At 43.0% G+C, this 70,977-nt stretch overlaps 3 protein-coding genes, 1 long non-coding RNA gene and 1 pseudogene across 14 annotated transcripts in view; 3 read left to right on the forward strand and 2 right to left on the reverse strand.

The window, feature by feature from the left end:
- Positions 1 to 16,151: 16,151 nt before the first annotated feature.
- Positions 16,152 to 16,707, forward strand: LOC116270999 (annotated as a pseudogene).
- A 4,908-nt stretch (positions 16,708 to 21,615) lies between these two features.
- Positions 21,616 to 39,636, forward strand: XAF1 (XIAP associated factor 1). Of its 7 annotated transcripts, XM_009189504.4 has the most exons (7): positions 21,616 to 22,276; positions 24,589 to 24,724; positions 25,478 to 25,534; positions 26,026 to 26,221; positions 27,779 to 27,864; positions 36,192 to 36,533; positions 38,931 to 39,636. In XM_009189504.4, the coding sequence occupies exons 1-7, from the start codon at positions 22,245 to 22,247 to the stop codon at positions 38,985 to 38,987; spliced, it is 906 nt and encodes a 301-aa protein (XP_009187768.2). In that variant the 5' UTR covers positions 21,616 to 22,244; the 3' UTR covers positions 38,988 to 39,636. The 7 variants fall into 7 exon arrangements, with proteins under 7 accessions (XP_009187768.2, XP_017805788.2, XP_021784352.2 ...); XM_017950299.3 differs by lacking the exon at positions 25,478 to 25,534 and having other exon boundaries at positions 38,931 to 39,409; XM_021928660.2 differs by lacking the exon at positions 27,779 to 27,864 and having other exon boundaries at positions 38,931 to 39,386.
- On the reverse strand, positions 27,639 to 42,739 carry LOC110741576. Of its 2 annotated transcripts, XR_002517958.2 has the most exons (5): positions 42,649 to 42,739; positions 42,331 to 42,470; positions 34,233 to 34,364; positions 31,074 to 31,118; positions 27,639 to 27,796 (listed from the first exon to the last, which is right to left on the reverse strand). It is a non-coding gene; the product is annotated as an uncharacterized LOC110741576 (long non-coding RNA). The 2 variants fall into 2 exon arrangements; XR_002517957.2 differs by lacking the exon at positions 31,074 to 31,118.
- FBXO39 (F-box protein 39) lies at positions 41,190 to 53,480 on the forward strand. Of its 3 annotated transcripts, none has more exons than XM_021928656.2 (4): positions 41,190 to 42,963; positions 45,695 to 46,797; positions 52,611 to 52,787; positions 53,119 to 53,480. In XM_021928656.2, the coding sequence occupies exons 2-4, from the start codon at positions 45,775 to 45,777 to the stop codon at positions 53,245 to 53,247; spliced, it is 1,329 nt and encodes a 442-aa protein (XP_021784348.1). In that variant the 5' UTR covers positions 41,190 to 42,963; positions 45,695 to 45,774; the 3' UTR covers positions 53,248 to 53,480. The 3 variants fall into 3 exon arrangements, with proteins under 3 accessions (XP_021784348.1, XP_021784346.1, XP_021784347.1); XM_021928654.2 differs by lacking the exon at positions 41,190 to 42,963 and adding an exon at positions 42,971 to 43,110; XM_021928655.2 differs by lacking the exon at positions 41,190 to 42,963 and adding an exon at positions 42,971 to 43,106.
- Positions 53,481 to 66,076: 12,596 nt separating this feature from the next.
- The window catches only part of TEKT1 (tektin 1), a 23,562-nt gene continuing 18,661 nt past the window's right edge, over positions 66,077 to 70,977 (reverse strand). For both annotated transcript variants that reach the window (XM_003912206.4, XM_017950300.3), the window contains 2 exons: positions 66,849 to 67,045; positions 66,077 to 66,330 (listed from right to left, as the gene is read on the reverse strand). In XM_003912206.4, the coding sequence (XP_003912255.3) occupies positions 66,123 to 66,330; positions 66,849 to 67,045 (405 nt within the window). In that variant the 3' untranslated portion in view covers positions 66,077 to 66,122. The remainder of the gene's footprint in view (positions 66,331 to 66,848; positions 67,046 to 70,977) is intronic.

A 70,977-nucleotide genomic window follows, 5' to 3' on the forward strand; every position in this document is an offset into this window, starting at 1 on the left:
AAGAAGGAGGAAAACAAAGACAGAGGAAACCAATGGAAATCAAGGATTGGAAGGGCTTCAGGAAGGAGAACCAATGGACATCAAGGATTGGAAGGCATTCAGGAAGGAGAACCAATGGAAATCAAGGATTCAAAGGGATTCAGGAAGGAGGGAGGGGCCTACAGTGCTGACTGTTGAGTGCATGAGGACTGGGCAACAAGGTCATTGCAGATGGAGTGGAGTTCAGTAGCAGTGGAGGCAAAAGCCAGGTTGAAGCAGAGTAGGGAGAGAATGGGAAGCCATGCAAAGCAACACCAGCAAGATTAGACTGCTCCTTCCAGAAGTCTGACTGTGAGGAGAAAAGAAAAGCGAGGTGTACTTGAAAGGACTAAAGGGTCAAAGGAGATTTTCTGTTTATTTGCTTTTTTAATGGGAGAGACATGCACAAATTTATATGTGGGGGTGGGAGGAGAGAAGAGGCTATAGGAGGTAAAGAAAAGAAATAGGAATAGGAATGCTATGAAAGAAAGCTATGGAGGGCTGGATAGAATTGCCTTTCATGGGAAGAAGGAGATTGGGTAAGGGATGAGTCAGAATGCAGAAGTGCAGGTATCAGGGAAGATAGAGCTATATCAGTAAATAAAGCCAAAAAGAAAGCAGAAGAAGCTGTGCATGTTACCACAAAACTAGTGACGGGACACTGGGACCTCTGCTGATGTTATACTCAGAAAATCCCAAAGCCTTGAGGACTGAGCTGGCCAACAGAAAGAAGCAGGAAGCCCAGACTCCACCTTCCCTTTCTTACAAATCTCTTGCAATGCATCTGATTGTCGAAATGCGAATCACAGCTGAAGCCCTGGCTGCAAAGAAAACTGCAATGTGGGAAAGTACACAGGAGGAGGGTAGAATGGATGTTGAGTCCCAGTGTTCCATATTCAGCCACCCATGTTTTATATATTGTTTTTTATATATATACACATACACACACACATACATAAATATATGATAATGTATTTTTACATAAAATATAAAATTATAAAACAATGTATAAAACATATAAATATAACATTCTAATAATATTTTTAAAATTTAAATATATAGATATTTTTACATATACAATTATTATGCATTATATGTTTTATACGTGTATATATATTTTTTTGAGAGACAAGGTCTCACTTTGTCACCCAGGCTGTAGTACAGTAATGTGGTCATAGTTCACTGCAGCCTTGAACTCCTGGGCTCAAGGGATCCTCTCTTCTTGGCCTCCCAAAATGCTGAGATTACAGGCGTGAGCCACCGTGTCAGGTCTATATTTATTTTTTATATGTAAATAAAAATAATATGTAAATATTTTATGTGTTTTATGTAAATTATTTTATATGTAAATAAAAATTACATTTATCTGTAAATAAAATTTTATTTGTATGTAAATAATATAATTAAAATTTTTATATATAATATAATAAGTATAAAAAATTATTTGCCTATAAATAAAAATTTTATTTATAGGTAAATAAAAATTTTATATGTAAATAAAAATAATTATAAAAATAAAAATTATGTAAATAAAAATAAATAAAAATTTAGACACATATCATCTTTACTGAGATAAAATGCACATCTCATACAATTTATCCATTTAAAGTATACAATGAATGGTTTTTAGTATATTCACAGAACTGTGCAACCATCATCACGATCAATCTTAGAACATTTTTATCACCCCAAAAAGAAATCCTGGAGGTGGAGCAAGACGGCCAAATAGAAGCCTCCACCAATCATCCTCCCTCAATTGCCTCCCTTCTGGACAGCAAGTGACTCCAATTCAACCAGTCAAAAATGATATAGGTTCTGCTATCTGGCTTCTACCTCCAGTGCTACTGAACTCCAGTCCATCAGCAATGACCTTGTTGCTCAGTCCTCATGCTCTTGACAGGTGGTGGTGCAAGATGGCTGAATAGAAGCCTCAACTGTCTACACACATAAAGCATCATTGCAAGAACCGAAAATCAGGTGAGTGATCACAGAACCTGGTTTTAACTTCATATCTCTGAAAGAGGCACTGAAGAGGGCAGGAAAGACAGTCTCAAGCTGTTGATGCCGTCCCTCCCCCATCCCCTGACAGTGGTCATGTGGCATAGAGAATTTGTGCATTTCAGCAAGGAAGAGTACAAGCGATTGTGGGACTTTGCATTGGAACTCAGTGCTGCCTTATCACAGCAGAAAGCAACACTGGGCAGGACTCAGCCAACACCCACAGAAGGAGCATTTAGACCATCCCTAGCCAAAGGGGAATCATCCATCCCAGCAGTTGGAAGCTGAGTCCTGGTGAGCCTTGCCACTGCAGGCTAAAGTCCTCTGGGGTCCCAGATAAACTTGAAAGGCAGTCTAGGCCACAAGGACTGCAACTCCTAGGCAAGTCTTGGTGCTATGCTGGGCTCAGAGCCAGTGTCTTACCAGGGCATGAACCTTGTGAGATACCAGCCAGGGTGGCTAAGAGTGCTTATGCTACTCTTCCTCCAACCCCAGGCAGTGCAGCTCATAACTCCAAGAGAGACTCCTTTCTGCTGTTTGAGAAGAGGAGAGGGAAGATTAAAGAGGGCTTTGTCTTGAATTTTGGATACCAGCTTAGCTACAGTAGGATAGGGTACTGGGCAGAGTCCAGAGGCCTGATTCCAGGCCCTAGGTCCTGGATGACATTTCTAGACATGCCTTGGGCCAGAAGAGAACACACTGCCTTGAAGGGAAGGACCCAATCCTGGCAGAATTCATCATCTGCTGACCAAAGAGCACTTGGGCCCTGAATAATCAACAGTGGTAGCCAGGTAGTACACACCATGGGCCTTGGATGCGACTCTGAGATGTGCTGGCTTCTGGTGTGACACGGCACATTACTAGCTATAGTGGCTATGGAGAGAGATTCCTTTTGCTTTTCTAAAGCAGAGTAAAATGGACTTTGTCTTGCAACATAGGTACCAGCTCAGCCAAGGTAGAGTAGAGCACCAAGCAGGCACTTAGGGTTCCTGATTCCAGGTTGGGCCCTTGGTTGGCATTCCTGGACCTGCCATGGGCCAGAAGGGAGCCCACTGCCCTGAAGCGTGAGACCCAGGCCTGGCAGCATTCACCACAAGCAGGCTGAAGAGCCCTTGGGCCTTGAGTGAACATTGGTGGTATCCCAGCAGTACCCCACCTTTGACCCTGTGGGCCTGTGGTGGTGGTGGCCGTGGGGAGAGACTCCTCTGCTTGTGGAAAGGGAAGGGAAGAGTGGGAAGGATTTTGACTTGTGGCTTGGGTGCCAGCTCAGCCAGGTAAATTCAGCCAGCTCAGTACAACACCAGGTAAATTCCTAAAATTTCTGACTCCAGGTGCTGGCTTCTAGATATCATCTCTGGACCTGCCCAGGACTGGGGAGAACTTGCTGTCCTGAAAGGAAAGACATGAGTGTAGCTAGTTTTACTACCTGCTAATCGCACAGCTCTAGGACCTCAGCGAAAGTAGGTGGTATCCAGATAGTGATCACAGTGGGCCTTGACAAGACCCAGTGCTAGGCTGGCTTCAGGTCTAACCAAGTGCAGTTCCAGTGGTGGTGACAACAGAGGTGCTTGTGTCACTCCTGCCCCAGCTGCAGGCAGCTCAGCACACAGAGATAAGCTCTTTATTCGGGAAAAAGTAAGGAGGAGAGCAAGAGCCTCTGCCGGTAACCCAGACAATTCTTCTGGATCTTATCAAAGACCACAATGTAGATCCATTCTGCTATTAAGAGAGTCTGATGCTTTCTTGAGTATGGCAGATGCATTTTTCAACTCCAAAATTTCTGCTTGATTCTTTTTAATTGTTTAAATCTCTTTGTTAGATGTATCTGGTAAAATTCTAAATTCCTTCTTTGTGTTATCTTAAATTTCATTGAGTTTCCTCAAGCTATTTTGGGGCACATGTTCTCAGGACCTCCTGAGGGCTGTGTGATGGAAAAAAAAAAAAAAAAACCAGCTATTTTGAATTATCTGTCTGAAAGGTCACATATTTCTCTCTCTCTGGGATTGGCCCCTGGTGTCTTATTTAGTTCATTTGGTGAGGTCACATTTTCCCAGATGTTGTTGATGCTTATAGATGTTCATTGGTGTCTGGGCATTGAAGAGTTAGGTATTTATTGTAGCCTGTGCAGTCAGAGCTTGTTTGTACCCATTCTTCTTGGGTAGGTTTTCCAAGAATTTGGAGGGACTTGGGTTTTCTGATCTAAAATTTTGGTCACTGCAACTGTATCTGCACTTGAGTTATCCCAAGCCCAGTAACACTGTGGCTTTTGCAGGATTGGTCAAGCAGAAGAAAAAATCAGTGAGTTTGAAGACAGGCTATCTGAAAATTCAAAGTTGAAGGAGTCAACAGACAAAAGAATGAAGCACACCAACGAGAATTAGAAAATAGGCTCAAAAGGGCAAATCTATGAGTTATAGGTATTAAAGAGGAGGTAGAGGTAGAAAGTTTATTCAAAAGGATAATAACAGAGAACTTCCCAAACATAGAGAAAGATATCAATATTCAAGTACAATAAGGTTATAGAAAAACTGAGCAGATTTAACCCACAAAAATGACTACCTCTAGGCATTTAATAGTCAAGCTCCCAAAGGAAGAAAGGATCCTAAAAACAGCAAGAGAAAAAACACAAATAACATACAATGGAGCTTCAATACATCTGGCAGCAGACTTTTCAGTGGGAACCCTGCAGGCCAGAAGAGAATAGCATGGCATATTTAACGTGCTGAAGAAAAAAAAAAAAAAAAAAATGCTACCCTAGAATAGCATATCCAGTGCAAATATCCTTCAAGCATGAAAGGCAAATGAAGACTTTCCCAGACAAATAAAAACAGAGATTTCATTAACATCAGAGCGGTCTGAAGGAAATAAATGCTAAAGAGAATTCTTCAATCCAAAAGAAGAGGACACTGATGAGCAATAAGAAATCATCTGAAAGTACAGAACTCACTGGTAACGTTAAATACACAGAAAAACACAGAATATTATAACACTGTAATTGTGGTGTTTAAATTACTCGTATCTTAAGTAGAAAGACTAAAAGATGAACTAATCAAAAATAATAACTACAATAACTTTTTAAAGACATAGTAAAATAAGATATAAATAGAAGCAACAAAGTTAAATAGTGGAGGATGAAGTTAAAATATAGAGTTTTTATTCGTTTTCTCTTTGCTTGCTTGTTTGTTTATGCAATCAGTATTAATTTGACATCAGTTTAAAATAATGGGTTATGATGTATTATTTGCAAGCCTCACGGTAACTTCAAACCAAAAGCCAAACAACAGATACACAAAAATTAAAGGTGAGAAATTAAAACATACCACCAGAGAAAATGACCTTCACTAAGGAGAACACAGGAAGGAAGAAAAGACCAGAAAGCAACCAGAAAACAAATAACAAAATGACAGAAGTAAGTCCTTATCGATAATAACATTGAATGTAAACGGACTGAACTCTCCAATCAAAAGACATAGAGTGGCTGAATAGGTGAAAAAACAAGACCCAATAATCTGTTGCCCGCAAGAAACACACTTCACCTATAAAGACACACATAGACTGAAAATAAAGGAGTGGAAAAAGATATTCCTTACCAATGGAAACCAAAAAAGAGAAGGAGTAGCTATAACTATATCAAAATTATATTTCAAGACAAAATCTATAAAAAGAGACAAAGAAGGCCATTATATAACAATAAAGAGGTTAATTCAGCAAGATAATATAATGATTATAAAAATATATGCACCCAACACTGGAGCACCCGGATATATAAAGAAGATATTATTAGAATTAAAGAGAGAGATAGACTTAATAAAATAACAGCTGGAGACTTCAGTACTCCACTTCCAGCAGTGGACAGATCATCCAGAGAGAAAATCAATTAAAAAAAAAATTGGACTTAATCTGCACTATAGACCAAATGGACCTAATAGATATTTATAGAATATTTCATCCAATGGCTACAGAATACATATTCTTCTCCTTGGCACCATTCTCAAGGAGAGATATGTTAGGCTACAAAAAAAGCTTTAAAACACTCCAAAAGATTGAAATAATATGAAGTATATTCTCTGACCATAATGAAATATAACTAGAAATCAATAAGAAGAAAAATTTTGGAAATTATAAAAACGCATGGAAATTAAACAATATGCTCCTGAATGACCAGTGTGCCAATTAAGAGATTAAGAAGAAAATTGAAAAATTTATTTACAAAATGATAACAGGAACAATATGCCAAACCCTGTGGGATACAGTGAAAGCAGTACTAGGAGGAAAGTGTGTAGCTATAATAAGCACTTACATAAAAAAAGTAGACAAACTTCAAATAAACAATCTAATGATGCTTCTTAAAAAACTAGAAAAGCAAGAGCAAACCAAATCCTAAATCTGTAGAAAAAAGAAATAATAAACATCGGAGTAGAAATAAATGAAATTGAAATGAAGAAAACAATATAAGGATCAATGAAATGAAAAGTTGGGTTTTTTTGAAAAGATAAAGTTGACAAAGCTTCAACCACACTAAGAAAAAAAATACAGAAGACCCAAATGAATAAAATCAGAGATTAAAAAAAGGAGTCATTACAACCAATACTGCAGAAATCCAAAGGATCATTAGGGGCTGTAATGAGCAATCGTATGCCAACAAATTGGAAAATCAATTAATAGAAGAAATTGATAAATTCCTAGACACATAAAACCTACCAAGATTGAACCATGAAAAAATCTAAAATCTGAACATAACCAATAACAATGAGTAATGAGCTCAAGGCCATGATAAAAAGTCTCCCAGCAAAGAAAAACCCAGGGCCTAGTCATTTCACTGCTGAATTCTACCAAACATTTAAAGAAGAACTAATACCAATCCTACTCAAACTATTCCGAAAGAGGAGAAAGGAAGTCTTCCAAACCCATTTTCCAAGACCAGTACTACCCTGATACCAAAACCAGACAAAGGCACATCAAAAAAAGAAACTACAGATGAATATCCCTGATGAACAATGATGGAAAAATCTTCAACAAAATACTAGCAAACTGAATTCAACAACACATTAAAGAGACCTTTCATCATGACCAGGTGGGATTTATCCCAGGGATGCAAGAATGGCTTTAACATATGCAAATCAATCAATGTGATACATCATATCAACAGAAAAAAGGACAAAAACATATGATCGTTTCAACTCATGCTGGAAAACTTTTGATAAAATTCAACATCCCTTCATGATAAAACCCCTAAAAACACGGGGTATAGAAGGAACATACCTCAACATAATAAAAGCTATATATAATAGACCCACAACTAGTGCCATATTGAATGGGGAAAAACTGAAAGCCTTTCCTCTAAGATCTGGAACACGACAAGGATGCCCACTTTACAACTGTTATACAACATGGTACTGGAAGTCCTAACAAGAGCAATCAGACAAGAGAAAGAAAGAAAGAACATACAAATTGGAAAGGAAGGAGTCAAGTTATCCTTGCTTGTAGATGAGGTGATCTTACATTTGGAAAAACCTAAAGACTCCACCAAAAAATTATCAGAATTAATAAATTCAGTAAGGTGCAGCATGCAAATTCAACATATAAAAATCAATAGCATTTCTATATATTAGTAGTGAACAATCTGAAAAAGATATCAAGAAAGTAATTCTCTTTACAGTAGCTACAAGTAAAATTAAATACCTAGGAATCAACCAAAGAAGTGAAGGATCTCAACAGTGAAAACTACAAAACCCTGGTGAAAGAAATGGGAAGGACACCAAAAAATGGAAAGTTATTCCATGTTCAAGGATTGGAAGAATCAATATCGTTAAACTTTCTGTAGTATCCAAAGTGATCTACAGATTCAATGCAATCCCTATCAAAAATACCAATCACATTCTTCTCAGGAATAGAAAAAAAAATTCTGAAATTTATATAACCCAGAATAGCCAAAGCTATCCTGAACAAAATAACAAAAGTGAAGAAATCGCATTACCTGACTTCAAATTATACTACAGAGCTGTAGTCACCTCACCAAAACAGCATAGTACCAGCATAAAAATAGACATATAGACTAATGGAACAGCATAGAGAACCCAGAAACAAATATATACATCTACAGTGAACTCATTTTTGACTAAGGTGCCAAAAACACACATGGGAAAAAGACATCCTCTTCAATAAATGGTACTGAGAAAACTGAATATCCATATGCAAAAGAATGAAACTAGATGCCTATCTCTTGCCATATATAAAAATCAAATAAAATGCATTAAATACTTAAATCTAAGATCTCAAACTATGAAACTACTAAAAGATAACATTGGGGAAACTCTCCAGGACCTTGAAGTGGACAAAGCGTTCTTGAGAAGTACCCCCACAAGCACAGGAAACCAGAGCAAAAATGAACAAGTACGATCACATCAAGTTAAAAACTTCTTCACAGCAAAGGAAGCAATCAGCAAAGTCAAGATACAACCCACAGAAATATTTGCAAACTGGCCAGGCGCAGTGGCTCATGCCTCTAATCCTGGCATTTTGGGAGGCCAAGGTGGGCAGATCATGAGGTCAGGAGTTCAGGATCACCCTGGCCAATATGGTGAAACCCTATCTCTACTAAAGATACAAAAAAATGAGCCAGGAGTGGTGGTGTGTGCCTGTAATCCCAGCTGAGGCAGGAGAATCGCTTGAACCTGGGAGGCAGAGGTTGCAGTGAGCCGAGATTGCACCATTGCACTCCAGCCTGGGTGACAGGGTGAGACTTGGTCTCAAAAAAAAAAAAAAAGAAAAGAAAAAGAAAAAGAAAAGAAAATATTTGCAAACTATCCATCTGACAAGGGATTAATAACCAGAATAGATAAGGAACTAAAAAAACTCTATAGGAAAAAAATCCAATAATCCAATTTTAAAATGAGCAAAATATCTGAATAGACATTTCTCAAAAGAAGACATACAGATGGCAAACAGGTGTATGAAAAGATGCTCAATATCACTGATCATTAGAGAAATGCAAATTAAAACTAAAATGAGATATCATCTCACCGCAGATAAAATAGCCCTTATCCAAGACAGGCAATAATGAATGCTGGCAAGGATGTGGAGAAAAGGAAACCCTCATACACTGTTGGTGGGAGTTTAAATTAGTACAACCACTAAGGATAACTGTTTGGAGGTTCCTCAAAAAACTAAAAATAGGTTAGCATATGACCCAGCAATCTCCCTGCTAGGTGTATACCCCAAAGAAAGGAAATCAGTATTATCAAAGAGATGTCTGCACTCCCATGTTTATTGCAGCACTGTTCAAATAGCCAAGATTGGAAGCAGCCTGGGTGTCCATCAACAGATGAATGGTTAAAGAAAATGTAAGATATATACATAATGGAGTACTATTCAGGTATAAAAAAGAGTGATATCCTGTCATTTGCAACAACATAGATGGAACGGGAGGTAATTTTGTCAAGTGAAATAAGTCAGGTACACAAAGACAAACTTCACGTCTTCTCACTTATTTGTGGGGGTTAGAAATGAAAACAATTGAACTCATGGAGATGGAGAGTAGAAGGATGGCTACCAGAGCTTAGGAAGAGTAGTGGGTGATGGCTCCAAAAAGCTCCTAGAATGGATAAATGAATTCAGCAAAGTTTCAGGATGCAAAATGAATGTACACAAATTAGTGCACCAACAGTGACCAAGCTGAGAGTCAAATAAAGAACTCAACCCCTTTTACAATAGCTGCAAAAAAATAAAATACTTAGGAATATACCTAACCAAGGAAGTGGAAGACCTCTACAAGGAAAACTATAAAACACTGCAGAAACAAGTCATAGACAACACAAATGAGTGGAAACACATCTCAAGCTCATGGATAGGTAGAATCAATATTGCAAAAATGACTGTACTGCCAAAAGCAATCTACAAATTCAATGCAATTCTCATCAAAATACCACCATAATTCTTCACAGAACTAGAAAAAAAAATTCTAAACTTCATATGGAACCAAAAAAGAGCCCACATAGCCAAAGCAAGACTAAATAAAAAAGAACGAATCTGGATGCATCACATTGCCTGATTTCAAACTACACTGTAAGGCCATAGTCACCCAAACAGCATGGTACTGGTGTAAAAATAGGCACATAGACCAATGGAACAGAGTAGAGAACCCAGAAATAAACTCAAACACTCACAGCCAACTGGTCTTCAAGAAAGCAAACAAAAACATAAAGTGGGGAAAGGACGCCCTATGCAACAAATAGTGCTGGGATAATTGGCAAGCCAGATGTAGGAGAATAAAACTGGATCCTCATCTCTCACCTGATACAAAAATCGACTGAGGATAGGCTGGGCATGGTGGCTCATGCCTGCAATCCCAGCACTTTGGGAGGCCGAGGCGGGTGGATCATGAGGTCAGGAGATCGAGACCATCCTGGCTAACACGGTGAAACCCCATCTCTACTAAAAATACAAAAAATTAGCCGGGCATGGTAGAAGGTGCCTGTAGTCCCAGCTACTTGGAAGGCTGAGGCAGGAGAATGGCGTGAACCCAGGAGACGGAGCTTGCAGTGAGCTGAGATTGCGCCATTGCACTCCAGCCTGGGCGACAGGACGAAACTCCATCTCAAAAAAAAACAAACAAACAAACAAAAAAACCAAGAGTATAATTGGGTTGTTTGTAACAGAAAGTATAAATACCTGAGGTGATGGATACGCAATCCCAATGGGAATATTATGCCTTGCATGCCTATATCGCAGTATCTTACGTATTTCATAAATATATATATTTATATATATATATTTATGCATTGGATCTGTAAATTTCTTTGGGCAGTATGGCCATTTTAATGACACTGATTCTTCCTATCCATGAGCATGGAATGCCTTTCCATTTGTGTCATCTCTGGTTTCTTTTAGCAGTGTGTTGTAATTCTCGTCATAGAGATGTTTAACCTCCCTAGTTAGCTGTATTCCTAGGTATTTTATTCTCTTTGTGGCAACTGTGAAAGGGATTGCCTCCAGTCCCTAGTAACCTTGGACTCTCTAGATCCTGAAGGCAATAATGCCTAAGGCTGTGAAAAAGCAAAGATGGTGGCCTGTCCCTCCCCCTGGGAGCTCTATTCCAGGGAGGTGTAATGCTGCTACCAGTGACTGGCTGGAGTTCCAAGCTAGTGGGCCTTATCTTGCAAGGTGCCATGGAAGCAGGGCCTACGGATGGTCAATGCTCAGCCCCCTGGATTTAGCTCCTTTTCTAGGGGTAGAACCTCCCACTTCACTAGAGTTGCAGCTGCTTTTGCCAGGACGTCCAGTTATCTAAAGTTCCTGGGGCTCCATGTATGCCTGAGTGGCTGCTCTGCCAAAATTCCACGTAGCTCTGCATGTCAGAATGCAGACCATGGTGGAGTGGGTTCATGAAGGGATCTCCTGATCTGAGAGTTGCAAAAATATATGGGGGACACATGGATCTCTGGGGTTGTTCACTCACTCATGGAGGTTCCCCTGGCTCTGTGTCACTCCCGGGCAGGCGATTGTCCTGCCTTGCTTTTCTCCATTCTCTGTGGGTTAAGTTGTTTTCCTGATGAATCCCAATAATTATACCTGCATGACTCAGTTGAAGGTGCTGTATTTACTCACCCTTTCTATTTGTCTCCATGAGAGTGGCGCACATTAGCTGCTTCTAGTCAGCCATCTTGACCATCCTTCTCCCTGACTGCCTTTCTTTTGGGTATATACCTAGCAGTGGGATTGCTGGATCATATGGTAACTCTATTTTTAGTTTTCTGAGGAGCCTCCAAACTGTTCTCCACTATTAGTACAATAGTAATTGTACTAATTTACATTCCTATAAACAGTACGAAGGTTTCCTTTTCTCCACATCCTTGCCAGCATTTGTTATAGCCTGTCTTTTGGATAAAAGCTATTATAACTGAGGTGAGATGATATCTCATTGTAGTTTTGATTTGCATTTCTCTGATGATCAATGATATTGAGCACCTTTTCAAATGCCTGTTTGCCATTTGTATGTCTTCTTTTTGAGAAATTTCTACTCAGATCTTTTGCCCACGTTGAAATTGGATTACTAGATTTTTTTCCTATAGAGTTAGTTGAGCTTCTTAAATATTCTGGTAATTAATCCCTTGTCAGATGGGTAATTTTCAATTATTTTCTCCCATTCTTTCCGTGGGTTGTCTTTTCACTTTGTTCACTGTTTCCTTTGCTGTGGAGAAGCTTTTTAACTTGATGTGATCCCATCTGTCTATGTTTGCTTAGGTTGCCTGTGCTTGAGGGGTATTGTTCAAGAAATCTTTACCCAGTCCAATGTCCTGGAGAGTTTCCCCAATGTTTTCTTGTAGTAGTTTCACAGTTTGAGGTCTTAGATTGACATCTTTAGTCCATTTTGATTTGATTTTCAGGTACGGCAAGAGATAGTGATCTAGTTTCATTCTTCTGTACATGGATATCCAGTTTTCCCAGGACTATTTATTGAAGAGACTGCCATTTTCCCAAAGTGTGTTCTTGGCATCTTTGTTGAAAATGAGTTCACTGTGGGTGTGTGGATTTGTTTCTAGGTTCTGTATTCTGTTCCATAGGTCTACGTGTCTGTTTTTATGCCAGTATCACGCTGTTTTGGTGACTATAGCTCTGTAGTATAATTTGAAGTCAGGTAATGTGATTCTTCCAGTTTTATTCTTCTCAGATAGCTTTGGCTATTCTGGGTCTTTTGTAGTTCCATATATATAAATTTAAGATTGTTTGTTCTAATTCTGTGAAGAATGCCATTGGTTTGGGTTTTTTTTGTTTGTTTGTTTGTTTGTTTTTTTGAGATGGAGTCTCGCTTTATCGCCCAGGCTGGAGTGCAGTGGCCGGATCTCAGCTCACTACAAGCTCTGCCTCCCGGGTTCACGCCATTCTCCTGCCTCAGCCTCCCAAGTAGCTGGGACTACAGGCACCTGCCACCTCGCCTGGCTAGTTTTTTGTATTTTTTAGTAGAGATGGGGTTTCACCGTGTTAGCCAGGATGGTCTCGATCTCCTGACCTCGTGATCTGCCCGTCTCAGCCTCCCAAAGTGCTGGGATTACAGACTTGAGCCACCACGCCCGGCCGTCGTTGGTATTTTGATAAGGATTGCACTGAATCGGTAGATGACTTTGGGTAGTATGGACAGTTGAACAATATTGATTCTTTCAGTCCATGAACATGAAATATTTTTCCATTTTTGGTGTCCTCTTTGATTTCCTGCATCAATGTTTTATAGTTTTCATTGTAGACATCTTTCACTTCTTTGGTTAATTCCTAGGTATTTATTTGTAGCTTTGTGCACAGGATTACTTTCTTGATTTCTTTTTCAGATTGTTTGCTGTTGGCATATAGTTCACCAGGGATACAGCAGTAAACAAAATAGGCAAAAATGTTTTTCCTCGTGGAACTATATTCTAGTTGAGAAAAATAGATAAAAAGCAAATCAAATATATAGTATTATGAAGAAAAACTAAAGCATGGAAGCAGAATACAGAATATAATGGAATTGGGCAGAAATGTTAGATTGGTTGCTTTGGAAAGGCTTTACTGAGAAGGTGTCTTTTGAGAAAAGACCTGAAAGAAATGAAGAAACTGTGTCCACACGGATTCCTGGGTAACAGACTTCCCAGTGAATGGCTAATGCAGCTGGCTTCTGTAGTGGAAGCATGCACGGCTAGTTCCTGAAACAGCAAGGAGACAAGTGTGGCTGCAGTGGAGTCAGCATGGTGGGTAAGAATGAGATATGAATGAGAAAGACAACAGGTGACAGAAGGTTATGTAGGACCCTGTAGATTATAGTAAGGGCTTTGGCTTTTACTCTGTGTAAGCTGGAAAACTGTTGGAGGATTTTGAGCAGAGACCTGACATGTTCTGACTTACATTTTAAGTGGATCACTGTGGCTGCCGTACTGAGAACAGACTTTCGGGGGCAAGAGAAGAAGCATGGCTAGAGTTTTGTTGTTATTATTGTTATTGTTTAATTTTACTTTAAGCTCTGGGATACATGTGCAGAATGTGCAGGTTTATTACATAGGTATACATGTGCCATGGTGATTTGCTGCACCTATCAACCTGACATCTAGGTTTTAAGCCCCGTATGCATTAGGTACTTGTCCTAATGCTCTCTCTCCCCTTGCCCCCACCCCACCCACAACAGGCCCCGGTGTGTGATGTTCCCCTCCCTGTGCACATGTGTTCTCATTGTTCAATTTCCACTTATGAGTGAGAACAGAAGCATGGATAGAGTTTGAAGATCACTACAACAATCGAGGTGAGAGATAAGGGTGGCTTTGACTAAGGTGATAACAATGGAGATGACAAAAGATCAGGTTCTCAGTATATCTTGAAAGCAAGCCAACAGGGTTTGCTGAGAGACTAGATGTGGGACGTGAGAGAAGAAGCAAGGATGTCTCCAATATTTTTGGCCTGAGCAACTGGGAAAAAAAGATGCCATGAACCCACTTGGGGAATGTCAGAAGACAGCTTTGGATATGTTGAATTAGCTAGCCTATTGGATATCAAAGTACAGATGTCAAGTTGGCATTTGGAGAGGAAGGATTTTGCCCCACAAAACCTTGGAAGGCTTAGAAACTGGGGGCACTGATTTCCATGGACAGTAGGTGTGAGAGTAGGGGCTGAAAACTGTGTGACTGGTAGAAAAATCTGCAAATATATAAGTTAGACCTCAGGTTCCCTATTCCAATACTAGCGAGTTCATTTTTGAAGAAGCTGAACCAGAAAGTCCCTGGACTCAGAACACCGGGTACTGTGCAGGGCTGGATGCAAACATGGAGGTTAGGTGAAAGTCTACGTATTGAACAGTGAGGTCTGCAGCTCCTCATCCCTATGCATTTCTCAGGTTTATATTAACCAGGCAAGCATTTGTAAGATCCTTCTCTGAATGGCCCAAGAGAATAGACCTGCAGATACTGACATCTGGGGGTCAGTTAGATGAGTGGAGGAAGTCAAGTACCCAATCCTCTATAATAAGCTAGGGTTTCACCATATTGGCCAGGCTGGTCTCGAACTCCTGACCCTGTGATCCGCCTGCCTTGGCCTCCCAAAGTGCTGGGATTGCAGGCGTGAGCCACCGTGCCTGGCCAATAAATTGTATCTTGATCTTGGAAAGAAACAAAAAAAGCCCAAACTGAGATTTGAGAATCAAAGTTTGCCTTTGCATCCAGGCAGTTAACTGCCTGCAACAAACAAAAAAAATCTCAATGGTTTCAGAGGGAGCTAAAAGAAACCAGCATCTATACAACGTAATATTTACAATGTCTAGAATTCAATCCCAAATTACTTGACAAGCAAAGAAACAGGTAATTGTGATCCCTTATCAAGAGAAAATACAATCAAAAGCCCAATCCAAGATGACCCATATGTTGTAATTATTAAATAAGGATTTTAAAGCATCTATTGTAACCATGCATAATGATGTAAAGAAAAATATATATTTGTAATAAATAAACAAATGGAAAATCTCAGCAGATAAATAAAAACTCTGCAAATAAACCAGGTGGAAGTTCTAAAATTGATTAAAATATCTAAAATTAAAAATTAACAGCAGCAGATAGAAGATGACAGAGGACTCAGTGAATTTGAAGACAGATCAACAGAAATTATCTAATCTGAAGAAAAAAATTAAAATAGAAGAGATCCTCAACATCAAAATCTCTGAGATACTTTTAATGAGTCCCAGAGAAAGAGACAAAGAATGGGGCAGAAAAAAATCTTGCAAAACAATAGCTGAAATTTCCCCCAATTTGGTGAAAGACATTAATTTACAGGCACAAGAAATTCAGCAAATCCCAATCAGGATAAAGATGAAGAAAACTATGCGTAGACAAATCGTTATCAAACTGCTGACAACCAAAGACAAAAAGAAAACCTGATACCTTTCAGAGAAAAATGACAGATTACATACAGGGAATGACAACTCAAATGACCATGTACTTCTCACCAGATACTATGGAAGCCAAATAATTATGCTTGATGCATCCCCAAGCATAAACTAAAAGGGAATTCGAAAAAATATTCAAAGAATTCAAAAGGCGGCAAGAAAGGAGGAACGCGGGAACAAAAAAACAAGGGGCATACAGGAAAAATGACAATAATGTTGCAGACCTAAATTCAACTGTATCAACAATTATATTAAATGCTAATATACTAAGCACTCCAATTAAAATATGGAATTGGACCCTGTTCACAAGATGACGCCAAAAGCCAAGAAGGAAGCTCCTGCCCCTCCTAAAGCTGAAGCCAAAGCAAAGGCTTTAAAGGCCAAGGAGGCAGTGTTGAAAGGTGTCCACGGCCACATAAAAAAGAAGATCCACCAAAAAATCAAGATCCACCCACCTTCTGGCAGCCCAAGACACTGTGACTCTGGAGGCAGCCCAGATAGTCTCAGGAGAGTGCCCCCAGGAGAAACAAGCTTGACCACTATGCTGTCATCAAGTTTCTGCTGACCACTGAGTCTGCCATGAAGGAGACAGAAGACAACAACACACTTATGTTCATCGTGGATGTTAAAACCAACAAGCGCCAGATCAAACAGGCTGTGAAGAAGCTCTGTGACATGGATGTGGCCACGGTCAACACCCTGATCAGCCTGTTGGAGAGAAGAAGGCATATGTTCAACTGCCTCCTGATTATGATGCTTTGGATGTTGCCAACAAAATTGTGTTGAGTCCAGTTGGCTAAATCTAAATATATGTATGTCTTTTTCACCATAAAAAAATATGGAATTGGAAGTAGCTCCCCAACTTACTGCTTGCTGAGGAAAAGGCATAGATCATCCATTCCCATTGCTTCTATACTCATTTGATATGTATCTACCCAAAAGTAATATGCTGTTTCACTCCCCTGTACTCTGCCTTCTGCCTCAAATGCCCTTCCTATCTCCCACCATCCTCACCCCCAGCATTCAACACACACACACACACACACACAAACACACACACACTCCCTCATGTCTTGCCTTTCCATGAAAGTGATATGATCTGACCACTCCACTTACTGCAATAAAAATAGATCATATTTACGCATGGGTGAAATTATATCTTGCTATGCAAGCTCACTAAGAGCTGAGACTTCATTTTGTTTGTGATTGTAGCCCCTGAGCTAGGTGTATTTAGCTATTATGTCTAGGTGTATTAGGCTATTTAGCTATCAAAAACATTAATCAGTAATCAAAATTAAGTAGTGAATATGGTAGGCTGTTCCCCACTAATAAAATTTATAATAACAAACTTGAATAGGGGAGTAATTCAAGCCAGACTATGTCCTCTGCTTTATAAAATAATATCCTGCCAACTTGGCATGACATAGTATTTTTTTTCCTGACAAATACTCACATATTTGCTCAAACAAATTAATATTCTTCCTTTGATTCACTTTTTTTTGGAGGAAATAAGTTCACGTGTCAATGTAAAAGCTGATCCTTACAACCTCTCCTCCAAATGAATTTTTATATCTTCATGATAACAAGATAATTAAGGAACAATAAACTTTTCTTTAACTTTGTCTTTTTTTTTTTTTAGACCTAACCCTGGCCTTCCAAATGGAGCCCTCGTTACTGAGATAGAAAAACAATGATATGCTGCTAAATATTTAACAACCAGATCTTGGGGATGGAGAGATACTCTGATTTGTAGCATTTGCCCGTTTCCATGGTTTAAATACTCTCATTATGGCCAATTTTAAGGTATCGACATGACCTTACAAATGGAACATTAAGAAGAGCTGGACAAGTCGAGCACAGTGGCTCATGCCTGTAATCCTAGCACTTTGGGAGGCCAAGGCAGAAGGATCATGAGGTCAGGAGTTCAAGACCAGCCTTGCCAAGATAGTGAAATGGCATTTCTACTAAAAATACAAAAATTAGCCTGGTGTGGTGGTGGGCACCTGTAATCCTAGCTACTCGGGAGGCTGGGGCAGAGAATTACTTGAACCCAGGAGGCAGAGGTTGCAGTGAGCCGAGATGGCACCACTGCACTCCAGCCTGGGTGACAGAGTGAGACTCCATCTCAAAAAAAGAAAAAAAAGAAGAAGAAGAAATGGACACAATATTTCAGAGCCAGTGTGAACCATTGTAAGAAAGACCACATGATGTCAAGGACAGGGTAGGAAGAAATACTTGTAAGTTTCCATTTTTTAAAATTAAAACACTAGTGATTCTCTAAAATGAGAGTCTGAGTGATTGTTCATTACCACAACTTAACCATATGAGTAAGTTCACCCCAAATTCTGAGTGAAAAGACTCTTGAGTCTCTAAACTTTTTCTCTTTCACCTCCCCCACTCCACCATAAAAAGCAACAACAACAAAAAATTGACATATATGGTCATTTGTCCTGAGTTCCATGAGATTTGCTGCAACCAAGGTGACTATACCATGATCAAGATATTAAAAAATTGGTTGCATGCAGTGGCACATTTCCGTAATCTCAGGACCTTGGAAGGCCGAGGTGGGAGGATCACTTGAGGCCAGGAGTTCAAAACCAGCCTGGGTAACATGGTGGGACCCCATTTCTATAATTTTTTTTTTTTTAAGTTAGCTGGGTATGGTAGCGTGTGCCTGTAGTCTGTGTGAAGGCAGAGGGATTGCTTGAACCTGGGAGTTCGAGGCTGCAGTGAGCTATGATCACTACTGCACTCCAGCCTGAGTGACAGAGACAGACTTTATCTCTTTACCATATATATATAATCTGGGAAAAGGAGAAGGCTCATAACACTGACCCTCATCAACGTCAGGGAAGAGACCTGGACATCTGGGCTGTGATTGCTGATTGGATGGGAATGGGTTGGTGGCAAAAGTGGGTGAGATGTTTTAACCCGGGGCGGGACACGGGGGAAATGTGAATGTGTGAAAAGAGATTTCTCACAGAAAGAAAGGAAGAGAAAAGTACTGGTCACTCCCCACAGAGAATGCCATGGAGTTGCTGTTTCTTGCCCATGAGTTTAATGACAAGCTTCCTTCCCCTTCACATGCCAACTAAGCAGCAGCCAGCAGGCCATTCCCCGTCTTTGCTGTCCAACCAAGCGTACAGTCTTCCCCAAACACAGTCACAGATATTCACAGGCTTGAATGCCATCCAGAGACTAGTCATTTGATGCAATTGCCTGTGGTCTGACAAACAAACTCCCACCCACACACGTTTTGCTTGAGGAGTCTGAAATCTACGCATCTCCCGGGACTCGGGGCCCACTCTGACCACAGGATTCTTCTAAAGACACCACCGACAGAAGTGTGTGCAATTGCACCATATAATTTTTGTCTGGGAAGTGAAATGTCTCTGTTGTTACATCATCTTCCTTAGCGTAGTGATCCCTCAAAAGAAGAAAGTCGAAATAAGATCCCTTCTCAAAGTCAACTATTAAAACAATCCTTTTTAAATATTCTCTCCTGTCTTCCATATTGTACGAGCAGAGCTCTCACACAATTTCTCTTCTGATCTTCAAAACGATTCATGGAGGGGTGTATTATTGCTGTGTCCTAGTCCAGCCAGGACTTCCTGCTCCCCCTTTCCCCCATTCCTGCAAAGGTGACATGGCCAGCCCGGCCAATTCACGTCTGAGCGACCGGCTTCCTGTGACAACCTTCGCCCGCCTCCCCTGACCCACGGGCCCTGACACAAAGAGACCGCCGGAAACTCCCAACAACGGCCAAGCGGGTAGCCACAGTGTCCTGGAAAGGAATTCCAAGCCCACAACAGAGCATTTCTCATCTAGTTGTTTTTTTTTTTTTTTTTTATGGGATTGGGGTTGGCAACCAGCCAAAGACGGGTGGCAGAATGATGAAATCATGCAAGTCCACGGCACCGATTGATGTTGTAGTGGAAATGGGGACAGGCTTTTGTACTAACCAGAATGTTCCTCATACACTGTCTGATTAATAATAGTGATGGCCCAGGAACAGTCATGGTAGTCAAAGAGAAACATTGCTTTATCTGTAATATTCTATTTTTTTAAAGAGCATATATTCATATATTCGTTATGTAATATAAGTTATCTTGAGAAATGAAAAGAAAATGGCCATTGCTGCCGCTTGCAGAGCCCTCAGACTCGGGGCTGTTGTGTGAGTGGGGGAAGATTTCTAACTCCTGCTTAATTATCTCAAAACACCCCATCCATTCCGGTCAGTCAGCATTTGACTGCCTGCTACTGCAAAGCCCAGTACTGCACTGCCTAATAAGTGCAAAGCCCACAGGTCCCTCCACGAAGGCAGGGGTGGTTGGTCAGAAAGAGCTGGCTCTCAAATCGCCCATGCCTGGGACCGGATGGGGAGGAGTTGAGACAACAGACACACAGCCAACTAACCATAACCAGAGACGAAGAAGGTAGGTTCTAGATCAGTGTTGGCATAGGAGTTGGTCCTGAAGAACTGCTGGGATTTTGATGGGGAAGGGAAGGGGTGGTGTGGGTGGGACAGTCTGCAGGAGGAAACATCTTGGAAGAAAATTAGGATGTAGATGAAAAGCAACCTATGGTCACTTCTAATTCCACCCCCATACCCTGGCCACACCTTCCATTCCTCTAAGATGTCCAATCTATACACCCCTGACACCACCCCATCCCAACTCAGCAGGAGACAATGTGTGAAAACAAACCTCTTCGTTTTTATTTCTTTTTCTCTCCCTTCCTTCCTTCCTTCCTCCCTCCCTCCCTCTCTCTCTCTTTCTTTCTTTCTTTCTTTCTTTTGACAGAGACTCGCTCTGTTGCCCAGGCTGGAGTGCAGTCGTGCAATCTCAGCTCACTGCAACCTCCACTTCCCGGGTTCAAGCGATTCTCCTGCCTCAGCCTCCTGAGTAGCTGGGGTTATAGGCACACACTACCACACCCGGCTAATTTTTGTATTTTTAGTAGAGACGGGGTTTCACCATGTTGGTCAGGCTGGTCTCCTGACCTCGCGATCCACACACCTCAGCCTCCCAAAGTGCTGGGATTATAGGCATGAGTCACTGGGCCTGACCTGCTTATTTTTCATTCTTGATATTCACAGACTGCCCAGAGACAGACAGGAATGGGCAGTGAGGGTCAGAAGGATTAAGGAGCTTGCCTAGCCAGTGAGGAAGGGAACAAGATAAGATGCAAACCTCAGTCTCTGACTCTTGGTTAAGTGCTCCCTACCCCAACCAGCTGTCAAATGAGGTGGATGCGGTCTTGATTAGGTACATAGACACCTGAATAAGATCAACCTGGTGTGAATCCCAGCTCTGATGTTGAGTGATTGACCTAGTCTCTCTCTGCCTCCATTTTCTCTTTTTTTCTTTTCATTTTTCTTTTTTGAGGCAGAGTCTCACTCTGTCACTGCCTCTGTTTTCCACAGCAAAATGGAATCAACAATGCTTACCTGAGGGATTAAAACGAAGACAATGCCTACCTAATGCTTAGAATGGTGCCTGGAACCTAGACGATGCCCAAGCAGTCCTTCATGCTTCCCTCCTATCGCCGTGATCATCAGTACCACCACGCACCGCTTCTCATTTAGTGCCTGAGTTTTAGAGCCTGCCTGGAAGCTGGAGCCCTGCCTGGACATTTCCCTTCATCTTGTTACCCTCCTCAGAGAGGCGGCACCCACCCCACTGGCAGACTCCTCGGGAATTCTCTGGGCCTGCTTGTCATCACACCAGACGTTGTTTAGAGTCCTTCTGTAAGCACAGCTGTTTCTAGTATCTGCAAAAACTCTAAGGGCCCCGGGGAGGATACACACCAGATTGGGTCTGGGCTCACACTACCCTGCATCCCCAGCGCCTCCCTGGACGCTGTTTGCGAAGTCCTCACCGCCTGGAAGTCCAGGAGCCATTTTTAGGGAACAGCATTCAAGCTCAACACGGCAAGTTCCCTCTTTCCTGCAGAGGGAGGAGCAGAAGGGAGCCGGAGATGGGGGAGAAGGGTGGGAGGTGGATGGTTTGGAGAAGGGATGGAGACCCAGACGCAGCGAAGCCAGTCAGCCAGGGTAAGCGAACAAGCTGCTGCCCAGGAGAAGCCTGGCCTCAGGCTCCCTGTGATAGCCGCAAAGAATGACCGCAGAGAGCGGCAGCAGGTGCTGGCCATGCTGTAGAGGGGCTTCCTGGGAGGGTCCAGCCACAGGAATCAACGGGGAATCCTGAGCCGAGAATTCTGAGGGTAGGATCTCCTCCCTCCCTGAAGCTGTGGGCTGGGCCGTCGGAAGACTTTCAGTTTTGTTTCCTTGCCTGCAAGAAACGAAACTCAACTGAAAGACTCCAGAGAGCAGAACATGGAAGGAGCCTTCTCGGTGTGCAAGAACTGGTAAGAAAGCGCTTTCTCCAGCAGCAGACCCTGGCTGGTGAGGGAGAAACGCCGAGGAGATACGGCTGTTTCTGAAGGGAGGAGAAAGTAGTTCCGGCATCAAAACACTTAGGAGGACAAGCAGCTGGAGACCGTGGGCCCCGAGGGTAGGAGGGTCTAAACGTGATAATCTCTGGGTGAGGGTGGACAGCATTACCTCCACTTCACTGCAGCCCCTTCCCCCCAAATTTTAGGCTTCCTGGGACAGTTCTGAAGACAAATAGCCCGGCCAGTGGTCCCAGCTGGGCTACTCATACTTGTGAGACCTTGGGTCCTAATCTGGGGTTCTGATACTCTGACCTTCACACCAGTCTGTGAAAGAAAGGGTCCCACGGAGATTCTCCAGGACTACTCTCACCCTCCTTGAAAGGGAGCCGTGGGGCAGAGCAGGGAGGACAGAGCAGGGGGCTGGGACCACACCTCTAACGGGGCGGGGCTGGGGCGGGGGTGGAATCTGACCCGTGGAAAATCCCCATTCTCAGAGCTCCCTACCTGTGGCAGGGACTTGAGTGGGACCCTCCCCGGAGAGCTTTGCTCCAGCCAGACCCTTCAACTACTCTGGTTTCTCAACCAGCCTAGGAGGAGCAGGGGGAGAAGGGACCAGGCCAGGCAGAGGAGAGAGAACAGAGGAAGGGAAAATGTTGCCGCCTGTGTGCCCGCTGCCTGGGCAGAGCAGAAGCAAAGAGCTTGTTCACATCAAGAGGAGTGAGGCTTTGACAGTCCCTCTCGGGGCACGCCCCATGTGCCAGGGACATGGGCATGCAACTGTTCTCGTCCTCTGGGCCTTTATGGCTATGGCAGTTTATCTGTAGGTCAATTATACTTCCATAAGGCTGTTTTTAAAATGAAACATTTCACTTTAAATAATGTAAATAATTAAATTATTTCAATTTAAACAATTCGAGAGAAGTGCCAACTTCTCTTGAATCTTTTTTCTTGTTTTCTGGTGCCCCTGTTTGGTCCACAGTGTTAGGAACGCAGCCCTGCTAGGGCAGCCTTGCTCCCCATTTCCCTTCTCCCGAACTGCCACGAGCAAGAGTTGATGGAAGTGAAAAGGGTCATTTCTTTCTTTCTTCCTTTTTTTTTTTTTTTTTTTTAAAGATGGAGTTTCGCTTCCTTTTGCCCAGGCTGGAGTGCAATGGTGCGATCTCAGCTCACTGCAACCTCCACTTCCCGGGTTCAAGTGATTCTCCTGCCTCAGCCTCCCAAGTAGCTGGAATTACAGGCGTGCGCCACCACGTCCGGCTAATTTTGTATTTTTTTAGTAGAGATGAGGTTTCACTATGTTGGCCAGGCTGGTCTCTAACTCCTGACCTCAGGTGATCTACCTGCCTCGGTCTCCCAAAGTGCTGGGATTACAGGCGTGAGCCACCACACTTGGCTAATTTTGTATTTTTAGTAGAGATGGGATTTCTCCATGTTGGTCAGGCTGGTCTTGGATTCCCAACCTCAGGTGATCCTCCCGCCTTGGCCTCCCAAAGTGCTGGGATTACAGGCATGAGCCACGGCGCCCAGCCGAAAAGGGGCGCTTCTTGGTGAAGAGGATGGTTGGAGAAAAACGCCCTGCCCAGGAAGTGGGAGGCTCAGAACCCTTCCTTCATTGTGGTCTCCGGGAGGAACCTCGGAGTCCCTGTGAGTTAGCGCAGGTGAACCTGGAGGCAGGAGAGACTTGGGAAGCTCTCGCTTTGGAGATTCTGGAAGTTGGCATGGCCCTGGCGGGAAGCATGAGTCTAGCAGGGCTGCGTTCCTAACACTGTGGACCAAACAGGGGCACCAGAAAACAAGAAAAAAAGATTCAAGAGAATTTGGCACTTCTCTCGAATTGTTTAAATTGAAATAATTTAATTGTTTACATTATTTAAAGTGAAATGTTTCATTTTAAAAACAGCCTTATAGAGGTATAACTGACCTACAAATAAACTGCACATTTTAAAGGGTAGTAATTGGTAAGTGTTGGCCTATGTTATACACATCCATGAAACACCATCACCCCCAAACCTCCCCCGTGCCCCTTGGTAATTCCTCCCTCCTGCTCCTTCCCATGCCCCGCCCCAGCAATGTAAGAGCTCTGCAGAACGTCCTTCTTCTTATTCGATGCTGCCCCACTGTTCTGGTTTTGGACCCACACAGGGAGTGTGGGGCAGGAGGTCATCATCATCACATGTTCAGTGCTTAAGGCCTCTGGAGATCTAGCCCTGGGTATGAAATACAGCTCCATGTTTTATAATTTGAAAATAAGTCTGCTTTCCCATCCCCCCACCTTGACCCTGTAGCAAAAGACATGTAGCCTCTGCCCACTTCGCCCTCCATGAGGCTCACTGCCTGCGGTTCCTGGTCCTGTGCCCGGAGTGTGAGGAGCCTGTGTCCAGGAAAAACATGGAGGAGCACTGCAAGGTTGAGCACCAACAGGTGAGGAAGTGGCAAGGATGGGGTCTGGGAATCGGGGCAAGGGTGCAGTCCTGCCTGCAGGAGAAATGGGGTCTGAGAGTCAGGGGACGAGGGCCCAGTCCTCCCTGCAGGTGAGATGGGGTCCGGGAGTCAAGGTGAGTGTTCAGTCCTCTCTGCAGGAGAGATGGGGTCTGGGCGTTGGAGTGAGGGCTGGGGACTTAAGGCAAGGGTCCAGTCCCCCAGGCAGAGACTCACTTGAGGGTCATGGGAAGTCATTCAGCCCCTCCACACGAAGCCCCATGGAAAGGAAATGTTAATCCTGCCTTTTCATGCTAATCTGAGTCTACCTCCAGTTTTCCCATTTCCAATCCTTTCCCTATAGGCTTATGGATCTGGCACAGGCAAGAGGTTCTGGTTTCAGGAAAGATTGGCTGTTCTCTTGAGATCTGTAAAGAGAGGACGTGAAAAAGGAAGGCCCTGGAAGGCAGTCAGGTTGAGCTTCATTTCCCGCCTTTCCATGTCCATTCCTCCTGGGGCCCCTGATCTGTCTCTCTGGAGATACTCAAGCTCAGGCAGCCATTGCAACTCAGACTGGTCTGACAAACCACTTCTTGAACACTGGGCTGGGTGCTAGAGAGAGACTGAGGTAGGCACACCGGATCCCTGCCCTGTAGGAGTTCACAGACCGAAACCCAGAACTGTGAGCCAAAGTGGATGTGGGGCAGGCCCTGGGTGCTGGGTGGACCCACATCTGGTGTGTGTGTGTATGTTTAGGTTGGGTGTACGATGTGTCAGCAGAGTATGCAGAAGTCCTCGCTGGAGTTTCATGAGGTAAGAGCCCCATGTGGTCCATGAGTCCAACAGAGCTCAGATCTCCCGAGGGCAGTCCCCCACTCTGGCCCTTCTCATCTGCTTACTCGTTTTGGCCGCAATTCCCTAGGGAGATGGGCACAAGTCCTTGATCTGCCTACAGTCAAAGAGGCCAGTGATCGGCCAGGCACTGTGGCTCGCGCCTATAATCCCAGCACTTTGGGAGGCCAAGGTGGGCAGATCATGAGGTCAAGAGTTCAAGGCCAGCCTGACCAACATGGTAAAACCCCGTCTCTACTAAAAATACAAAAATTAGCCGGGCGTGGTGGCGCATGCCTGTAGTCCCACCCACTCAGGAGGCTGAGGCAGGAGAATCACTTGAACCCGGGAGGCGGAGGTTGCAGTGAAGCAAGATCAAGCCACTGCTCTCCAGACTGGGTGTCACAGTGAGACTCTGTCTCAAAAACAAAGAAAAAGGCCAGTGATCATGCCGTTCCTGCTCCCTCCCACAGGCCAATGAGTGCCAGGAGCGCCCTGTTGAGTGTAAGTTCTGTGAACTGGACATGCAGCTCAGCAAGCTGGAGCTCCATGAGTCCTACTGCGGCAGCCGGACAGAACTCTGCCCAGGCTGTGGCCAGTTCATCATGCGCCGAATGCTCGCGCAGCACACAGATGTCTGTCGGAGTGAACAGGCCCAGCTCAGGAAAGGTGAGCACACGACTGGGGTGGAAGAGAGACGTTCCAAGGGCCAGAGCCTTTCCTGGATGGGATGCAAGGAAGGGAAGCTCTCAACAGGATGGATGACAAGTGTATTTGCTGTATAGATCTCAATTCATCTGACTATTCTAATTCTAAACCATGCCTCAGAGTGGCCTTCCTGTGTATTTGCTGTGGTCCTCAAATGACTGGTCCAGGGAGACCAGGAGGCCGGGGCTAGAGCCTGGCTGCCACAGAGTTGAGTAAAGAGGCCACAGAGAAGCTGGGCGGGGTGGCTCATGCCTGTAATCCCAGCACTTTAGGAGGCTGAGGCGAGCAGATCACCTGAGGTCGGGAGTTCGAGATCACCTTGACCAACATGGAGAAACCCTGTCTCTACTAAAAATACAAAATTAGCCAGACGTGGTAGCGGGCGCCCATAGTCCCAGCTACTTGGGAGACTGAGACAGGAGAATTGCTTGGACCCAGGAGGCGGAGGTTGCAGTGAGCCGAGATCACGCCATTGCACTCCAGCCTGGGCAACAAGAGCAAAACTCTGTCTCAAAAAAAAAAAGAAAAGAAAAAGAAAAGAAAAGAGAGACCATGGGGAGCATGGGGAATCCTAGGAAACAGGGGGCTTACTTTGAGTGTCTCCAGCACAATCCTAGCCTGGCAGAGATCCATTGCATCCTTTTACAGATAAGAAACCTACACACAGAATAAAGCAGGGGCTTGCTAGAGGCAGAAATAAGACTGGACTCCCACATTTCCCGGCACCGAATCTTAAGGCTTTTTCCATTATCAGCAATGGCCAGAAGGGAGCTAGCGATAGCTCCTGGCCTGGGGGCCTATGTATTGGCTCCCTGGTACCATTTTATGTTCACTTGACTCACTCACCTCTTTATGAGGGTATATTTACTGTCACACAACCATCAGTGTGACAGATCCTTTGGTGCATTTGCTGGTTGTTTTGGTAACATGGGAGAGAATCTAAAACTCCCCAGTCCGTAACCCTCTCCTGATAAACAATCGATCCAAGGGCAAAACTGGCCAATGCAAATCTGAAAAGTGTGAGAGTCATGTCCATTTCCTTCATCCCAGCATGGCTGGACTTCAACAGAATCAAACACAATCTTCACAACTTCAGTGCAACACAACACAACACAACACAACACAGCTTCAACACCATCAACAAAGATGTGTTCAACCAACACCTGGTCGGATCACAGAGGCTGGAAACTGGTGGAATGAAAGAGCAGTCAGGTTGGAGTGGGCTGGCATCCGCAGCTACAGCTTCATTCATCGCCTCAGAAACCAGTCCTGCTCCAGGAAAATGCCTCTCCATTAGGGTTGCTGCTGCCCTGAGTGCACATCTGTGGCCGTAAAGGAAATGATGTGGATGACTCGGCCACAAGTTGCCTGTGTGGTCAAGGATGCCGGCAGCGCAGAAAAGTCGAGGCCAGGCAGGCCCGGGGGTCAGTTCACGCTCATGAGTACAGGCCATGTAGGCAGGTGTGGGAGAGCTGGGCTAGCCATTGACAAGGTGGTGTTGTTTCTCCGCTTATTCAGGCGAAAGAATTTCAGCTCCTGAAAGGGAAATCTACTGTCATTATTGCAACCAAATGATTCCAGAAAATAAGTATTTCCACCATATGGTGAGTAGCAATTCGTAATTTTCTGATGGTACCAATAGTTCGTCCACATTCTGAAAAGTGTCATAGGAAAGGCAGACTCTGGGCCCAGTTTTACATAGCACGGATATTAAAGGGTCCTATATTTATTTTTTGCTTTGTTCAAAAAGATATTTTAGTGACTTGTTTAGGCTAATCAAGCACACACAACTGGTCTTCATTTGTGCCCAGCCCTTCAAAGGGGCCTCCCTTACCACTCTCAACACCCCCTGATCACCTCTGACCATCTCCAACCTTCATGGCCTGGACATTGCAATTTGGTCCTCAATAGGGCCTGTCCTACTGCTTTCTGTCCCATGTGGGAGTCTTCTCTGTCAGACTGTGAGTTTCCTACAAAACTGATGGACTTTTTCCATTTTCGTGACATCAGGGCTTGGTGCAAAAAGAGGACTCTATAGAGATGCAGCTATGTGATTGACTGACTGACTGATTTTGCCTGGGAACACTCACAGGCTCTTCCCTCCATAGCCTTAAGTGCCTTTTAGTGCACTGCTGTGCCAAGTTGCTCCCTTCTTTTGCACAGAATGAAGCATTTCCCCTTTGGGAAACTTACCAAGACTTCTCTCCAAAGAACTCTTCTCCTTGGGCAGAAAGTTGTTTACCTTTCTGAACACTTCAGTTCCTAAAACTACAGAATATCAAAACTAAACAAACCACAGAGATGATCCAGCTTTTTGCTCTTTTTTGTTTGTTTTTACTGTTGTGGTAAACCACATATGATGTAAAATTTGCCATCGCTGTAGAGACATTTGGTACATTCACAGTGTTGTGCAATCTGGTTCTAGAATATTTTCATCATTCCAAAAAGAAATCCTGTACCCATTACCAGATACCATCCATTCCCTCACCTTCCCAGTTCCTGGCAACCACTAGTCTGCTTTCTATCTCTATGGATTAGTCTATTCTGGACATTTCACATCAATGGAGTCATATACTATGTGGTCTTATATAACCATCTTCTTTCACTTAGCATAATATTTTCAAGGTTTACCCGTGTTGTAGTTGTGGTGTGTATTAGCACTTTATTCCTTTTAATGGCCCTTTTTTTTTTTTTTCTGAGACAGGGTCTCACTCTGTCGCCCAGGCTGGAGTGCAGTGGCATGATCTCGGCTCACTGCAACCTCTGCCTCCCAGATTCAAGCGATTCTCCTGCCTCAGCCTCCCGAGTAGCTGGAACTATAGGTGCCCACCACCACGACTGGCTAATTTTTATATATATATATATATATTTTTTTTTAGTAGAGACGGGGTTTTACCATGTTGGCCAGGCTGGTCTCAAACTCCTGACCTCAGTGATCCGCCTTCCTCGGCTTCCCAATGTTAATGGCCTTTTTCATCCCACATTTTGTTTCTCTACTTGTTGATAAAATTTGGATTGTTTTCACCTTTCAGCTCTTTGCTTTTTGAAGTGCAGTCTGTGGACCAGCTGCATCAGCATCACCTGGGATCCTGTTAGAAATGCAGACTCTCAGGCCCTCCCCCTAGAAATGCTCAATCAGAATATGCAGGGTCACATGATTTCCCAGGCATGTCAAGTCTGAGACGCGCTGCCCCAGCCACGGGATTCTCAGCCTTGGCTGAACATGGAAATCACCTACTGACTTGTTTTCCTTAGTACTGATGTTTATTCGATGCTATAAGTGGTCCATGTCTTCTATTTGAATGAGAAAATACTTGGTGAGCACCCAAACAAGAGTGAAGCTGACTACTCCCCTTCAAATGTTCAGCCTGGCAACCAAGGCCCCTACCTACATACTTATTTGAAGGCTGCAGGGAGGTGGGGAGCTCCAGTACACATGGAACTGGATTTGTGCTCAGAAACTCTGAATTTTAGTTCTGCTCTGCCCCTTACTGGCTGTGTAACCTCTCTGAGCTTCTTTCTTCTTTGGAGGAGAATGGGGATAATGGTTTATCTCCTCGTTCAGGAAAAGAAGACATCCATGACCAGCCAAACACCAGATCTATCTCCTTTGCAGCATCCACACTCACTTACTTTGCCTTCCCACCTCTTAACCATAGAGGAACTTTCTTTGTGCCCATCTAAAGCCTATCTCCTCCTACTGGTATACTATATCCTCTCTTTCTGCCTACACAGGGTCACACAAGGTTTTTGCTACACTGCTCCAGCAATTCTCCCCTCTCTGTCCTGCAACAGGGAGAGGTTAAATGAGCTGTACCCACAGGCAACAACAAAGTCTCAAAACTCTAGGATGTCCTAACATTTCTTACAATAAGTTTTTAAAGGGGTACCACTACTGAGTATGTATATATCAATGGTGAATCTTTGGCCTTGCACGAAAATAATTTTCTTTTTTAATTTTTGAAAATTAAGGATTGAAATCATGTATACTAGGTGGTTTGTGGTTTTCAGTCTTTAACTTTTTATTAACACGACCTAAAACCAGAAAAACATGTAATACTTCTGATCCCATCTCCTACAAGCTACTATCTTGCTTCTTTGTTGCCCTCCTCAGAAAAACATTTGAACTAGTTGTCTATAAAACACTGCCTCCGTGTTTTCTTCTCCCATTCTTATTCCCACTCTAGTCTTGCCCTCCAATGTAACCAAATCTACTCTTGTCAAAATCAATGACCTCTGCATTGCTAAATCCAATGCTCAGTTCTCAGTTCTCAATTTATGGGGACCATTTACTGCTCATCACTCCCTCTTCCTTAACGCACTTTCTCGGCTTCCAGGGTACCATACTCTTATGGTTTTCAATGACCTTGGTGGTCTCTCATTCTCTACCTCCCCAACCTCTTAATTTTGAGGGGCCCTGGGGCTTAGTCTCTGGTCTCTTCTCTACCTATATTCACTGCCTTATTTCATTCTACCTCCTGATTTTTAAAAATGCCATATGTAGTCAGACACTTCCAAATTTATAGCTCAGGCTAGGCTTTTCTCCCCAAACTCTAGATTTGTATATTACTATTTACTGCATCTTCACTTGAATGCTTTATAGACATCTTAAATGTAACACATCTGAAATGGAATCCTCTCTGCCACAGCTTGGCCCATCTCAGTTAATGGCAACTCTATCCTTCCAGTCGTTCAGGCCAAAATCTCAGTTTCACTCTCGATTTCTCTTTCCCTCCATGTTGCTGATATGAACCATCATCTTCTCTAGCCCAGACGCTGCAGCTGTCTCCTAAACAGTCTTCCTACTTCTCACCTTGCCTCCTGCAGTCTATTCTTATCACAGTGGTCAACGTGATCCCTGAAAAATACAAGTCAGATTGTTTGGCTCCTCTGTTCAGATATCTGCACTGATTCTTGCCCCATATTATGCAAACTCAAAACTACAGTGGCCTTAGAGATCTATGTCATCTTTGCCTCCCTTCCTATCTCATCACCTCTTTGATCTCACGTACTACTCCTTTTCAGCTTACTGGCCTCCTGATCATTTCTTGAGCATACCATGCCTTAGGGCTTTTTCACTGGCTACTGCCTCTGGCTGGAAGCTACCTCTTCACCTTCCCCACCTTATTGCAGGAGCTAACTCTCTCACTTCTCTCAAGTGTTTACCCAGATGGCACCTGCTCAAGGAGATGTACCACAACAACCTATTTAAAATTGCAACCCCCTCTCCATCACATATTTACTACCCCTTACCTTCTTCTATTTTTTTTTCCATAGCATTTGCCAACTTCTAACATATTATCTAATTTACTTACTTATGATGGCCCTTGTTAATTATCTCCCACCACCTCAGTAAAACTATAAGCCCCACTGCTCCCCTTCATGCTAACTACTCCCCACACACAAATATTCTACTTTCACTTTTAGCTGTTTCTTCCAGTAATCACCTTCATATGTCTAAAGAACCTTCTTACATTTTTTCCAATTTTAGATATTACCTGTTGACTCATAAGGATTTAGGAATATAGATTTCACTTTTTTATACCACCCATCCCACACACATACCTCCAAAGTTCTTCATTTCATCCTTTCAATTTATTGATTTCACTCATTCTGGTTAAATAAATATTCAATATTACATTAGTATAACCACATAAACATTATAAATGGTTTTCCACATGAACTGTGATTATGTGTGCTTTCTCCTACAACTTTTTGTTTTCCCTGGACTTAATAATTGCTTCAGTTTTTCATTTGCTTCACTTTCTAGGTACTTATCATTAAATCATCCCTAATATTCTCTAGCAGATATGAAAATTCCCCTGAGTACAACTAAACACATCAGATAGTCTATCCATTTCATTTTGGGAGCATGTTATTCTCCAGGCTTGATGATTAGCTGTTGGTCTGGAATTTCTTCCACTCTCTCCACGGTTGGAGTTCTGATTCCCAAATCTCAGGTCTCATCTTTCTCTTTCTTAGGTTACTCCTTGTTTGATAGAACATATCCTAAATAGTTTCTTGTGAAAGAAAGCATGAGAGGCAAATTTTTAAGACCTTATATATCTGAAAATGATAGCTTGAGTGGCTATAGAATCTATTGACCATCTTAATTTTTTTTTTTTAATTTATTACAATTCTGATTTGGCCACTACACATTGTATACATGTACAGAAGATCATTCTGTATTCTTTTTTTTTTTTTTTTTTTTTTTTTTTTTTTTTTGAGACGGAGTCTCGCTCTGTCGCCCAGACTGGAGTGCAGTGGCCGGATCTCAGCTCACTGCAAGCTCCACCTCCCGGGTTTACGCTATTCTCCTGCCTCAGCCTCCCGAGTAGCTGGGACTACAGGCGCCAGCCACCTCGCCCGGCTAGTTTTTTGTATTTTTTAGTAGAGATGGGGTTTCACCGTGTTAGCCAGGATGGTCTCGATCTCCTGACCTCGTGATCCGCCCGTCTCGGCCTCCCAAAGTGCTAGGATTACAGGCTTGAGCCACCGCGCCCGGCTGATCATTCTGTATTCTATAAGCATGTATCATTATTACTCGTCCACTAAAAATAAAAGAAATAAAATTAATTACAAAAAATTCAAACAAATATGAGAGTAGAAAGTTAATACAATAAACGTTCATGTATTCACTCCCCAGATACAACAGTTGTTGTTCTAAACAAAGTTAATAAAAATAAATCTACTCTTAGATACATTACAAGTAAAAGGCAAAGGTTAAGAAGAAGATTACAAGCAAAGGAATGGCAATTAGGCTGAAAGAAAATATATCAACAGCAATAATAGAAGTGGGTATGCAGTGGAATAATCTTCAAAGTGCTAAGAGAAAATAGCTGTTAACATGTGGAAATCAAAAGTTTTCCAGACTTGAACTATTCTGTTTTCTTTTTTCTAAAGTATGTTAAAGCAAATCCAAGATATCCTGTTATTTCACCATCATTCTTTCATATCTCAAAAATACAGTCATTTTCTTAATCACAATGCCTTTATCACTCTCAATGATATTAACGATAATTTTTCGCCAATTGTTTTGGGGCCTTGCATTTACCACTCTTGTTCATTACTACTGCTGGTGCTGCTGCTGCTTGCTTCTCCCTTGTCTTCTATTGGATTGAGCAAGATTTCTTTATTCTCTTTCTTCTTTTCTACTGATTCAGCAATTTTACATTCTGTTTCTATCATTTCAGTAGTTATCCTTAACATTTTAATATGAATACTTAATAAAGTCTAAAATTAGTCATTAGCTCTACTCCCCTTACAAACAGTATATAAATTTGAGAACATGTTAATGCTGATCCTCTACTCCTATCTTACATGAAAATGCTGCCAGAATTTTGTTTCATTTTGCTTTCATACTACCCCTCTTTAGTGATTATTGTTGTTATTTATGTAACTCATGCCTGTTTAGATACACGCACAAGTTTTTTGTTTTTGCTTTTTTTCTTTCCTTTTTTGAGACAGAGTCTCACTCTGCTGCCTGGACTGGAGTGCAGTGGCATGATCCTGGCTCACTGCAACCTTCGCCTCCAGGGTTCAAGCAGTACTCCTGCCTCAGCCTCTTGAGTAACTGATACTACAGGGGTGTGCCACCATGTCTGGCTAATTTTTGTATTTTTAGTACATATGGGGTTTTTCCATGTTGGCCAAGCTGGTCTCAAACTCCTGATCTCATGTCATCGGCCCACTTCGGCCTCCCAAAGTGCTAGGATTACAGGCACGAGCCACTGTGTCCGGCTGGATATACTCGCAAGTTTACCTTTCTCTTTGCTCACATTCTTTCTTGGATCCTAAACTTTCCTCCTGGGTAAGATTTCTGTCTTCCTGAAACACATCTCAGCAGTTTCTTCACCAAGAACCTTGAGTAGTAAATCTTCAGTTGCCTGAAAATCTGCTTTTTGTTTTTTGCATTCATGAATGATAGTTTAGCTGAATATCAAATTCTAGATTAACAGCTATTTTCTCTTACCATTTTGTAGATTATTTCACTGCTGTCCCACTTCTGTTATTGCTGTTGATGTATTTTCTTTCAGCCTAATTGCCATTCCTTTGTATGTAATCTTTTTATTTGGTTGATTTCAAGATCCTCTTTGCCTTATACCTGTAATGTATTTAAGAGTAGATTTATTTTTATTCATTCCGTTCAGAACAATGTACTCAAATGTGTTTGCTTTTCTCCTGCTCAGGATTTCTCTTTCCTTGATATAAAGATTTATATCACTAATCACGTCTGAAAATTCTCATCTATCATCTCTTTGAATTCCCAACGTTCCCCAACTCTTCCACATTCTCTCGACTCTCCTTCTGGAACATAACACATGTGTATTAAACATTCTCATTCTAGCTTCATGTCTCTCTTTTTTTCATGTAATCTTTCCCCTTTTAATAGCCTTATGTCTCTTAACCTTTCATATTTTCTCTATTTCTATCTCCTGTATTCTGGGTAATTTCTTCAAATTATCTCCAAGTTCATTCATTCTTTCTTGACCAAATCTAATCTGCTGTTTTTAGCCCATCCATTTAGGTTCAATACCTGCATTTTTCATGTCTAGAAGTTCAATTTATCTTTCTTTCAAATTTACCTATTTTTGTTCTCACTACAAAAAAAAAAGATAGGTATGTGAAGTGATGGATATGTTAATTAACTTGACTTAATCATCCCACAATATATACATATATTAAAATATCACATGAATATATAAAGTTATTGTTAATTACAAATTAGAAAATTTCAAATTTGCCTATTCTGTTTTTCATGAGATGTTATTCTTTTCCCAGAGTTAACCATTTTTAATTAATTTATTTTACAGTCTCTATCCTATAGTTGCATTACCTGAACTTCTTGGAGGCTAATCTTACTACTTTTGTGTCTGTGACTCTTACTCAAGGTGGATTGCTTCCCCGTGTGTTTGTAATTTTGGATTGTGAGTTTTTATGTGGCGGGACTCTACCTATGAGGATCCTCTGTGACCTATTTTGAGGCTCTTGTCCCTCCAGAGGAATTTTGTGATTGCTTCTGCCACACATCTCAATGTTGGTGTTAATTCTTCTGTTCAGGGATTCCGAGACCGTGAGGCTAAAGTAAATCCTAATGCCAAACACAGGAATGGCATGGACCTGTGATTTTGAGTTTTCAGGGGCATGAGTTTTCTTCTCCACACTCAAATGCCGGCCCAAGAAAGAAAGGCTTCCTTGCCACTTTCCTTTTCTCATTAGCTGATACTTTTCCTCTTACCCACCACAATTTACCCTTTAAAGCTTCCAGCTTTATGCAGGGTCAATAGAGTCTTACTTCCAATTCCCCTCCTGTGTGAATGGGATTTCCTCTCATCCAAGCCCCTAGTTACAAAATTGACCCTGCGTCTCCCATAACCAGTGTCAACTCCTGTGCTTAACCAGTCCATTTGTGCTGCTATAACAGGACACCACAGACAGGGTAATAATAACAGATAATTATTTCTAACAGCTCTGAAGGCTGGGAAGTTCAAGATCAAGGCACCTACCATTTGGTGTCTGGTGAGGGCCTTCTTGCTGCCTCCTAGCATGATAGAAGGCAAAAGAGTAGAAGGCTGGAGCCAAATGCTTCATGAAGCCTCGTTTATAAGGACCCTAATCCCATTAACAAGGGAGGAGCCTTCATGATCTAATCACCCCCAAAGGCCCCACCTCTTAATACCATCACGTTGGCAACACCTGAATTTTGGAGGAGACACATTCAAACCATAGCAACCAGTCAGACCTTCATTCCTGGAATGCAAAATTTTCTTTCTTTGCCGCAAAGCCAGCTATTAAATTGAATGTCTGTCACATTTTATACAGCATATAACAGTGTTTACAGTGGGAATTTTTGTGTTATCTAGTCTACTGTATTTTCTGACCATGAAAGCTGAAGTCATTTTAAAATTTGATATATTATTCACAATTGCAGGGTAAATGTTGTCTGGATTCAGAGTTTAAGAAACGCTTTCCTGTTGGAAAGCCAAAAATTCTTCCTTCATCTCTTCCAAGTCAAGCTGCTGAAAATCAAACGTCCACGATGAAGAAAGATGTTCGTCCGAAGACAATTAGTATAAACAGATTTCCTCTTCATTCTGAAAGTTCATCAAAGAAAGCACCAAGAGGCAACAACAAAACCTTGGATCCACTTTTGATTTCAGAGCCCAAACCCAGGACCAGCTCCCCTAGAGGAGCTAGAACAGCCTATGACATTCTAAGGAGATGTTCTCAGTGTGGCATCCTGCTTCCCCTGCCGATCCTAAATCAACATCAGGTACTCAGCCTCTGTTTTCTGCTTACCGTGCTGTACACCATCTGCACAGTGTCTCTAAAAAATCCAACACCTGAAAGCCACAACAAATGTTGTGACTGAAAAGGCTCTTTTCTCTGACTCCTGCTTCTCTGGGTGCCCAAATACACTCTCTCGTAGCACTTACCACCTGGTTTATTTGCATCACTTCTGATAGACTGAGTCACCTTTGACTCAAGCCAGGTCTTTGAAGGTGGAGCCAGGTCCCTCATCTCTGTGTCTCTAGCTTCTAGGCCAGGGATTGACATACAGCAAGTGCTCCAAAACGGTTGAGTAAACGAATAAAGCAGTGGATACCCAGTCTATCTCTCTCATGGTGTAGACATGCCACTGAGGCCCAGAGATGAGGTGTCTTAGTCAAGATCCTAAGCCAGTTGGTGGCTTACCTCCAGCAGATCAAGGTTTGCTTCAAGAAGATCAGGGTTTGTAGGCATCTCCCTGAATATCCTGATTTTTACATCCTAGGTTATTTTCTTTTTTTTGAGACGGAGTCTCACTCTGTCGCCCAGGCTGGAGTGCAGTGGTGTGATCTCGGCTCACTGCAAGCTCTGCCTCCCGGGTTCACGCCATTCTCCTGCCTCAGCCTCCCAAGTAGCTGGGACTACAGGTGCCCGCCACCTTGCCCGGCTAGTTTTTTGTGTTTTTTAGTAGAGACGGGGTTTCACCGTGTTAGCCAGGATGGTCTCGATCTCCTGACCTCGTGATCCGCCCGTCTCGGCCTCCCAAAGTGCTGGGATTACAGGCTTGAGCCACCGCGCCCCGCCCGTCCTAGGTTATTTTCTAGTAATAATAACAATTGACATTAGACATTGTTAACCATGGTGTGCCAGTTACAATGCAGAGCTCTTTATAATCTTCATCATAAACAATAGGCATGTATTTCATCCCCATTTTAGAGATAAGGTAAAGTAGCTCCCCAAGGGCTATACAATTAGAGGGTGGCAGGATCCAGCCTGAGTCCCCATGTATATAGCTCCAAAGTTTATGCTCTTAAGCTCCAGACTAAATGCCTCACTTAAAAAAATTTATTTTTTTTCAAAATACAAAAGTACTAGATTTTGTTGGAGCTAGTTAACATAATATCATATAAAGAAGTATAAAAGCAAAACTAACCCTACTTCTCCAACCCCGTACCCTGAGATACCAATTTAGACAGTCTTATGGGCATCTTTTCAAAGCTCTATCTTTGTGTGTACAAACCTAAACAAGGTTTTACTCATTTCTTTTTCTGCACATACTATCTTACTGTACCTAGTACTCTGCCACTTGCCTTTTTCACTTAGTATATGATGCATGCTCCTTACAAAAGACTTAGCAGGCCAAAACCTTTTTTTTAACTTCCTTATGCATCTATGTATGCACATAAGCATATAATTTTACAAAAATGCGTTGATTTCATATTTGCTGGGGATGTTACTAGTGCCTTTTTTCCTGGCCTCCCACGATTTGGTATATTTCCTTTCACAATTTTCTCCATCCTTATATAACAGAGTTGCCAGATTTGGCAAATAAAAATACAGGACAGTCAGTCAAATTTGGATTTCAGAGAAACAAAGAATTGCTTTTAGTATAAGTATGTTCCATGCAATGATTGTTTTGCTGAAATTAAAATTTAACTGGGGCACCCTGTATTTTATTTAGCAATTTCTTACCTGACCACATACAAACATACACATTTGGAGTCCTGTTATATACATTTTTTTTATTTTTTATTTTTTATTTTTATTTTTTGAGACAGAGCCTTGCTCTGTCCACCCAGGCTGGAATGCAGTGATAGGATCTTGGCTCACTGCAATCTCTGCCTCCCAGGTTCAAGCGATTCTCCTGCCTCAGCCTCCTGAGTAGCTGGGATTACAGGCATCTGTCACCAAGCCCAGCTAATTTTGCATTTCAGTAGAGACGGGATTTCACCATGTTGTCCAAGCTGGTCTTGAACTCCTGATCTCAGGTGATCCACCCACTTCGGCCTCCCAAAGTGCTGGAATTACAGGCGTGAGCCACCACGCCTGGCCAACATTTCTTTACATCCTAATGTAAATTCAGCAATACCCAAGGAAATCCCTACAAGCCAAACAATATGGCTTATTTTTATTTTTATTAATGGCTGCCTACGATTCCGTGGTGTGAGTGTTCTCCCATCTGTCCCTCCACCCAGTGATAGCAACAGGCCCCTGTTAAACTTTGTTGCAAGCCTCCTGTACTCCTGGCTCAGTGGGCTCCTGACCTTTTCTGTGCCATTACACTCCAGTCTTTGGGCAGGGCTCATGCTCTGTAACAAGGGACAGCAATATCCAGAGATATTCTAGGAGCTAGCACTTCCTACTTTAACCATATCAAACTTTTTTAATATCTATTTCTTAGGAGAAATGCCGGTGGTTAGCTTCATCGAAAGGAAAACAAGTGAGAAATTTCAGCTAGATTTGGAAAAGAAAAGGTACTACAAATTCAAAAGATTTCACTTCTAATACTAGCTCTCCTGCCTGCTTGCTGGGGTGGTCTTGTGAAACGTGATGGGTTTTATTCGTTGGGCTTTAAAAGAAAAGGTTTGGCAGAACTAAAAACAAAACCCACATATCATCTCAATAGATAAAGAAAAGGCTTTTGATAAAATTCAGCTTGACTTCATGTTAAAAACCCTCAACAAACCAGGCGTTGAAGGAACATACCTCAAAATAATAAGAGCCACCTATGACAAAACCACAGCCAACATCATACTGAATGAGCAAAAGCTGGAAGCATTACCCTTGAGAACTAGAACAAGGCACTTCAGTCCTGTTCAACATAGTACTGGAAGTCTTTGCCAGAGCAATCAGGCAAGAGAAAGAAATAAAAGGCAACCATATAGGAAGAGAGGAAGTCGAAGCATCTCTGTCTGCAAATGATATGATTCCATACCTAGAAAACCCCATGGTCTTGGCCCAAAAGCTCCTAGATCTGATAAACAACTTCAGCTAACTTTCAGGAGACAAAATCAATGTACAAAAATCAGTAGCATTTTTATACACCAACAACATCCAAGCTGAGAGCCAAATCAAGAACGCAATCCCATTCACAATTGCCACAAAAAGAATAAAATACCTAGGAATACAGCTAACTAGGGATATGAAACATCTCTACAACAAAAATTACAAAACACTGCAGAAAGAAATCAGAGATGACACAAATGGAAAAACATTCCATGCTGATGGATAGGAAGAATCAATATTGTTAGAATGGCCATACTACTCAAAGCAATTTATAGATTCAATGCTATTTCTAACAAACTACCAATAACATTCTTCACAGAATCAGAAAAAAAAAAAATGCTTTAAAATTTATTTGGAACCAAAAAAGCACCCAAAAAGCCAAAGCAATCCTAAGCAAAAAGAACAAAGCTGGAGGCATCATATTACCCAACTTCAAACTATACTACAGGGCTACAGTAATCAAAACCGCATGGTACTGGTACAAAAGCAGACACACAGGTCAATGGAAGAGAATAGAGAGCCCAGAAATAAAGCTACAAACCTACAACCATCTAATCTTAAAAAAGTAGAGAAAAATAAGCAATGGGGAAAGAACTCCCCATTCAATAAGTGGTACTGGGATAACTACCTAGCCATATGCAGAAGATTGAAACTGAACCCCTTCCTTACACCAGGTGCAAAAATCAAGATGGATTAAAGACTTAAACGTAAAACCCCAAACTATAAAAACTCTGGAAGATAACCTAGGCAATAACATTCTGGACATAGGAACGGACAAAGATTTCGTGACAAAGATCCCAAAAGCAATTGTAACAAAAGCAAAAATTGACAAATGGGACATGGTTAAACTAAAGGGCTCTGCACAGCAAAAGAAACTAGCAACAGAGTAAACAGACAACCTATAGAATGGGAAAAAATATTTGCAAACTCTGCATCTGACAAAGGTCTAATATCCAGAATCTATAAGGAACTTAAATAAGCTAACAAGCAAAAAACAAACAACACAATTAAAAAGTGGAAAAAGGACATGAATAGACACTTTTCAAAAGAAGACATACGCGTGGCTAACAAGCATATGAAAAAATGTTCAACATCACTTCTCATTAGAGAAATGCAAATCAAAACCACAACAAGATACTATCTCACATCAGTCAGAATAGCTATTATTAAAAAGTCAAAAAGTAACAGATGTTGGTGAGGTTGCAAACAAAGGGGAACGCTTATACACTGCTGGTAGGAATGTAAAATTAGTTCAGCCATTGTGGAAAGCAGTTTGACAATATCTCAAATAACTTAAATCAGAACTACCATTGACTCAGCCATTCCGTTATTGGTTATATACCCAAAGGAATCTAAAGCATTCTGTCATAAAGACATATATACACAAATGTTCACGGCAGCACTATTCACAATAGCAAAGTCATAGAATCAAACTAAATGTCCATCAGTGGTAGAATGGATAAAGAAAATGTGGCAGCCAGGTGCGGTGGCTCACGCCTATATTCCCAGCACTTTGGGAGGCTGAGGCGGTGGATCACCTGAGGTCAGGAGTTTGAGCCCAGCCTGGCCAACATGGCGAAATCCCGTCTCTGCTAAAAATACAAAACTTAGCTGGGCGTGGCGGCAAGCACCTGTAATCCCAGCTACTTGGGAGGCCTAGGCAGGAGAATCGCTTGAACCTGGAAGGTGGTGGTTGCAGTGAGCAGAGATGGTGCCACTGCACTCCAGCCTGGGCAACTAAGCGAGACTCTGCCTCAAAAAAAAAAAAAAAGAAAACAAAATGTGGCACATATACACCATGGAATACTATGCAGTCATAAAAAAGAATGGGATCATGTCCTGTGCAGCAACATGAATGGAGATGGAAACCGTTATCCTAAATGAACTCATTCAGAAACAGAAAACCAAATACCACATGTTCTCACTTATAAGTAGAAGCTAAACATTGAGTACACGTGGATACAAAGAAGGGAACCACAGACACTGGAGCCTACCTGAGGTTGGAGCATGGAAGGAGGGTGAGGATCGAAAAACTACCTACCTGGTACTATGCTTTTTATCTGAATGATGAAATAATCTGTACAACAAACCCTCGTGACATGCAGTTTACCTGTATAACAAGCCTGTACATGTGCCCCCGAACCTTAAAAAAAAATAAGTTAAAACGTTTGGACTATTTTCCTTCTTTCGAACAAAGACAATGGTTTGCCCAAAGACTACAAATAAACAAGGGGAAAAAAGAAAGGTTCCAGTTTTGTCTGAAAGTTCTGATTAAACCTCTGGGGCCTGCAGCCTGGAGAACCTGGAGAACTCTACACCCACAGAACCCGGCTTTGTCCCCAAAGAATAAAAACACCTTTCTAAAAGCTGCTCTTCCACCTTTCTTTGGGTTCCACCCTGGTTTTCTAGGGCCAGGGATGGCCACAACCGGGACCCCAGGATGAGGGCAGTCTCAGGGAAAGGGGAGCACGAGGTGTTGAGGGAGGCTGGGACAGTGGGTAAGGGCCAGGTGAAGTGGAGAGGGGTGGCTTCGAAGGCTTCAGGCAGGGAGAGTGGCTGGGGGAAGCCTAGCGATGCAACCTATCCAGCCGCAAACGGCACACTCCCACCTTTCTGCCTGGGCTTTCAGGAGACCCGGTTAGGGCACCCGCCTCTGCTAGGGGAGGAAAATAGGTGGGTAGGACGTCTTTAGTTTTCCCTCCCTGGTTGGCACCTGTGTGATATGGTGGACCAACCGTGGGTTCGAATCCCACCTCCCCACTTACTACACGTTCTCATTGGGAAACTTCATTCACCTTCCAACACCTCCGTTTCCGTATTTGCGAAATGATGTGTTTGTATTCCTATCTTCCTTGACGGGACGGTGAAAGCAGTTCTCTGGCTTTGTCTTGCCTAGGTAAGTCTGGTGCTTAAGGCTTTCCTTTGGGAGCCTTGTCTAAAGAGAGGAAAGCGGACCCGAGGGCTGAGCACGCTGCGGCGGCTTCCATAAAAAAAAAAACCCGGGGCTGGGTCAGGATGGGAAAGGCAGCGAACTGAACGGGCTTGAGCCCCAAGTCTGGGGCTGAACGTCTTCCCTGCGTGCAGAAGGAAGGGCAGGAGCATGCCATCCTCACCTGGAGCGCCGGCCGAGCCTCCCGCCTCGCAACGCCTGGCCAGGGCCCCGTCTGGCCCTCTGCACGTGGGATCCACTGACCTGGCAACTGTAGGTTTGGGACTGAGACCTGGGGGCAGGAACAGAGTCTTGCAGGTGGCGGCGCGTCACAAAGGCGGCCCGAGCTTGGCATTTACCCTGGGCCAGAGCAAGGCGCAGACCCCGGGCGCCCACGGAGTTGGCATCGGAGCAGCAGCTGCGCGGGTGGAGCAGGCAGGCGCGCTCGCAGTCCCCGCAGCCCAAACTGGGCGCAGCCCGAGCAGGGCTCAGCGAACGAGTAACGGGCGAGCGTGGGCGGGAGCAGGCTGGGGTGGCGGTGGGATGCCCGGAGGCCGGCGTAGGGGAGGCGGGCTGCTCTCATCACCTCCTCTGGGAAGCGTCTTTGGCTGCAGGAGTTGCCGGGCCAACTCTCCTCCCGCGGTGGGTAGGATATCTGTAGATTTCCCTCCCCGATTGGCAGCTGTGTGATATGGTGGAACAACCCTGTGTTCGAATCCCATCTCCCCACTTACTACACGTTCTCCCTGGGAAACTTTATTCACCTTCCAACACCTCTGTTTCCGTATTTGTGAAATGGATGTGTTTGTATTCCTCCCTTCCTTGACGGGACGTTGCAGAAGTACCTGAGCACCCACTTTCTTATTAATGGCAGCCAGCTCTTGTATAGCGTTTACTATGGGGTAGGCACTGTTCCTGGTGCTTTCCAGGTATCAGCTCACTTAATCCTCCCAACACTAGGAGAAAGGCATTATTACTACCCCATTTACAGATGTGAGGACTGAGACACAAAGAAATGGACTTGCCTAAGGTCATCCAACTGCAATGGGCATAGCTAGGATCCAACCCACTAAGCTACACTGCCTCTAATGGGGTCTGGGGTGATAAGGAGAGGCTCCCAAGCATTAAACAGGACTTCAAGTCTCCTTGCAGCAACTCTTCCAGACAAACATATTCTTCCAACCCCACCCTACAGCACCAGTGTCTGATGATTTTTCTCACCTACAACCTTGCTGGCCAAAAGGTTTCATGGAGCATTTATTTATTTATTTATTTATTTATTTATTTATTTTATTATACTTTAAGTTCTGGGATACATGTGCAGAACGTGCAGGTTTGTTACATCGGTATCCATGTGCCATGGTGGTTTGCTGCAACCATCAACCCGTCATCTAGGTTTTAAGCCCCGCATGCATTAGGTATTTGTCCTAATGCTCTGCCTCCCCTTGCCCCCCACCCGCAACAGGTCCCAGTGTGTGATGTTCCCCTCTCTGTGTCCATGTGTTCTCATTGTTCCACTCCCACTTATGAGTGAGAACATGTGGTGTTCGGTTTTCTGTTCCTGCGTTAGTTTGCTGAGAATGATGGTTTCCAGCTTCATCCATGTCCCTGCAAAGGACAGGAACTCATTCTTTTTTGTGGCTGCATAGTATTCCATGGTGTATATGTGCCACATTTTCTTAATCCTGTTGATCATTGATGGGCATTTGAGTTGGTTCCAAGTCTTCGCTTCGTGGAGCTTTTAAATTGGTTTATCTCTTCTGCAGCACCTTTTAGGAGCTTTGCTTGGTGGAGTGCTGTGGAGGCCCCCAGCCTTGCACAGTTCACAAGTGGTTGAAGAGACCTATTTCTTCATTTGTTAAATGTTTAAGTAACTTCTTAAAAGCAGAAGGAGGACGTCAAGGGGTGTGTGGGTCCCTTGGGAGAAAAGGCAAGGACACAGATTATAGGTCAGACACTTTCCAGACTTCCCCACCTCTTCCTTCAACAGTTACCAAATCGTGTCTTCTAAAGAACTCACAAACACATCCCCATTCCCACCACAATGCCGGGACTCTGCTCTTGATCGTCCTTCCTCTACCCACCCTCCCCCTAGAGTGTCCTTTCCACACCTCAAAACTCACCACATGGCTTCCAGACATGTGACCCATCAACCTTCATGGCTCTCCATGACCTCAGCTGGGGTTTTCCACCCCGTTCTGCTGTTACAGCTCTTGAATGTAAACACAACTGTCCACAATGTAGCTAGATACCGGAAGCGGACAGGCCATGTCAGGATTCCAAAATCTTGGGGAAATGGGAATTGGGAATCTCTGACCTCTAGGACATAATCTTTATCCCTTCACTCAGGACCCCTTGATCCAGCACCTCTCACTGCTCCCACATGATCCAGTTCCTCCATTTCCAGCCCACGTAACAAGTGCCAGATGACCAAACCATTTTTAGTTCCCTGAATGGGAACATGTCACATACATTCACAGTTCTTTTTTTTTTCTTTTTTTGAGATGGAGTTTCACTCTTGTTGCCCAGGCTGGAGTGCAATGGCGCCATCTCAGCTCACAGCAACCTCTGCTTCCTCAGCTCAAGTGATTCTCCTGCCTCAGCCTCCCAAGTAGCTAGGATTACAGGCATGCACCACCATGCCCGGCTAATTTTGTATTTTTTTAGTAGAGACAGGGTTTCTCCATGTTGGTCAGGCTGGTCTCGAACTCCCAACCTCAGGTGATCCGCCAGCCTCGGCCTCCCAAAGTGCTGGGATTACAGGCATGAGCCACCACGCCCGGCTCACAGTTCTGTGGCTTTGCACGTGTTGTTCCCTCTGCCCAGAATGCATCAGTTCCTCCACCACTACCACTAGGCCCACCTGATCTGCCTCACAAATCCTACTCACCCTTCAAAACCCAACTCAGGCATCACCTCCTCTGAGCAGCCCTCTCTACTTCCAAACACTGTATTTAGCCAAACAGAGTAAGTCACCCTCCATGTGTGCTACCCCACACTAGAGTCTGCCTGAACCTTCCCACTCTCTCACCGGGTTATAATTGAGTACTGGTCTGTATCCCTGGATAGACTGTGAAATCCTTGCAGGTGTGGACTGTATCATGAATGTATCATTGAACCACCCACACCTAGCACAGTGCCCAATGCACTTGGGACCACAGGGAAAGCTGGTTCATTTGAGTTTCGTCTCTGTTTGACAGATAATGGCTCTTCTTTTTTACTCCCCACAGAAAGCAAGTGATTGCTTTCCTTTCCTCATTTTTGGAAGCCCTGCCTAACACACAGCTGCACTCTACATCCCAGTTCCTGGATGGACGAAGAAAGTGAACTGATCCAGCCCCAAGACCAGAGCTGCTGGGCCACTCTGCCCGATGTGTGTCTGTGCCGTGTTTTCTGGTGGCTAGGAGACAGGGACAGGTCCAGGGCTGCTCTTGTCTGCAGAAAGTGGAACCAGATGATGTATTCTGCTGACCTCTGGCGGTACAGGACCATCACCTTCAGCGGGAGACCTTCCAGGGTACATGCATCTGAAGTTGAGTCAGCTCTTTGGTATGTTAAGAAGTTTGGTCGTTATCTGGAGCGCCTGGAGGTCAAATTCCTGAATCCTTACAATGCTGTCTTGACCAAGAAGTTCCAGGTCACCATGCGGGGCCTCCTGTCTTGTCTGAGTAAGAGCAACAACCGTCTGAAATCTCTTTCCATCCAACACCTGGAGCTGGACCGCCTGGTGTGGAGGAACAGCATCAGGAGCTCATTCATCAGGAGCTTGAGCTTCTTCTTAAAGAAGATGGGCAAACACCTGGATTACCTCAACCTAAAAGGGGCCAGGCTGACTGTGGAGCAAGGCTGCCACATTCTCGACTCCCTCAGCCACCTGAGGAATGAGAATGTGATCTCGGAACTCAACATCGAGGACTACTTCAGTCATCACCTTGCTGTCTACAGCAGCCCCCAGTTCAAAAAGACCATGTCGACATTCCACAATCTTGTGTCCCTGAACCTCAACTACAACTGTATCTCCGACGAGCTGCTTGAGAATTTGTGTGAGAACGCCAGCACCCTCTGGACCATAAACATCAAATGCCACATTCATGACCCCCACGGACAGGTCATCTGGGGTATGTCCTGGGCCAAGCTGGCCAGGCAGGCCACCAATCTGAAGGTGAACTTCTACTTTGAACGGATCATGAAGTACGAACGCTTGGCCCGAATCCTCTTGCAGGAGATCCCAGTCAGGAGCATCAGTCTGAGAAGCTGCTATTTCAGTGACCCAGACTGGTCCATGAGACCCACTCTGATAGATCTCCTGCCCACCTTCCGGCACACTCTGCAGGTAGGTAGGACTTGTGAGGAGTGACTGCTGTTTAGGTGACTGGCTTCCCCAGAAGAAAGCCCACTGCTGCCTGCTCTTGGCTGGGCTCCCAAATGTTCACTCAATCTCAAATTGAAGTTCTAGCAAATATCACCAACTAAGCCTTCTCCCCTCCTCCCAAGACCACAGTAGGCAACAAAAGCTGCTACTCACTTCCTACATGTGGTAGACACAAGGAATTATCTGGTTAGCTGTCAGCCAGGGAAAGCCCCTAAATCCCCACTCAGAGCTATGAAGCCTGAGCCAGGAGGTGCCCTGCAGGTGAAGAGCAGCTGGGCTGCCTCTTCCTACCTTTCCACCAGGTCACAGCAGCATGCAGGAGACCCTGTGACTCCTATGGTCAGATCTCAGTTGGGGGATCTGTCTGGTTATAGCAGTGCCAGTGCCTGGTAACTGGGGAGATAGAATGGGGAGGACCAGTCCAGACAAAAAGTCAAATTTGATTTACACAACTGAAGAACTCAGAGTTTCGGGCTGTTCCCTAATCTAGCAGCTTTCTCATCTGTAAGATCAGGATCATTTTGTCTTTCCAAGGACCTCACAGTGGTTGTGACAATTGATATTAACAGGTTTATGTATCTCTGCAAACATGGATGGACTGCAAGGTGCTAGTACCTCATTAGGGATCCATATAACCCTAAGGTGGGGTAAGGCAGACATCGTCATGGTGCTTGTATGCTGCAGAAGAACTTGAGGTTCAGTGACCAGCCCACAGTCATCCAGCCAGTCCACTGCAGGGCTGGGACGAGCACCTTGTATACTCCAAGTATACTGCCTCCAAATTCCAAGTTTTGCAAACTTGGATGAGATCACTATCATTCTCAAATCTCTTCCTCTAAGAACTACATGTCCAATGTCCCTTATCTAAAAAGCCACCAAATTCCATTAACACCAGACCTGTCCTACAAGAAATGCTAAAGGGAGTTCTTCAATCTGAAAGAAAAGGGCATTGATGAGCAATAGGAGATCATCTGAAGGTACAAGATGTATACTTACTATTGCTTACTGGGAATAGTAAGTACGCAGAAAAACACAGAATATTGTAATACCGGAATTGTGGTGAGTCAACTACTCATATCTTAAGTAGAAAGACAAACATATAAGCTGATCAAAAATAATAACAACAACAACTTTTCAAGACATTGACGGTACAATAAGATACAAATAGAAACAACAAAAAGTTAAACTGTAGGGAGACAAAGTTAAAGTAAAAAGTTTTTATTCGTTTATTTATGCAATCAGTGTTAAGTTGTCATCAGTTTAAAATAATGAGTTATAAGATATTGTTTGCAAGCCTCATGGTAATCTCAAATCTAAAAACATACAACAGATAAATAAAATAAAAAGCAAGAAATTAAACATAACTCCAGAGAAAATCACCTTCCCTAAAAGGAACACAGGAAGGAAGAAAAGAAGGAAGAGAAGACCACAAAACAACCAGAAAACAAATAACAAAATGGCCAGAGTAAGTTCCTACTTAATACTAACATTGAATATAAATGGACTAAACCCTCTAATCAAAAGATGTAGGTGGCTGAACAGATTAAAAAGAAAGACTCAGTTATCTGCTGCCTACAAGTAGCATATTTCACCTATAAAGACACACGTAGATTGAAAATAAAGAGATAGAAAATGATATTTAATGCCAACGGAAACCAAAAAAGAGCAGCAGTAGCTATGCTTATATCAGACAAAATAGTTTTCAATACAAAATCTATAAAAAGAGACAAAGAAAGTCATTATATAATGACAAAAAAGAGTCAATTCAGCAAGAGGATATAACAATTGTAAATATATATATGCACTCAACACTGGAGCACCCAGACATATAAAGCAAATATTATTAGGGCTAAAGAGAGAGATAGACCCTGATATAATAACAGCTGGAGACTTCAACACCCCCCTTTCAGTATTGGGTAGATCTTCAAGACAGAAAATCAACAAAGAAACAGCAGACTTAATCTGCATTAGGAACAAAAAGGGCCTAAAGGATATTTACAGAAAATTTTATCCAATGGCTGAAGAATACACATTCTTCTCCTTAGCACATGGATCATTCACAAGGATAGGCCACACGTTAGGTCACAAAAAAGTCTTAAAACATTCAAAAAATTGAAATTATAACAAGCATCTTCTCTGACCACAACAGAATAAAACTAGAAATTAATAACAAGAAAAATTTTGGAAATTATATGAACACATGGAAATTAAACAATATGCTCCTGAATAACCAGTGGTTCATGAAGAGATTAAGAAGGAAATTGAAGTATTTTTGAAACAAACAATAATAGAGACACAACATACCAAAACCTATAGGATACAGTGAGCAATACTAAGAGGGAAGTTTATAGCTATAAGCGCCTACATCAAAAAAGAAGAAAAGCTTCAAATAAACATTCTAATGATACACTTTAAAGGACTAAACAAACCAAGAGCAAACCAATCCCAAAATTGGTAGAAGAAACAATAAAGATTGGAGCAGGAATGAGTGCAAGTGAAACAAATAATGCAAAAGATCAAGGAAATAAAGTTTTTGAAAAGATAAACAAAATTGACAAATCATTAGCCAAAATAAGAAAACAATGAGAGAAGACCCAAATAAATAAAATCAGAGATGAAAAAGGAGACATTACAACCAATACTGGAGAAATACAAAGGATAATTAGAGCCTATAATGAGCAACTGTATGCCAATAAATTGGAAAACCTAGAAGACACGGATAAATTCCTAGACACTTACAACCTACCAAGATTGAACCATGAAGAAGTCCAGAACCTTAACAGACCATTGACAAGTAACAAGATAGAAGCTGTAATAAAAAGTCCCAAAGCAAAGAAAAGCCCTTGACCTGATGGCTGTACTGCTGACTTTTATCAAATATTTAAAGAAGAACTAATACCAATCCTATTCAAACTACTCCAAAAAAATAGAAGCAGAGGGAATACTTTTAAACTCATTCTGCAAAGCTGGTATTACCCTGATACCAAAGCCAGATAAGGACACATCAAAAACAAGAAAACTATAGGCGAATATTCCTAATGAACATTGATGGAAAATTTCTCAACAAATTACTAGCAAACCAAATTTGACAACACACTACAAAGATCATTCCTCCTCACCAAGTGGGATTTATCGCAGGGATGCAAGAATGGTTCAAAATATGCAAACAAATCAATGTGATACCTCATAACAACAGAATTAAGAACAAAAAACATATGATTATTTTAATCAATGCTATAAAAGCATTTGATAAAATTCAACATCCCTTCATGATTAAAACTCTCAAAAAACTGGGTGTAGAAGGAACATACCTCAATACAATAAAAGCCATATATGACAGACCCACAGCTAGTATCATATTGAATAGGGAAAAACTGAAAGCCTTTTCTTTAAGATCCGGAACAAAGTAAGGATGCCACTGTTACCACTGCCATTCAACATAGTACTGGAAGTCCTAGCTAGAGCAATCAGATGAGAGAAATAAAAAGCATCCAAATAGAAAACAAAGTCAAATAATTTTTGTGTGAAGATGTGATATTATATTTGGAAAAACCTAAAGACTCCACCAAAAAAAAACTATCAGCTAAAAAAATTCAGTAAAGTTTCAGGATACAAAATCAACATACAAAAATCAGTAGCATTTCTATATTCCAACAGTGAACAATCTGAAAAATAAATCAAGAAAGTAATCCTGTTTACAATAGCTACAGATAAAATTAAATACCTAGGAATTAACCAAAGGAATGAAAGATCTCTACAATGAAAACTATAAAATATTGATGCAAGAAATTGAAGAGGACACAAAAAATGGAAAGATATTCTATGTTCATGAGTTGGAAGTATCAATATTGTCAAAATGTTTATACTACCCAAAGCCATCTACAGATTCAGTGCAATCCTATCAAAATACCAATGACGTTCTTCACAGAAATAGAACAGAGAATCTTAAATTTATATATATATGGAACCACAAAAGATGCAGAATAGCCAAAGCTGTCCTGACCAAAAAGAACAAAACTGTAGAAACCACATTACCTGACTTCAAATTATACTGCAGAGCTATAGTCACTAAAACAGCATGAGACTAGCATAAAAACAGATTTTGAGCTCCTTATATATTCTGGTTATTTATTAATCCCATAAAGACCAACAGAACAGAATAGAGAACCCAGAAACAAATTTATTCATCTATAGTGAACTCACGTTTGACAAAGGTGTCAAAAACATACATTGGGAAAAGGACAATCTCTTCAGTAAATGGTGCTAGGAAAACTGGATATCCATATGCAGAAGAATGAAACTAGACCACTATCTCTTGCTATATATGAAAATCAAATCAAAATGGACTGAAGACTTCAACCTAAGACCTCAAGCTATGAAACTACTACAAGAAAATGTTGCGGAAACTCTCCAGGACACTGGACTGGGCAAAGATCTCTTGAGTAATACCCTACAAGCACAGGCAACCAAAGCAAACATAGACAGATGGGATCACATCAAGTTAAAAGGTTTCTGCACAACGAAGGAAACAATCAACAAAGTGAAGAGACAACCCACAGGAAGAATGGGAGAAAATATTTGCAAGCTACCCATCTCACAAGGGATTAATAAACAACCAGAATACATAGAGCTCAAACAACTCGATAGGAAAAAAAAAAATAGTAATCCAATTAAAAATGGGCAAAAGACCTGAACAGATATTTCTCAAAAGAAGACATATAAATGGCAAAATAGATATATTAAAAGGTGCTCGACATCACTGATCATCAGACAAATGCAAATCAAAACCACAGTGAGATATTATCTCACCCCAGTTAAAACGATTTTTATTCAAAAGACAGGCAATAGCAAATGCCGGAAAGGATGTGGAGAAAAGGAAATTCTTATATACAGTTGGTGGGAATTTAAAGTAGTAAAGCCACTGTAGAGAACAGTTTGGAGGTACCTCAAAAAACTAAAAATAGAGCTTACATACAATCCAGCAATCCCACTGCTAGGTATATACCCCAAAGAAAGAAAGTCAACATATCAAAAGATGTCTGCACTCTCATGTTTATTGCAGCACTGTTTACAATAGCCAATATTTGGAAGCAACCTAAGTGTCCATCAATGGATAAAGAAAATGTGGTACATACACACAATGGAGTACTATTCAGTCACAAAAAAGCATGAGATTCTCTCGTTTACAATAACATAGATGCAACTGAGGTCGTTATGTTAAGTGAAATACATCAGGCACTGAAGGACAAACTTTGCATGTTCTCACTTATTTGTGGGAGCTAAAAATTAAAACAATTTAACTCATGGAGACAGAGGGTAGAAGGATGGTTACCAGAGGCAGGGAAGGGTAGTAGGGGGTGGAGAGGGAAGTGGGGATGGTTAATGGGTACAAAAAAAGTTAGAAAGAACGAACAAGATCTAGTATTTGATAGCACGACAGGGTGTCTATAGTTAATCATCATTTAATTGTACATTTTTAAATAACTAAAAGAGTATAATTGGATTGTTTGTAACACAAAGGATAAATGCCTGAAGTCACAGATACTCTATTTACCCCATTGTGATCATTACACATTGTATGCCTACATCAAAATACCCCATATACCCCGTAAATATATATACCTATGTACCACAAAAATTAAAAACTAAAATTAAAAGCCCCCAAACCATCATAGCTATCAGGCCCAGAGCCAGGTCGTGGAACTGTTACAGGACAACCCAGCCAGTCTCAGCATCTCTGCCCACACACATCTTCCCTTTCGGTGCTTTTCCAGAAATTAACTTTTGAATTCAACAACAACCACGAGTCACTGGACGAGGAGCTGCACCTCCTCATCGTATCCTGCAGGAAGTTGTTTTACTTCAAAATCTGGGCTTTCCTTGATGTTAGGTTTGTGGAGCGGATCCTGAAGAGTCAGAAAGAACGGCAGTGTGCCCTGCGCACACTCAAGGTAAGCGGTCCCCAGGCTGGTTCCACGAGGTGGAGTGGGGGCATCCGGGAATGGTACTTCCGCTCTGGAATGAAGGGCAGAGATGAGGCAATGAACAGAAACATCTGTTCATTGGAAATCAGCAGTTTCACAGAAGGGAATTTGGAGCTCTTTTTTCTAGCAGTTGGGTTTGGTCTTTTCCTGATTCTGCCAACATATTTTCCTGATTCAACAACTGTATGTGTAGATCATTTAAGTTGTTGTCAAGCCCTGAAAAGTGTAGTCACAATGTGTCTGTGTGTGTGTGTGTGTGTGTGTGCTCATATGTGGATGCATTTCTCTGTTGGCACAGGTGAGAATTTATACAAACAGATATGAGACGAATGAAGAGGACAGGACCCTGCGGGAAATTTACAGGAAGTATAGAAAGCTGATCGACTCAGAGCTTAGCTATTTCGTCATCGCTTACCCTATGATGTAATGAACGCTCTACAGATGAAGAAAGCTAGGAGCACTTTGAACTTGAAAATCATTTCTCTTAGAACTACACTCGGGCATGGCCAGCCCTTTTGCTCCTCTCTCTTCCCCTCCTCTCTCTCTCTTTTTTTTTTTTTTTTGGTCAGTTCAATACCAACAGGAGCAGCCCAGCAAAGGCTGAGACTGCCGATGACCTGAAGGCTCCAGGTGGCTTTAAAGCACTATGTTTACCAACTATCCAGGTGTAATTTCTCTTTTTGTCAGTTTTGCTTTTTGACACCCTCACTCATCCACAGAGCTAAAAACCCAAAGCCACTCAGAGTAGCTTCCTTTTTTTTTTTTTTTTTTTTTTTTTTGAGATGTGTTGATGAAAAGACTCAAACTGTGTAAAATATTTTTAGAGATTTATTCTGAGCCAAATATTTTTAGAGATTTACTCTGAGCCAAATATGAGTGACCATGGCCTGTGACACAGCCCTCAGGAGGTCCTGAGAACATGTGCCCATGGTGATCGGGGTACAGCTTGCTTTTACATATTTTAGGAGGCATGAGACATCAATCAAATAGATTTAAGAAATATATTGGTTTGATTCAGAAAGGTGGGGCAACAAAGCAGGGGCTTCTAGGCTGTAGGTAAATTTAAACATTTTCTGGTTGACAATTGGTTGAGTTTATCTGAAGACCTGGGATCAACAGAAAGGAAATGTTTGGGTTAAGATAAAGGATTGTGGAGACCAAGTTTTACTGCGCAAAGGAAGCTCTCAGACAGCTGACTTCAGAGAGAGCAAGTTGTAAAATGTTTCTTATTGGACTTAAAATGGTCCCTGGCTCTTAGCTCATTATCTCCTGGAACTGGAAAGGAAGGAAGGAAAACAAAAGGGAAAGGAGATTCTCTATAGAATGTGGATTTTTCCCACAAGAGACTTTGCAGGGCAATTTCAAGGTATGACAAAGAAATATATTTTGGGATAAAACATTTTGATTTTCTTCCTTGTTATGCCAGAGTCAGATTGGAAAGTCACTATATACAGGGTTAAATAAAACCCATCTGACTAGAATTTATGGCTTGTAGGGCATGACTCCTCCTCAGACCCCTTCGATAGGAATTTGGGCAAGATTTAAAAAAACAAAAAAATAAGAGCTTAGTCCTCAGGCAGAGTGCGCAGAGTCTCGCTCTGTTGCCCAGGCTAGAGTGCAGTGGTGCGATCTCAGCTCACTGCAACTTCTGCCTCTCAGGTTCAAGCAATTCTCCTGCCTCAGCCTCCAAGTAGCTGGGACTACAGGCATGTGCCACCATGCCCAGATAATTTTCATATTTTTTGTAGAGATGGATTTCACCACATTAGCCAGGCTGGTCTCCAACTCCTGGCCTCAAATGATCCACCTGCCTCAGCCTCCCAAAGTGCTAGGATTACAAGCGTGAGCCACCACACCTGGTCCCAGAGTAGCTTCTTACTAGAGGACCCTGACTCCTGCTGACCTGTGCACCTGAAAAGGTGTGTGTAACCATGGAGCAAATCGAATCACGTTTTCTACTGACTGACATTATCAGTTTATAAATCCTTTGTATCTGCTGACCTTCATGTGGGAACCTCCTGACATTGACATTGTCTGGGCCCGATCTCAGATGCATAGAAATCTCCAGACTACCATTGGATGAAGCAGGAAAAGCCCCACTTTTAGGAGGAGTCTGCTCAGAGCCGGAACTCCCTCCCACAGAAGGAACTCAGCCCCTGACTTAATGGCATCATGGACTCGAATCTCCTGCCTCTGTTTTTGCTGTGTCTCCTTCATTTTTCCACAAATATGCTGGGACTGGGTCTGTGACGTTGAACATAGACGTAAATGGCCAAGTTTGATGGCTCCAAACCTCGCTTTTGGAGCCAGGTGTCTGGGGTTGAGTACTGGCCTGCCATGCACTTGTCTTGTGCCTTTGGGTAAGAATTTAACCTCCCTGAGTTTCAGCTTGTCTGTGTGTAAATGAAGAAAAAAAATTAATTACATGCATTGCAACACATACACCTGGCCTGTGGAGGCTTTTATCTTGTTTAATATATGAAGGAACAGGCTCTAAGGAAGTTAATTTACCCGGAGGCATACAGCCAATTTGTGGCAGAACGAATAACAAAGTCTCCAGATTTAGAACCCAGGACTCTTTCTTCCACCTAAACAACAGAATGCGAAGAACCCATTCCCTCTCCCTTCCTCCACCCAGCTTATCTCAGACAGATATTAAAGTGGTCACTGGTTGAGTGTTTACATGCTAGATATAAATTCACCTAGTTTCATTTAATCCTCACACAGCTCTAGAAAGTAGAGACTACTGTTATCCCTCTTTTAGAGGGATCCTGAAGGGTTGCCAAGTCTAACCTGCCCCGTCATGCATTTAGGAAGTGCTGGAAGGGAGTGTCAAACCCAACCCAATTCCAGAGCTCTGCTCTTAATTCCTACATATTATCCCCCACGGCAAGAGGATTTGGGGTCTGTTGTACCGTAATTCTACTAAGTGAAGAGCATGGTTGGAAGAGAGGATCAATGATAATAAATTCCTGAGCCCATGCCATAGACATTGTATTACTTCTGGTCCTTTGAGGGTTTTGTGCATGCGATGGCATAGAGTTCTTTTTTTCAATAGATACAAATTAATAAAATCCCAGAACACTTTTAACAAGTGACATTTCAGATTTTGTCTGTCTTGCCTCTTGTGTGCTGTGCCCATATAGTTGCTTAGCTGAGGTTTTCGGAAGTGAGAAGTGTTGGTGACACTGTCAGACAAAGGATTGGCAACTGTCATAGACTCACCATCCACCACATGGCACTCACAGGTGGCATTTATTCACAAACAGACCTCAAGGACTCCAAAATACTGAGGATTTTCCATGGTATCCAGAGATGATGAGGGAACAAAGGTCTGTACCAGCCTGAGCAACAGGCACCCGTCAATACGGCTTGTTACTGACACGTTAATCGCCATGGCAACATAAAGCTATTCTTTCCTTAAATTTAACCATCCCAACAAATTTGAGAAATGCTAACTCCCTCCAATAAGGACTTTCTGAACCTAATTGAGATCGTCCTTTTAAATGCCATTTATGATATGAGGCAGGCAACGGGAAGTATTTTATAAGTAACTTGTCTTCTTTAAGGATTTTAAGGAATATATGCCAGGGACTGACAGCCACAACTCACATAAGCCTCAAAACAAGCTACCCTGTGCTCCATAATGACTTTATTATGCAATTGGTATAAAGGTAAACCAGAAAAAAGAAAAAAAAAGCGGGCTCAGGCTTTTTAGGTATTAATGAGACTTCAGTGTTTGGAATACAAGTAGGTTGATAGCATTCTGCTAATTCCATTTCTGGGCTAGACTAGATACTTTTCAAAGTCTCCATTCACAGCTCTAAGGTGTATGCCTTCAAGACACACATTTTTTAGGGCTGTAGGCCAAATTGAAAGGAGCCAGCCTGCTATTTTATAATGTGGACTGTAGGCTTGCCTGTAGTAAACAGGGAGATGTTTCACTATTTCTTCTCTGTCCTATCAGCTTTTCTCAGCCCTTGAGGCAGTGTACGTATCAGCAGATGGCAGAGGTTAGTCAATTTCTTTTCAAAGTCCAGCCAAAGATAAGCATCTTTAAGCCTCTATCACACCACTGCACTCCAGCCTGAGCAACAGAGCGAGACCCCATCTCTAATACAAATAGACAATAGGTAAAACAAACATAAGCCTCTACACTTCTTGACTTCTTCCTCCAATACTCTTTTGGAATTGCTTTTGGCAAAGTGTCATTGGTGGCTGCCTAATTGCCACATCTAGAGGATGCTTTTCCTTTCTTAGCTGACTCTCTGGAGCCTTTGACCTGCTGACCCAGTGCCTCAAAAAGTGGCACCCGAGGCCGGGTGCAGTGGTTCACGCCTGCAATCCCAGGATGTTGGGAGGCCGAGGCAGGCAGATCACGAGGTCAGGAGATCGAGACCATCCTGGCTAACACGGTGAAACCCCGTCTCTACTAAAAATACAAAAAATTAGCCGGGCGTGGTGGCGGGAGCCTGTAGTCCCAGCTACTCGGGAGGCTGAGGCAGGAGAATGGGGTGAACCCAGGAGGCAGAGCTTGCAGTGAGCCGAGATCGCGCCACTGCACTCCAGCCTGGACGACAGAGCGAGACTCCGTCTTAAAAAAAAAAAAAGTGGCACCCATGACACCCATGCTCTCCTGGCTTCCTCTAGCCCCTGGGATGTTTCGCCCAACCTGAGAGTGTTGATGTTTCTCAAGACTCAGCCCCTCGGCGGCTTCTACCACCACCTGTCTGCAGATGTCTCCCAGCCCTCTTGCTATAGCCAGACCTCTCTTCACCCACGGACTCCTCATACTCAGAGAGAGAGCTTGCCCCCTTGGCTCTCCCACCCTCACCCTTAATTTATTTTATTTTATTTTATTTTATTTTATTTTATTTTATTTTATTTTTAGACAAGAGTCTCACTCTATCGCCCAGGCTGGAGTGCAGTGGCACTATCTCAGCTCACTGCAACCTCTGCCTCCCTGCTTCAAGCAATTCTCTTGCCTCAGCCTCCTGAGTAGCTGAGATCATAGGCAGTTGCCACTACATCCGGCTAATTTTTGTGTTTTTAGTAGAGATGGGGTTTCACCATGTTGGCCAGGCTGGTCTCGAACTCCTGACCTCAAGTGATCCACCCACTTCAGCCTCCCAAAGTGCTGGGATTACAGGCGTGAGCCAGCCACCGTGCCCGGCCTTCACCCTCGTTTTAGAAGCCCTCCTCCTCCTACGTTCCCTCTCAGCAATCCATTCACCCTGTTACTCAAGCCAGAAACCTGGGAGCCACCCTAGATCCCTCCCTGTCCCTCGCCCTGTATAACAAATCAGTCTCCAAGCCACTTAGCCCCCAGACATTTCTGGACTCTGTCCCTTCTTCACTATTTCTATATTCCTGTCTTAACTCAGTCTCTCTTATGTCTACCTGGATTGCTGGGCCTCCTGCATTGCCTTCAGGCCCCCAGTTCCAATCTCTGCCCAGCCTCCAGCCCTCAGCCCCATCCACACTTGCCTAAAAGCACCCTGCTCTTTCAAGCATCGGTTTCTTCCTTCCCGTCTTCCTGGAATGTCCTTCCTACCTTTCTCCTTGACTGCTGAATTTCTGTTCATGTTCCATAGCAGGTGCTCACCAATTGGTAATGGCTGTTTCAGACAGGCTCATTAGCGTCCTTCCTGTCTCAGTTTAGGCGGCTCCTCTTCCAGGAAGCTGTTCCTGATCCCTAAGGCCGTTCTCACAGCTATCATGGTTATTGTCGCTTCGCCTCCCTCCCTACTCTGCCTGCTACATGATAGGTGCTCAATAAATGTGGGAGATATTATTTTGAAATTTGTACTTTTCTCTAGTCCCAGCTACTCAGGAGGCTGAGGCAGGAGGATCACCTGAGCCTGGGGAGGTCGAGGCTGCCGCGAGCCCTGATCACGCTGCTGTACTCCAGATTGGGTGACAGAGCAAGATTCTGTCTCAAAAAAAAAAAAAAAGAAAAGAAAAGAAAAGAAATTTGTACTTTTTATTTTTATTTTTTTATTTTTTTGAGACAGAGTTTCACTCTCTCACCCAGGCTAGAGTGCAGTGGCGTGATCTCTGCTCACTGCAACCTCTGCCTCCTGGGTTCAAGCGATTCTCTTGCCTCAGCCTAGCGAGTAGCTGGGATTACAGGAGCCGCCACCACGCCTGGCTAATTTTTGTAATTTTAGTAGAAACGGGGTTTCACCATGCTGTCCAGGCTGGTCTCAAACTCCTGACATCAGGTGATCCACCCGCCTCGGCCTCCCGAAGTGCTGGGATTGCAGGCATGAGCCACCGTGCCTGGACAAATTTGTACTTTTTAAAGCTCTGGTACTACTTTTCAATATTTACTGTTAGTTCACAGATGCTTTTTCTCAAAATATTGGAAACTGACTCATTTAAGAAGAAACTAGGTACCATTTAGTGGGAACCCACTACATCAGGCACTATACATACCATAACTCATTTTATCTTCACAACAACCTGGCAAGAAGAATGATCTTCATCTGATTTACAGACCAGAAAATGAAGATCAGAGAAGTTAAGTAACTTCCCTGAAGCCTCACAGCCATTTTGTGCAGAGCAGGAATTCCAATCTCACCCACTCCTTTCGCTGCCCCACACCCCACACCTAGGGCTGTTACAGAGGCAGTATCCTGGCAAGATGCTGACTCAGGCTTTTTAGGAAATGGTGATTTGGAACTTGACAATGACCTTTCAAAAACTTCAGTCTTAAATTAGGCAGTTACCTGCTGACCTGATACATAGAAACCCCTGCCTAGAAAGGCACCCTTGGGATGTATCTACACTTGTTAAGAGGAAGAAATTTCCCTGACATGCATTGGTCAATTGGAAACCACAAGAATCTCACTAGCCTCCTCTATCCCAGAGCCTGGTGGCAAAGTGCCGCAGCAGAAAAGGGCTATGTGGATCACAAGGACAGCGTAGGCCTCATGACTCTGAGATAACAGAACAGAGGCACAGAGAGGCTAAGCAACATACCCAAGGTCACACAGTAAGAGGAAGAGTGAGCCAGGATTTGAACCTTGGTCTGTCTGACATAAAGGCCAGCATCCCATCTATAAAATGGAGCTAGTAATCATACCAGCCTCTTCAGGTTTTTGTAAAGATTTGATGAGAAAATATACGAGAAGTCACTTTATGAACCGTGGATCACAGCCGAGTGTGACAGGTCATCGCTATTGTTGTCCATCAGTCAATTATCTGGGATGGCCTGAGGTTGTGTCACACCTACATAAGCCACGGAAAAATCGACTCATGGAAAAATCAGGACTGGGCATGAATGAATGAGAAACTACGTTTAAATGGAGCCCAGACTGAACGGGAACCAAAGTTGGATTCTAATACCATCGGGGTGGTTACCTATGGCAGAAACAGCCCAAGCAAATATGTGACCAAATGCTCACATCACACCTAAATGTTTAAGCCGTTCTCTCATTTTGAACATTAATCTGTTTTCAGGGGATGATCCAGGGAAAAGAATAAATCAAGCCATTACTGTGGTATTTGGACCATCGGCCACATGCCATTGAGATGCTGAGAACAAGGATGTAGGTTTTCTTTTCATGCTTTTAGGAATGTAAGTCTAGGATCTGGACCCACTCTGAGGAATCTTTCCTCTCCACTCCCACTGGCTATTGGGAATCTTAGGAGCCAGTAAGCCAGGAATTTGACTGTTTATACTTTCCTCTTATTTGTTTCAATGGATTGAGGTACCAGATTGGTCTGTAACACCCTATGGTTTCTAACTGGCTTTCATTTAACATTGACACCATTAACGCCACCATGCAACAATGAACTGTTTACTTGCCTGAGAAATTGCATGTGGGATTTAAAACTTTTTCTAATATTCATTTTTCAACTGATGGTCTCTCAGGAGTTTTTTCTGGTGGTGTTTGAGACAGTGACTGATGTCGGCATTTTCCCAGGATGTGCAGGCCCCCAAGTTTAAAGCCCAGTTGACCCTGTGTGCCAGATAAGGACCAGTGATGTAAGAGGTTCTCCAAATCACACCACTAGCTTTGGAAAATTAGCTGAGAAAAATTTTATGTAGAGAAAAAAAGACTTGGAAAATTGTCTTCTGAATTAAACATTAGTCTAAATAATAATATAAGTGTTCTTTCTTTCTTTCTTTCTTTCTTTCTTTCTTTCTTTCTTTCTTTCTTTCTTTCTTTCTTTCCTTTCTGTCTGTCTTTCTTTTTTTTCTTTCCTTCCTTCCTTCCTTCCTTCCTTCCTTCCTTCCTTCCTTTCTTTCTCTTTTTCTCTCTCTCTTTCTTTCTTTCTTTCTTTCTTTCTTTTTTGAGATGGGGTTTTGCTCTTTGTCACTCAGGCTGGAATGCAGTGGTGTGATCTAAACCCACTGCAACCTCTGCCTCCTGAGTTCAAGCGATTCTCCTGTCTCAGCCTCCCAAGTAGCTGGGATTACAGGCACCCGCCACCACGCCCGGATAATTTTTGTATGTTTTCTTATTTAGTAGAGACGGAGTTTCACCATGTTGACCAGGCTGGTCTCGAACTCCTGACCTTGGGTGATCTATTCCCCCCGGCCTCCGTGGCCTCCCAAAGTGCTGGGATTACAGGCGTCAGCCACCACACCAGGCCTCCAAGTACCTTTCTTATGGACCAAGTTCATTGCCAATATTTTAGCAGTGGCCTTAGGTAGACTGTATATGATGATTCTCCTAAATAAGGTTATTCTCTTTCTGTTAAATGTGGTTTTCATTGATTTATGGATGCATCTGGAACTATTATTTTGGCAGGTTTTACAAGGCCTCAGAATCAGTTTGGATGCAGGAACTGTGTTTGACGTTTATGTCGAAGTTCTCGTCATAGCCTGGAAAATGTGAAGCCTCTTTTGCAAGAGTGGAAATGGTTGCCTTTAAGCCAGATTTAAACACTGTTAGCGCGTTGTGAAAAACACAAGTGCCAGTGATTAACAAAGCATGTTTACCTAATTTACTTCAGATCTGGTCTCAGTTAAAGGTTAGCTCATCCTTATCAGGTGGCCACAGAAACTAGATCCCAGTAGCAGAGTGACCTTTGGAAGCTCGAATTCTAGTCAATGGACTTAAAGTGAGACCGTGGGAGCCAGTTCTTCACTTCATTAAGCAGAGTTGAAAGACTGTCTTCTTTCCAGCTCCCTATTTTCCTTCCTTGGGCTATTTTCTGTAAGTCAGACTTGGTTTGCCTCAATACTACTCATGCCCTATAAAAATAAATTAGCTACACGAGACTGTTGACTGTATGGCCACCAGCCCTGCCCTGGTGGGCAAATGACTCTAGGGAGTGTCCTTTGCAACACTAGTATCTGAGGTGCAGCCCTCCATTCCTCGTGTTTTTCATCCACTCCCCCTTTCTTTTCTCTCCCCACAACATAGGACTCTTTGCACAAGAGACCAATGGGTTAGCCAGCAGGCCTAGGCAGCTGCGAGGATAGGTCTCTCTTTTGCCTGGGGGGAAGGAGATACCAGCTTGACTCATGATCAGATACTTTATTTCCTATGACAGGCAGCTCAGAATCCAGCATCAGTGTTCCTATTAATTTCTTGTTAGTTTTGCAGCTTTGGGTGTCTGAACTTGTTGACAGCAGGCTGTACGAACATTTGTTGGAAACCTCAAGAATCTCACTAGCCTCCTCTATCCCAGAGCCTGGGATGGCAAAGTGCTACACCAGAAAAGGGCTATGTGGATCACAAGAACAGTGTAGGCCTCATGACTCTGAGATAACAGAACAGAGGCACAGAGAGGCTAAGCAACTTACCCAAGGTCACACAGTAAGAGGAAGAGTGAGCCAGGATTTGAACCTTGGTCTGTCTGACATAAAGGCCAGCATCCCATCTATAAAATGGAGCTAGTAATCATACCAGCCTCTTCAGGTTTTTGTAAAGATTTGATGAGAAAATATCCGAGAAGTCACTTTATGAACCGTGGATCACAGCCGAGTGTGACAGGTCATCGCTATTGTTGTCCATCAGTCAATTATCTGGGATGGCCTGAGGTTGTGTCACACCTACATAAGCCACAGAAAAACTGACTCATGAAGGAATCAGGGCTGGGCATGAATGAATGAGAAACTACGCTTAAACAGAGCCCAGACTGAACGGGAACCAAAGGTGGGTTCTAATACCATTACTCACTACCGTTACCCAAATATGATCCTGCTCCTGGGAGGGCAGCTCCGGCCTTGTCACTCCCAACCCTGGCACCCCCAGAGCATGCTAGAGTGGCGGTGGAGGGCGAAGATGACAAGACATGGGCTCTCTGGGTTAGGGTGAGTGGCAGGCAACAGAGTCCACAGAACAGAGAAATACCTACATGGGTACTCTGGGAGAAAAACAAGCGTCTGGAGATTTTCCCAGCGTGCCAAGTCCTGTGCCACCGGGAGAATTCCCACTTATCACTGCCAAATGAACCACAGGAGAGACAGAAACTTTGCTCTGTTTGTTTTAATTATGTGGATGACAGACATGTTCGACTTTGGTTCTATCTTAAGAAAATTCAAGTTTAAATGACTCCCAATTTAAGCGATGGCATTTTAAAATAAATTTTGTATTATCTAAGAAGAAAGCTGTATTTTATCTTAAAACGATATCTGGCTTGGATGGGTCAGAGCAGTATGGAACAGGGTGGCCTTCATCAGTAGCTACGAAGGCTTTTGCAACTGTGGGCTAATTGCAGGTGTCCTTCATGAAACACAGCCTAAGACCAGATTTCATTTGTGAAACACGTCGATACCCAATAAGACCTAGGAAGTGCATGAGCAGGTTTACCAGCAAAACATTGTTTTCTGGAAATCTTAGATGTTGCTGCATTTTGTGTCTACATGTTGAGAAATGGCCTCAACCGTAATCAAAATTGCATTTCCCTTAAAATCAGCGTATTCCAGACACTGTTGAGAGTCTTCCATACGTTATCTCGCTCATCTAGGCTTTATTAGTCTTGTTTACAGATTAGGCAACTGAAGCTCGGGGAAGTTGAGTAACTCAGCGGGGATCACACCACAGGTAGACCGTGGAACTCATCCACCAGCTGATCTGAGTCACATCTCCCTGCAAAGCCTGAGATCTCAATCCACCACTGAGGCTGGCTGCCTCTGAGAGCAGTATTCACAAGGAAGGATTTAGCCCAGCGTCTTCACATCCTCTGGGACAGACCTCATAACCCTGCTAAGTTAGCAGAAACTCTGAGGTCTGCCCAGTGAGCTGGGAAGGCCTATTTGGACTCTTCCAAGCCAGAGCAGAAGAGCACCCAGAGGCTTCCCAGTGAGCAGAGAGGGACCTCCCTCCTTGATTGGGGCTTGGGAAGGGCTGCATATTTGCTGAGCACTCTGAGAGGAGATGTTCAGCACTGGAGTGGCCTAGATCAGAATTAAGCCAGCGCTTTTGGCCTCAAAGGGGATTTCTCCATCCCAGATTGGGAACATCCCTTTCTGATGGCAAAGAGTCTCTGGACCAAGGAACACCTAGATTGCAAAGCTCCCAGGTATTAGGCCCACACTCTGCATTATCATTTTGCCCTACGACAGCCAGATTCAGGCAACAGCAAGGATTAGGAAGAGTTCCGGACCATATAGTCCATTCCTTACTTTACAGGCGACCCTAAGGAAGGAGAGAAACTTTCCTGGCAGTGTTGGAACTAGAAGCTAGGTCTCCTGAGCTCCACACCATCAGGTGTCCACAAGCATCAGGGAACCAACTGTTAGCAGAGTGCAGCAGCGGCTTCACACACGGCAGGGTGCTGAGATGGTAAGCCTCGTGCTTGGAAGGTGTTCCTTCAATGTTAGCGGAATAAGGAATGAATGCGCAGTCTCCCCCAGCCAAGGTCTTCCTTTGACAGTAACCCACATCGATCTCCGACCTGCTGCAACTCAGCGGAAGGCAGCCTCCCGTAAGTAGAACTCTTTTTGGACAAGAAACAGTAAGTATATAAAACAGTCTTGCTGAAAACTTGTAAAGAGGTACGTAACCATTAAAATAATTATAAAGACAATTTAGCAGGCTGAACAAAGGCTTGCAATAATTAGCAGTGAAGGAAAAAAACAATCATGAAATTGAGTTTATGCCGTAAGTACAATTGTGCAGAAATTATGCTGGTAAAGGGTGGGACTGCTCACAATGGCTCACATTTATAAAACACTTACTGCCCCATGATACAGGCTCAGTATGAAGCCCTTTAGGGAAGTGATCTCATTCAACGCCCCCATTGCCTATGAGTAGGGACTATTGGAGGTCCCGTACTGCAGACGGCGAACTCCAGAACCTCCAGTCTTACCCATGGACTTGAACCCATGGCATGAATGGAATTTTTTTTCTTTTTCTTTATGTTGTTTGAGTATTTAAAAGAAAACAAAAAACCTCTCACAATGATTACTAATGGTCTGGAAATCTCCACCAAACTCACACTCTGAGGATATTTACATTCAGGAAAAGAAGATATGTAAATATCTTACCGCGTGGTGGCGCTAAAGGACGCACTCTACTGGTACCCGGAAAGGCTTGCACCTGGAGCCCGGGAATGTTTGCCTCCTCTTTTCCAAGCTGGCAATTCTGAGACTGCAGTTCCTGGGGTGGGCACACAGGCTGTGTACCCCCATCAGCTGCCTCTCCCACGCCTGCCACCCACAACTGACACGCGCGTCCACAGGCGCCCCTTAGAGCTCTCCTCCAGCCTGTGATATCCCCACCCTATGACCCCATAACCCCAGACAACAGCAACCTGGCTCACCCACTCTGCATTCCCTGCCCCCAGATCGAATTTTACTCCGGAGAAAGACCCAGAGAGGTGCCTACAGGCTCAAGACGACTCCCGATGGGAGCTGCTGCTCTTCACCTAGGTTTTGTAGGACTTGAATAAGCTTCCTATGGACCAGCCAGAGGGGTCTAAGTCAGCCATCACCACACTGTTTTCTAGAGAAAAGAAATTTTGAGAGCCAAGAGAAAGGTTAGCATCCCATCTCATGAGCAAGAGGGGCATGGTCTACATAGGTGATCCAGCCCAACTACTTTATTGAATTGAATCTGAACTGAAATATCTTGAAACCCTGTCCTGGGGCCCCAAGTCCTGTGATATTGTAAGAGTGGCCTGTGCTAAAACATGGATTTTAATTGTTAGGCAACCACCACACCAGCAGCATAGGAAAAGAAACTCGTCCCAAAATCAGCCCCCTGAGCGGGCTTGGAATGCCAGTCAAGAGGTTGCAGCAGGCTGGCCAGAGGCTCCGCCAGCCTGAAATGAGAGCTCGGTACGACTGTAACTACTGTTTACGATGTGGTTTAATGAGAATTGGAACTAGCCCTACTATTAGCAGACAGCATCAGGGCGGAGGCCCCCGGCCCAGACCCCTTGGTCTTCCCCGTCCCGAAGTGAGATGGACTTCCTCATCTGCATGCACAGCACTTCATCGATATAGATGGTGTTCTCTTTGACCTGGATCTCCTCCTGCAGGGCCAGCTGTCTGCGATGCAGCCCTTTCAGCTCAGACTGAGCTTGGGCTAAAGTTTCCTTTAATCTGGGAGAAAAGGAAGAACAGAAGAGAATCATTTCTCTCTATGCATTGCTTTTTCAAGGGAAAGAATATTCCCCAGTGTTCAGTGCAGGAGCCAAATTGACATGTGCTCTTCCCCTTCCTCTCTCCTCATGAAGACAGAGATCTCATTAATTTTAGAATAAAATGCATACTGAAAAGGCCCTGGAAAAAAAAAAGAGAGAGAGAGAGAGATTTCAAATTGGTGGCCACAGGCCAGATTCATGACGTTGACACCTTATGAAATGCTGATGTTTAAAACTGCAGATTTGACCTAAACATCTGGATTTGGGCTTCTGTAGAATCATTCAATATTGGGATCCATTTTCTCCACGTCAACAATTTTGGCGGGAGGTGGTGGAGACTGCCCTGTAGCGGGGATTCCTCAAACATCACAGAGCAGGCTGGCTTCATTCAGCCCGCCGGTCACTACCTAGCTTCTACTTGAAATCCAGGTTGGGACTAAGACCCTAAGGCCCTCTGCCCATTGGCTGCTAACCTACCTTGCAACGTTGTGGGTGATCTCTTGAACCTCCTTCATTAGCCTGTACTGTGCAACGTCACGACACAGCTCCACGTTCGGCCGGTGTGTCCTGGTCTCCAAGCGCGTATGAGCCACCTTGGCTGGCCCTTCTTGGTCAAGGATGGCTTTTTCAAGAGCTGTAATATTTTTCTCCTGGGAAGCAATCTCCTCCATAACCTTACAAAAAGGATTAGAGTAGGTGAGGCCAAGCTGTGCTCCTCAAAACTCAACAGCTGACAGCAGATGCGTTGTGATCGTGTAAGTTAGGAAGAGGGAGCCTCGGATTTCTTCTTAAGCAGCGTGCCAGAGTGAGTCTGATCTCTCTTCCCTAAAGCAGTGATTGCTGGTGGGCAAGGTCACTCACCCAGACTTAGAACCTTATGGACTCAAGGGGCAGGATGGGCCATTGTCACCTCATCTACCCACAGAAGAATGCCCTTAGCAAAGTCCTGGCCAGCGTGGGGATGTCACTGCTGCTCAAAGCCGCCTGCTCGCCTTGGTACAGGGTACCTTTGTATCGTGAGCAGAAAGCTGCCTATTTCCTCACACTCCTATCCTGCTAGCATCAGCTCTGTCCTCTGGAAGCCTGGGGAAAGAAGCAGTTCGGTCTGAGTTTGGTTGTTATTTTTGTGAGTGACTTTATGCACAGAGAAAGACTACTTTTAGGTCAGGCGCAATGGCTCACGCCTGTAATCCCAGCACTTTGGGAGGCCAAGGCAGGCGGATCACGAGGTCAGGAGTTCGAGACCAGCCTGCCAACACAGTGAAACCCCATCTCTACTGAAAATACAAAAGTTAGCCAGGCATGGTGGCACACACCTGTAATCCCAGCTACTCAGGAGGCTGAGGCAGGAGAATTGCTTGAACCCGGGAGGTGGAGGTTGCAGTGAGCTGAGATCGCGCCACTGCACTCCAGCCTGGGGGACAGACTGAGACTCTGTCTCAGAAAAGAAAAGAAAAAGACTACTTTTAAGTTATTTGGTTTTAACAAAATTAATATTTAACTGGTTTAAAATATATTTCTTCATTAAGCATTTTTTAAAAGCTTGTACATCTACTTTTGCAATATACACAAAAGTAGATAGACTAGGGTAGATAGACTAAGGAACCTCGTATATCCATCATCAGTTTGAGCAATGAGCAGTATGTGGCCAATCGTGCTTCATCTATACTGCTGTCCATCAGCTTCGTTATTTTAAACCTAATCCCAGATATTATCTCCTTTTAAATATTTCACTTAAATATTTGAGTGTGTATTTCTAGGCATAAGGATTCTTTTTTTCTTTTGACATAACCACAATACCTTTATCACACTGAAAAAAGAGACAAAAGACTTATTCTTTAATATTATAATAATATTTAGTGATGAAATTTCACCAATTGTTTCATATATTTTGGTAGAGTTGGTTTGTCCAAATTATATCCCAATGAGGTCCAGAAATTGCACTTGACTTTCTTAAGCTTCTTTTTAAACACTTCTTAAGCTTTTCATAAGTCCAGTTCTACTTATTTTTAAATTTTTAAATTTAGCAGATATTAGCAATTACTTTAAGCTGATTTTGACTAATAATTGCTCCCACTTCAAACTTACTTAAAGTCCTTTGACTATTTAAAGCAGCATTTATAAATTTGATATATAACTTTTTAAAAGATTTGAATTATCTTAACAAATAAGACCTCTGGAGTTCTTAAATAGATTTGTCAATCTAACAAATTAGTAAAAAACGATGATGCTTTAAATTCTCTTAAACATTCTAATGCTGTCTTCAAATTTAAATTTTCAACTAAAATCATAAGGTTAAAACAATTATTTAACTATACATTTTAAAGAAATTTTTAAGAAACAGTCCAAATCTCTTAAATTTTATAAATACCTTAACCATCCAAAATACACAGATAACAATACACTTATAATAAAACTACTGCTGCTACGAGTGAGATCAAGAATCAGCAAACTATGCCTACGAACTAAATCCAGTCTGCAATCTGTTTTTGTACAGACTGAAATAAGAAATTTTTTTAGGTAATAGTCTTCATTTTTTTAAGAGCCATTTTAGGTTTAAAGAAAAATTGAGCAGAAAGTAAAGTTCCCATATGCTTTCTCCCCCCTACCTAGGTTTTCCTTATTATTAGCATCTTCCATTAGTGTGGTACATTTGTTATTAATACAATTGATAAGCCAATATTGATATATTATTATTAACTAATGTTCACAGTTTACATTAGGGTTCACTCTTTGTGTTGTACATTCTATGGGTTTTGTTTGTTTGTTTTGTTTTGTTTTTTGAGACGGAGTCTCACACTGTCGCCCAGGCTAGATAGCAATGGCACGATCTCAGCTCACTGCAACCTCTGCCTGCTGGGTTCAAGCGATTCTCCTGCCTCAACCTCCCAAATAGCTGGGATTACAGGCATGCACCACCACACCCGGCTAATTTTTGTATTTTTAGTAGAGACAGGGTTTTGCCATGTTGGCCAGGCTGGTCTTGAACCTCTGGCCTCAGGTGATCCACCTGCCTCAGCCTCCTAAAGTGCTGGGATTACAGGCATGAGCCACCGCACCCGGCCGATTCTACGGGTTTTGACAGATGTATAACTACATGTATCTAGCTTTATGATATCATACAGAATATGTTTTGCTGCCCTAAAACCCCCCGGGCTGCTGCCATTGATCCTTCCTTCCTTCCTCCACCCACCCAAACCGTGACAACTGCTGATCTTTTTCGTCTCCATAGTTTTGTCTTTCCCAGAATGTCATATAGTTGGAATCATGATTCATATCCTACAGTATGAGTTTCAGATTGGCTTCTTTCACTTAGCAATATGCATTTAAAGTTCCTCTCTGTCTTTTCATGGCTTGATAGCTCACGCCTTTTAGTGCTGAATGATATTTCATTGTCTGGATGTACCACGGTTTATCCATCCATTCACCTATCTTAGCTGCTTGCAAATTTTGGCAATCATGAATAAAGCTGCTATAGACATTCATATGCAGGTTTTTGTATGAATATAAGTTTTCAGCCCATCTGGGTAAATACCAAGGAAGGAGATCACTGAATCCTAAGAGTATATGTTTAACCTTGTCAGAAACTGCCACATTCTCTTCCAAAGGGACTGCACCATTTTGCATTCTCATCAGTAATGAATGAGAGTTCCTGTCGCTCCACGTCCTCAACAGCATTTGGGGTTGTCAGTGCTTTGGATTTTCTGTAGGCGCAGAGGTGGTGTTTTAATTTGCAATTCCCTAATGACATAGGACGTTGAGCATCTTTTCATATGCTTACTTGCCCTCTGTATATCTGTACTGGTGAGGTGTCTGTTCAGATCTTTTGTTCATTTTTTAGTTGGTCTGTTTTCCTATTGTTGAATTTTAAGAGTTCGTTGTATATTTTGGATAATAATCCTTTATCAGATATGTGTTTTGCAAATATTTTCTCCCAGTGTGTGGTTCGTGTTTTCATTGTCTTAAGTGTTTTTAAATGTTCAAATGGCTGGGGAGAAAAGCAAAAGCAGAATATTGTCATGTGAAAATTACATAAAATTAATTTTTAATGCCCATCAATAAAGCTGTATTGAAACACAGCCATGCTTATTCATTTATTTATTATTGCTTCTGAACTGCCATGGCAGAGTTAAGTCATGGTGACACACTGTATGTGATGTTCTCATGGCTTTGCACTGTTGCCCAGAGCACTATAAATCACAGTGACATGTTTATAACTTGACAGTTTTCCAACCATGTATCACCATACAGTGATATCTTATTTTATTTTATTTTTATGTATTTTTTTTTTTGAGACGGAGTTTCACTCTTGTTGCCCAGGCTGGAGCGCAGTAGCGCAGTAGCGCAATCTCAGCTCACTGCGACCTCCGTCTCCTGGGTTCAAGTGATTCTCCTGCCTCAGCCTCCCGAGTAGCTGGGATTACAGGTGCCCACCAACATGCCCGGCTAATTTTTTGTATTTTTAGTAGAGACGGGGTTTCACCCTGTTACCCAGACTGGTCGTGAACTCCTGACGTCTCAGGTGATCCTCCCAAAGTGCTGGGATTACAGGCGTAAGCCACCATGCCCCGGCCATGACATCTTATTTTATCGTTTTATTACCAGT

Source organism: Papio anubis, chromosome 17 (genome assembly GCF_008728515.1).
Source record: "Papio anubis isolate 15944 chromosome 17, Panubis1.0, whole genome shotgun sequence".
In the NCBI taxonomy this organism is placed as follows: Eukaryota; Metazoa; Chordata; class Mammalia; order Primates; family Cercopithecidae; genus Papio; species Papio anubis.

What these genes read in the sequence shown, in the direction of transcription:
- XAF1 (XM_021928658.2), top strand. Translation starts at nt 22,245, where the DNA reads ATGGAAGGAGCCTTCTCGGTGTGCAAGAACTG. An exon ending in GCAAGGTTGAGCACCAACAG is followed by an intron (nt 24,725 to 25,477) that starts GTGAGGAAGTGG and finishes GTGTATGTTTAG; the next exon opens with GTTGGGTGTACGATGTGTCA. An exon ending in ACAGGCCCAGCTCAGGAAAG is followed by an intron (nt 26,222 to 27,778) that starts GTGAGCACACGA and finishes CCGCTTATTCAG; the next exon opens with GCGAAAGAATTTCAGCTCCT.
- FBXO39 (XM_021928656.2), top strand. Translation starts at nt 45,775, where the DNA reads ATGGACGAAGAAAGTGAACTGATCCAGCCCCAAGACCAGAGCTGCTGG. An exon ending in CCTTCCGGCACACTCTGCAG is followed by an intron (nt 46,798 to 52,610) that starts GTAGGTAGGACT and finishes GTGCTTTTCCAG; the next exon opens with AAATTAACTTTTGAATTCAA. An exon ending in GTGCCCTGCGCACACTCAAG is followed by an intron (nt 52,788 to 53,118) that starts GTAAGCGGTCCC and finishes CTGTTGGCACAG; the next exon opens with GTGAGAATTTATACAAACAG.